The sequence below is a fragment of the Protobothrops mucrosquamatus genome, unplaced genomic scaffold, assembly GCF_001527695.2.
Source record: "Protobothrops mucrosquamatus isolate PMUCROS unplaced genomic scaffold, P.Mucros_1.0 scaffold151, whole genome shotgun sequence".
Lineage (NCBI taxonomy): Eukaryota > Metazoa > Chordata > Lepidosauria > Squamata > Viperidae > Protobothrops > Protobothrops mucrosquamatus.
The window spans coordinates 540,327-592,818 of record NW_015386516.1 but is presented as its reverse complement, the minus strand read 5'-3'; the positions used below and the strand labels follow the sequence as shown (position 1 = coordinate 592,818).

The 52,492-nt window shown below is 39.3% G+C and overlaps 1 protein-coding gene across 1 annotated transcript; it reads left to right on the top strand.

The window, feature by feature from the left end:
• The first annotated feature begins 6,216 nt into the window (after positions 1–6,216).
• On the top strand, positions 6,217–13,736 carry PTGS2 (prostaglandin-endoperoxide synthase 2). Its single transcript, XM_015813320.1, has 9 exons — positions 6,217–6,390; positions 6,879–7,022; positions 8,197–8,340; positions 9,077–9,258; positions 10,085–10,168; positions 10,393–10,639; positions 11,378–11,664; positions 12,634–12,781; positions 13,315–13,736. The coding sequence occupies exons 1-9, from the start codon at positions 6,318–6,320 to the stop codon at positions 13,716–13,718; spliced, it is 1,713 nt and encodes a 570-aa protein (XP_015668806.1). The 5' UTR covers positions 6,217–6,317; the 3' UTR covers positions 13,719–13,736.
• The last annotated feature ends 38,756 nt before the right edge of the window (positions 13,737–52,492 follow it).

Here is a 52,492-nt window from a genome sequence, read left to right as displayed (position 1 = left end):
GCAGGACTGGCCTAGGGTAATTTTTAGGGGGGTTTTAATTATATTTTAAAATTTGACAAATATTTAAATATTCCTTTTAATTAATTTTAAATTTGTATTGTTTTGTATGTATTTTAAATAGATTGTCAGCCGCCCTGAGTCCTACGGGAGAAGGGCGGGATATAAATCCAAAAAATAAATAAATAAATAAATAAATAAACCAATCTTACTTTCAGTGAAAAGGAGGAATTAGTGGGCACATGCTAAATCACCTTTTGAAATTAAAGCATTTGAAATAGCTCTTGATTAATTGAATAGAATGAAGAATGAATGCCCTCTGATTTAAAAAAAAAGGTTTTAGTTAATGTTCATGCAACTTCCTACATTTTTCTTGTGTACATTGAAATTTTCAGCAGCATTAAAACTGCAGAAAGGAATAATATACAAATGATTTAGGAAGAAATGAGAATATGTGCCCACTGTTCCACCAAAGTATTTGTGAATCTCAACAAGCACAAGTATCCCCTTAGGTTACATAAGAGAAGTTAAACTCTGTTTCTGCCTGTTCAGTTGTTTCATAGTAAAATAAAATTGGAAATACACTAGGGGTAAAATACAAGCAAGTATTATCACTATAATATTTTGAAGGGTAATGATTTGTTTGTAGGACCATTTATTGAAACTGCAACAAAATGTTTTCTGAAAATAAATACTGTATTTTCCTTAGCTTAATCTGCAGTCCTTATAAATTCCATTTTGCAATTTGTATCTTTTGCATAACTACTAGCAAGAAATGGACTAGGAATGCCACACAATTTGATAATGAGTTTAAAGTGCCATCAGTTTAATCCTATGTTTCATTGTACTGTACTTGATTTCTGGGCTATACTGCAGAATGGAAAGTCAGTTTATACTTCCTGTATCTACTTTAAGTCCTACTCTTTATGCTTGATGAAATTTATATGTGCTCATATAAATTTCATCATATAACCAGATTGTTCAGGTTGACCTAGCAATCCACCTGCCTTTGTCTTGATTATATCACATTTACAGCAGTGATTGCAATCTGAAACAGATTTGCCTCTGCTTTAATGTTTTCTTCCAAAAAGTAAATAGCAGGATAGTCTGATCTAATCTGTTTTACAACCCAATGTTGCATAATAAGGCTAGAATGTGCATTCATGCATTCAAGGGTAATAATTGGCAAAAGAGCACTTCAGTGAGATTTTTTTTCCTGGAAGGATAACATTGCAAATCTTTAGCATACAGATATACAAAATTATAAATAATTGGGAGGATGACCCATCCCTGTTTTGATATCTGGAAGACTAAATGGGACTTGAAATGAAATTTTAAATTGTGAGGTGCTCTTGTTTAGAATACATCATTATATTTCTCCTTTCACTCATTCTATTTCTCACTCTAAGTGTGCCAATACTCCACCACCACTAAGTGTTATTCACTAGGTGGATTTTAGGGGGTTTGCTATTTGATTTATTAGCCCCATCAATTTATATTACTTCCAAACTTACATCTTATTTCTGTAGATATTTCCCTTGAACTTTTCTGCACAAAAGCCAGAATTTGGGAAACTAAAATCATCATTCATACAGAGCACAGGGAAGGAAAGTGTGGCATTTCAAAAACGGCAATGCTACAACTGTTGATCTTCCTACCTGTTAGCCTTGCTGACTGGACTGACAGGAACTGTAACTCAGCAATACTTGGAGGCTCAAAGATTCCTTATCGAATCTGTAAGATAACAAGGTATACTCAACTATAACGGGTATCATTCTTAGCGGTATTTCAGAAGATTGCCTGCAGGCTGGAAAATGTAAAGATGGGGAAATCATAGAAAATTTAATTTTAAGCCTTCATATACAGCATTATAAATGTGTTACATGTAACTATTTACCTAACTGTCACTCATGTAAACAATACTTCCATTTAAACCACACATTCTGGAGTCTAACTTTTGACAGGAAATATCTTTACTATGATGTAATATTGTGACCTCTAGCAATGCGCTCAATTTACTTGTTAAATTAAAAAAGACTCCTTCATGCAGAACTCATCAACTATGACTTCATGGAGTCTTCTTGACACAATTATAGAAGTAATATGCAATTGTATATTTTCAGGATTTTTTTTCACTTCCCAGATGTCCTGGTGTACTCCCAAGTTGTAACATCCCATCTTTGTTTAGCTTCCAAATCAGAGCAAGTGGTGCCATCTGCTGAGATGCCACAAATTTTATACCAGCTTATAGATTCCCAGAAATCACAACATGGCCAAAGGAGTTTTTATTCCGGGACATCTTGAGGCATTATGATGAGGAAGATGTTTTCAAAATAGCATTGGATCCTTCCTCAAATATAGAGTGCATATGAGTGTTTAATTGGGAGTTTACACCAAAGTCTGTCTGCCTCAAACAGGAGGGGAACAAATGCACAAATAAGAGATCTCCACATTAAATATATTAACTCGCTGCACATTTTTAAAACACGGTATTCATTGGCTGGGTTTGCATATCCTATTTAGTTAGGGTAATTAGTTTTGTCTTCATGTTTTGTGTCAATCTAGCCATTGTGATTGTTTAATGGCTTATTTCAGGCCCAACTAGTCATACAGGGGTTTATTCAATAAGCTACAACTTTGTATGTTATGTAACTCAGTTATTGTATTCCTATTAATGATTGTGGTTTAAATGCTTAAATAACAGATAGGAGGGGAGAAAGAGAAAGAAAGAGAAGTAGCATCTTGCTAGAAAGCTGAGACCGGCTTCACCTTGTGCCAATCTGAGCGCTTTGCTCCACTTTGTAACTCCAACCATGAAACATACATGCTCTAGCACCTTTTTTTTTCCTACTGTGTTTCTGTGATATTCCCTTCATCTCATCTCCAGCATGAAACAGGCTTAACTGTGTTAAAGTGTTCTTTTTTATGCCAGAATAATCCAAGGGCTGTAGATCATTTTTTAGGCTCTGTCACCATCCTTGGAAAAAAGTTGATATAGGCAGTGGCGGGATTCAAATATGTGAACAACCAGTTCTCTGTGTGGATGCCGCTTCCGGAAGTCCATTCTGGGCCTGGGCAACAAAAAATTAGCTACCGGTTCTGCCGAACTGGTGCTGATCCCACCACTGAATATAGGAGGCGAACCAAGTTAATTTATGATTGGAGGGGTAGAACAAAGTTTGGTAGCATATTTTCTAAATAGCCATTTTATGAAAAGGCATAAGTTATTATGCGCTGCAATTCATCCCATCAGATGCTCTATATAGAGTCTAGCTTAGGTTTTCTCATAAAATGGATTAGCTGCAAATGGAGGAAACTCCGGTAACCACAGTGAATTGAAAGAGAGCCAACATGTCCTGCTTGCCAATAGGAAATTAATATGTCAGCATCATTTTTTGCTGATTCAAGGATGAATCTGGAGAGCAGTTCATCTCAAAAGAGGGCGGAAACCCCAGTGACTAGTGGAGAGTCACCTCACACAGCAATAATTTCGTGATTGCACCAACAACCCATTTTCAAACCTCCAGATATGTCCAGACTTCCCAATGTTGGGGAACCTTATCTTATTTTAACTTGTATTATTGTTTTGTATGCACGGGACAGAGAACTATGAATCCCTCCATGGCTGTTCCAATATAACACCCCTGGAAGGAAGACTTTATATGGTCGCAAAAAAAGTTGGGTGACAACTAGAAGTTAAGACCACAAACGATACTATTCAAAAGCAGCTTTGTTTGGTTTAAAAACAAGTAAATAATCCTTGGCTGCTCCAAGGACACCTGACAATGCCAGCGTGTTTCAAAATAAAGTATTGCGACCGTTTTAAAAACAGCGCGGTGCTGCAACGGCTGAAATCTCGCACCGGAAGAGGTTGCGAGAAAAATGGTTCTTCTCCGCAGCCGAGGAAAAAAAGGGGAGAAAAGGGAAACCGAGCTGGGGGAAAACCAAGCAGTGCTTTGGCAACCAAGTAGTGGTTTACTATTGGCCACATTAATTAGGAAATTTAAGAGGTAGTTGGGATGGTGGAGAGAAGCACATCCAGTTAAGGAATGAGGCGAAGAGCGGCGACGGAGCAACGACTGCCCAGTCTGAAGCGGAGGCAAATATAGAAAAGCCATCAGATCAACGGAGGGGACTGTTTTGGTGCGCTCTCTAGGCACGAAGATGGAGGCTCGCGATTTTTAAGCCAGGATTACGAGCGCCCAACACGGCAGCCCCAACCCGACGGCAGCCCCAACCCGAAGGAGCCCCTTGGCTCTCCTCACGAGAAGGGGAATGCGGGCGGGAGGGGGCGCGTGTGTTGCGTGCGTTTCCCCAAGCGCTTCTACTCTTCCCACTTGCAACATGTCCCCCTCCCCCGGGATTTGGCAGAGCCTCTCGGAGAGGAGGGATCTTAGTCGGTGGAAATTACCTGAGGAAAATCCCACCCCAAACATAAAAGTATTCCAGCCTATTTGCGTATGAAGGGCGGTCCCGGAAGCCTTCCGGGAAGGAGTTGAGTCACCGAGGGAGCATAAAGGGCGACGGTGCTCCGGCTCGCATCCACAGAGTCAACGCAGAACTGGATAGTTTTTTTTCGCGAAAAGCGCGGAGAAACTTCCCCAGCGTAGGAAACTTCAGGAGAAGTTAAGGGAAAAAGAAAAGTGGACGCCGAGTTGGCTGTTTTCTACCCAAAATTGGACATGATTGTTCCAACCGTGTTTTTATTTTCTCTCTTGGCTTTCAGTCAAGCAGGTTAGTGTTGCTAAAAAAAATTTCCCGACGGGTTTTGTTTGTTTGTTTGTTTGTTCCTTCCGCTGTTGGCTTTCTCTTTTGACTTTTACCGAAGCTTTTCAGGGACATGATTTTCACTCCTGATGCCTTTACTTTTACGCAGAAATAAAGGTTGAGGAAGTCTTTATTTTAAAAAAAAACACCGCAGAATGAGGGACGTGCAAAGGTTGTTTGATGGCAGTTGGTCACAGAAGATCAGTTTGGGATATGAGCAAGTCGGAAGCATGTCAGTCTTAAAATGTTATGCTTGGCTTTATAAGTGAGCTTTATTATGTTTAGTGGGATTTGCTCAGAGTGTAAATAGGTATAGGGTTAGGAGAATTCATGATTTTCAAAGATGCAGGATTCAGCCCAAGAGAAAGATGCATTCTCTGTTCCTTAAGTAACTTTCTGACATGACAAAATTGATAATTTTCTGAAAAAAATATGTTAAAAGTAGAAAATCAGAAATGTTATATGGAAGAGGGTGCCACAAGGAATAACAAATACAGTTTTTTCCTCATTTTATTCCCTGACCCTTTGGATTTCTATTTTAATATGTTTGACACATATTGGACTGAGAAAAGTTGGGGGCTGATCTCTTATTACCCAGCCCCCAACCGAGTACAGATGTGTGCATGGCTTTCTTAAGCAGCCCCTGAGCCTTTCTTGTTGGGGGACTAAGCTATGATTGTCCCACATCATTTCCTGCACCCCTAAGTTAGCCTGACATCTTCTGATGTGGTTGGAGACACTGTCCTCCCCACTAGTGCTGAAATTAATATTCAACCGTTTGTCTATTTCACTGCAGTGCAAAAAGCTCATCGGTAGAGCACAAGCATTTCATAACAAAACTCCCAGGATCAATTGTTGGCATTTCAAATAAGGCTGAAAAGTTCCTTAGATGAAAAGCCTAAATAGCACCAACTTACTCCTTTCTGGAGCTAGTGTGATACAATGGTTAAAATATTAATCTTGAGTCCATCCTCGGCCATGGCAACTCACTGGGTGAATTTGGGAGGCAATACTCCCTTATCACAACTGTGTTAGGGATGGAGACAAGATTGGAAAAAAGTAGAAAATTTGAAGAAATGGACACCATCTAATTTTCCTGAAGGCGAGGCAGAATGTAAATCTAACAACATATCATCTTGAAACAGCGATCAGTGGAGAAACAAAGCATGTTCAAGTATTTAATAATGTAGCTTATAACAGTCAGTTAACTCACAGTCTATGATAGCCTTCTCCCCCCCCCCCAGTCACAAGCCACTTTTGGGATCTTTCGGTACTTTGGCATTTTAAAAATTGGCTGCTAAAACTAGTTACCATGTGGCATTTTGTGCCTTGGATGAGGTTTGTCAGTCTCAAAGGTATAGCAAGATGCTTCATAGAGCAAATGTGATCTGATGGTACTGAATGAAAATTAACTTAAAGGATTCGTGTATTTGCACTGATGGAGCTAATTTGCTGGGACTTTACAGGATTTTAATTCAAACTACTTCACATGTCTTACTTCTATTTTAGCCAATCTTTGCTGTTCAAATCCATGCCAAAACCGAGGTTTCTGCATGACGAAAGGTTTTGATCAATATGAATGTGACTGTACACGGACTGGTTTTTATGGAGAAAATTGCACTAAGCGTATGTATTTCTGAAAATATTATAATTGATATAATGAATTTATAAGAGAAAGACCATAATCTTTACAGATTATGACTGGGCAGATTAAGGAGAGATTTCTTTTTAAGTGTCTGCAAATAAGATTTCTATCTATGTAGCCTAGAGACAGTGTTCTGTGGTAAGGGTGTACTATATTTAAGGGTTAAGGATGGTAAGTGGGGGAGGTTTTAATCATCTGTAATTAAGCAAACAAGATACATAGGCTCAAACTTACAGACTATAACTTTCGTGAATTTGATGGTGTTGACAAACTAAAGAGTAACATTTTTATTATATTTGCTTTGATTAAATTTTTTTTTTAAAAAAATATCTGCTGGATATCTCTTTTCAAGTAGTCTGCAAAAGAAATATTGACAGTAGACAGTATTGAACTACTGTATATCATGCAATCATCTGACTTGATAAAAGGCAGTTTCCTAATAAATTTTGTTTCTATATTTTTTCTGCAGCGGAATTTTATACTTGGCTCAGACTTAAGTTAAAGCCTGCTCCAGACACAGTACACTATATACTCACACACTTCAAAGGCATCTGGGATATAATCAACAACATTCCATTCCTCCACAATGCCATAATGAGATACGTTCTAATGTGTAAGTCTTCCAACTCTATTACATTGCTCGTACTGGCTAATCTTGTTTTGTATACTTGGAAATCAGTCTTATTGAGCTCAGTGAATTTCTTAAATCTTGAGCTTCCTTAAGTAAGGAAGATTGTAATCTTAATCATAGCTGTAGCAAGTTGTCCCTTCTAGAGAATTTATACATTGATTAAAATTGCTAATAAAAAGCTGATCATAGCATTTGACAAAGCTGCAGTAAATTGAAGTTCTGGTTTTTTATATATGAGTTTGGTGTAATTTGGTATCACTTTGTAAGCCTCCCAGAGTCGCTGCAACAGTGATATGGGTATAAAAAAAATAATAAAAAATAAATGGTCCTCTTTAAAGAGAATATTAAATAATTATTTATTATAAATATTAAAAATAAACAAAAATAGAAAAGAAAAATACAAATATGGTAAAGAAAACATATATAAAATAGTGACCTCATCACACCAAGTATAAACAACTTTAGTAACTTGTCACCTTCTCTTAAAATACACCAACAGTCTCTTCTTTCCATATCTCATTTCTTATCTATAAACTAATTCTTAAAGCCTTATCCCTTCAGTCCTGGTCAACAAAACTCTATTAAGGATTACCAGAGATAACAAATATATATCAACCTTCCTCAAATAAAAAAATCCTTCCTTTTACTTCTAGCAATCTTGATTTTTAGTTCCTTGAAATAACATCCTAGAACTTTATTTCTTTTCATTATCCTTTGTCCCTTCTCACAAAATTCTTCAAAAATCTAAGAAATATCTTTTGTAAATCAGTATAAGAAACTGATATAAGTTATTTTTCGTTTGTTGTTTGTATATCCCTTCATTAAGACACCATCTGGTTTTATTTATATATCCAGTGTAACATCTTTTTCCATATCATTCTTATAGCCTGATAAGATAATTAGTAATAATTTCTGAAGCCTATTTAGCTCCCTTTATAAAATTGTGAGATAAAATATTACATCCAGTTTACTGACAGCAAAATTGAGGCTGAACCACGGTATTATTTAAACTTGGAAGTTAAGAGATATGAAACTGAAATCTAATTTTTTGCATCTTATTGGGACATACTTTTTAAAATTTATGTTTGAGATAATGTATGGATGGTTGCTGCAGGTTGTCTAACATTAATACAATTTTTCTCATTTCCTCTTTTAGCCAGATCCCACTTAATTGAAAGCCCACCAACCTATAATAGCCATCATGGTTTCAAAAGCTGGGAAGTTTATTCCAATCTGTCCTACTATGCTCGAGCTGTTCCACCAGTGGATCATGACTGCCCTACCCCTATGGGTGTGAAAGGTAAGGAGGAAAGCAAATCATTGCATGAGGACTAGAGGAAAAGGAATTCATAAATGAAGTGGAATTGTAATCAAATACTGTAATATTATAACATAGATCAGGAATTCATAAGAGACAAGACTTTGTTAACAGATACTGCTTCCTCATTGTGTGGATAAAATGGAGTAACAAGTTGTCATGAAACATAAGTAGCAAATGCCAAAATGAAACTTAAATATTAGAAAAAGTCATATATTGAGTACTTGATATAGCAGATTTTCTTCTAATGGCATATTATGCCAAGCTTGTCAAAGAAATGGGGCAAGGGTGATTCTATGAATATATCTGCAGAATTATAATGGCAACCAAATTCATGCATTTATTTATTTTTCACATTTTTGAACCACCTCTTTCACTCAGAGACGGACTCTGGGTGGTGTACAGTACTAAAATATAAGAACAGAACAAAGTTAAAAATTTAGAGACAGGGATGATTAATTGTAAAGCAAAGGGAGGCCTTTAGGGCACTAGCCAGCCCCATAGCTGCATGCTCCTCTGGGCTCCCCAGAATTAGTCACCATTTGAAACTAAGACAAGAGACTAGACAAGCACTCCATTGTGCTGGAGCATAATTACGTAGATAAATTCTAATCTGCAAAAAAAGTAGTGATATTTTATACATCAGTATTATGTTTCCTTCTTATTGGAATTCTATTTCAGGAAGAAGCAGAAAATAAGTGTTTGCTTTATATTTCAGGCAAGAAGGAACTTCCAGATTCAAAAGTGATTGTAGAAAAATTCTTGCTAAGGAGAAAATTCATTCCTGATCCTCAAGGCACAAATGTCATGTTCACCTTCTTTGCCCAGCATTTCACTCACCAGTACTTCAAGACAGATACTCAGAAAGGACCAGGCTTCACAAAAGGTCTTGGGCATGGGGTAAGTTTAAGTAGATGAGTTGTAACAAGCAAACAACCTTTGTTAAGTGCTGTGTTGAGAATAATTATCTTGAAAATATTGGAGAAGCATTTCTACTGGAGCAGCAGAAATGTAGCAGTAGATACACTTCCTAGCAAGTTTCTCTCAACTAATCTGTTCTCTTTGGGAAGAGTGGCATGTTTTGTCATCTAATCAGTTCCTCAAAGAATTAAGTTGTTTCATATCATCCATTCAGATTAGCTATGTTACATATACTATTCTTGTATCTAACATTTTAATGCAAAAGAAACTGGCTTTGTCAACATCTTCTAAGAGCCAATAATGTCTTTAAGAAAACCATTCACTTTGCATCTTAGAAGAACAAAGAATATAACTTTTATAAATATAGTTAAGCACTTGAAATGTTGGATCTGGCCAGGGTTAATACTGGCAGTTTTTAGAATGCTTGTTTGGCTTGTGCTCAAATGTTGCATGAGATAATGGCAGTGGTGGGATTCTGCCGGTTTGCACCACTTCGGCAGAACCGGTAGCTAATTTTTTGTTGCCCAGGCCCAGAACGGACTTCTGGAAGCGGCATCTACACAGAGAACCTGTTGTTCACATATTTGAATCCCACCACTGGATAATGGGCTATTGAAATTTCATTGATTCAAGGGAATTTGCTCTTTTATTGTTCCCTTCCTGCTGCCCCCTCCAGTACTGTATCATATAGAGCTCTAGAACATTATAGGAATGATCCCTGGCTGGCATTCACTGTATTTATAGGTATTCTCTCGGTCTTGTTTGAGAGTGATTTCTAACTTTTTGTCTTTTGTTCTGTGAACAGGTTGATCTTAGTCACATCTATGGAGAGACTTTGGACAGGCAGATGAAACTAAGACTTTTTAAGGATGGAAAGCTAAAATTTCAGGTGGGTTTAGGTTTCCTGGAGAAATTCCTTCACTTCTACTTGAGACAGTGCTGCCCTACAAAGAATGGACTAATTCATCTAATAAAAACGGAAGGCTCAAACTCACTAACGTTTCCATCAGTTTACAAATTTGAAGTAACATTGAGTAGGGCAGAATTCTGTTTTTTATAAATTGTATGTATGAAAATGCAATTTTTATTTACTTTTGGTTTTTTTAATTACAGATGATTGATGGAGAAATGTATCCGCCTACTGTGAAAGAAACTCAGGCAGAAATGATCTATCCACCCCACATCCCTGACCACCTGAAATTTTCTGTAGGACAGGAGGTCTTTGGCTTGGTTCCAGGGCTGATGATGTATGCCACGTTGTGGCTCCGGGAACATAATCGGGTCTGCGACGTTCTTAAGGGAGAACACCCAGAATGGGATGATGAACGCCTATTTCAGACTGCCAGACTAATTTTGACAGGTAATTTAACAAATATTACACATACACCTTTGGGTGAAATCTAAAAAAAATAATATTATTCAGAAATGTAAAGGGAAGGTTTTGTCAGCATCCACAAGCTGCAGTGGTTAAGTAGAAGTTCGTTTGTATAAAGCCAAGTTCAAATGCTGAACTGTAAAGGAGTTTTTGAACAAAAAGAAATGTTGGATTGAGAGTGATCTCAAGTATGCCATCAAAAAGTGGTTTGGGGGCAGGATGAGAAACATAAACATATCCCACTTTCTCAGAATAAAAAGGTGTATCTAGAATAGCTGTAGAATTTTCAAAGAAAGGAACCAAATAGCATACTGTTAGAAAATAATAATCTTTGGGAATTTGGGGGAATGGAAACAGATACAGTTGTAGAAAAGTGTATGGGAACGAACCTTATAATGCATTTTGCAGATATCAATGCAACCTATGACAATTTGCATTACCTAACTGAACACCATTTGCCAAAGGAAAACTCCAAAAGATGGTTATTATACTGGTAATCGGTGTCTGAACTTCACAGAGTCATTCTGTGGTAACTGGGAAATATAATGTTAGTCAAGACAGATCATTTCTTACATTGATTGGGATTATTTGCTTATTATTTGGCATAATTACAGTACAGGATTCTGCCAGGCACATAATAATCCGTTTTGGAATAGTGGGTTTAGGTATTTGGTGCTGTCAATCTAAATTACAATGCTCATTTGATTGTGTATTTTCTTAAAGGGGAAACCATCAAGATTGTGATTGAAGACTACGTGCAACATTTAAGTGGATACCATTTCAGACTGAAGTTTGATCCAGAACTTCTCTTCAACCAGCGATTTCAGTATCAGAACAGAATAGCAGCAGAGTTCAACACCCTCTACCACTGGCATCCTCTTCTACCTGATACCTTTCATATCCAAAACCAAGACTACACTTACCAGCAGTTCATGTACAACAATTCCATTATGCTAGAACATGGCCTTTCTCACATGGTGCAGTCTTTCTCCAAACAAAGGGCTGGAAGGGTAAGACTCTTTTCTCCTCTAATAAAGGAGAATATTTGTAGCTCAGGGTTGACTTGAGGGGTCCTTGGTGCTCTCCGAGCTTGCTTGTTTTCTTGCAGACGTTTCATTACCCAAACTACTGATGTTATCTAGTTTGGGTAATGAAACGTCTGCAAGAAAACAAGCAAGCTCAGAGAGCACCAAGGATCCCACTCTTTTCTTCTCTTTCTTCCACCTTTATCAAAATTGCATTTCAACTGACATGAGGAAGCAGACATTTATTTATTTATTTATACCTCTATATTTCCCAACTTCTATAATAGCATAGCTATCCTTTGTTAAATCACTACCATATCTGAAAATCTTTTAAGAACAGAAAAAGAATAATCCTATTGATACTTGGTCTGATACTATCTGAAATTTTAATTGAGATAGCTTATATGATTTGATATTCTTATGCTTCATGTTGAGAATGGCCTTTACATGTAGCATATGCAACAGAGGTTAGCCAATAGTTAACCAAAGGATACTATTTCATTGTTTCATGTTAGACACATAGAAAAGTATCCTCCTTTTATACAGAGAAGGATGCTCTGAGCTTCTGCTTCAGAGCACATGACAAAAAGTTCCATTTGTTTAATCATTCCACATATAAAACTAGATATCAGCAAAAGGGTTCCAGCTGTCTTTTTAATAAACCAGATCTGAGAATGTGTAAAATCCCAACTCATTGTGAAAATTAGATTTTGATAGTTTTCAGGGATAATGCAAATAAGTGACTAAAGTAGCCAAATCAATTTAATTTAGAAAATAATTCTCTTTTGGTAGTCAGATAAGATAAGGGAAATCCACGCCAAAGGTATAATAAACTATATTATCTTTCCTATTACATACTTATTTTTATTTGAGAGCAAGAGATCAATAAGCATAACCTTTAAATGAATAACACTTGTTTATTGTGATTTTTCATGTTGTTATTATTGCCAACAGGTAGCTGGAGGTAGGAATGTTCCTGCTATCGTGCAGAAAGTAGCTGTAGCTTCTATGGATCAAAGCCGGCAGATGAGGTACCGATCCTTGAATGAATACCGAAAGTTCTTTATGCTGAAACCTTTCACATCATTTGAAGAACTTACTGGTAAGACATGCGTGCAAGCAAACAAGCATGTGTATCTCAAAAGCAGATATTGTGTCCCCGGTCCAATTCTTTGCATCTCCAGTTAAGGAAAGGGTACACAACCTAAAAAGCTTCACTTGATTGCCATTGAATTATAACTTTTAATCAAGGGGGAAATGAACAGACAGTTGCAAATACACAGAATTATTGTATTAGCTACATTAATTTTAATAATGAAATACCTATCTCTGCTATGCTTTAAGGCAGATTGTGACCCTGAGCTAGGAAGAATTGCACCGCCCTTGTTTTAAGGAATTGAAAGCAGCAGGTCCATTGATTTGGATCTGACTATGTTCTGTGCTGGGTCACCAAGATTAAAACGCAATATTCAAGCAATATATTTTATCAAATTTATAAATATTAACTGATAATGTATCATTTAAAATAAAAAATAAAAATAAGCTAATGACTCTACTTTTAAAAGAAACATGTACAGGTAGTCACATATCAAGAAGAAGGAATTTCTTTTGTATTGAGTACAATCTTTATTACAGGTGAAAAAGAAATGGCTGCAGAACTTGAAGAGCTCTATGGAGATATTGATGCTATGGAATTATACCCTGCTCTTCTTGTTGAAAAGCCACGCCCTGGAGCCATCTTTGGTGAGACCATGATTGAACTTGGGGCTCCCTTCTCCTTGAAAGGTCTTATGGGAAATGTCATCTGCTCACCTGAATACTGGAAGCCAAGTACTTTTGGGGGTAGCGTGGGCTTTGACATCGTGAATACAGCCTCACTCCAAAGCCTCATCTGCAATAATGTGAAGGGCTGCCCTGTCACAGCCTTCCACGTCATCAGCTCTGAAACCGTGGCAACAAACAACATCAGTGCATCCAGCAGGTCGATAGATGAAATTAGCCCTGCCGTACTTCTCAAAGAGCGGTCAACTGAATTGTAGAAAGAATCACTATTGGTATATTTATTTATTAATTTATTTATATAACAATATTTATTTATATTTCAAATGGAGCTCTGTATATTTTCCCGTGCGTTGACATTTAATTCAGGATGTCTGACTTGAAGGGGGTTCTTGCTTAGATTTGCAGGACAGATTCTCTTCATTCCTCATTATATTTTCTGTACCATAATGAGATACGTGAGATATTCTAAAATGGATTAAGGACCACAGATTTGCTGCTTTAAACACAAACAATAATCTTGAGTGGGTTTTTTTAAACATGACATCATGATGGTAAAGCAGGTTATGTATTATTAATTCAGCATCAAAAAAGTATTTAACTAGTTAACTCCTTCAAGAAATGGCCTTACTAAATAAATGAGAAATAGAAAAGTGGGAAGTTATGCACTTTTATATTATTGACCAAAAATTTATGGTATGTTTAAATTAGGCTCTCTGTTAACTGTACAAAATTAGGAAGCAGAAAATGAATTTTGTATGAGAAATTGTAAGATTTTGAAAACAAAGAATTTTTTTACAACCCAATTTCATTTTCTGGGTAATCTCATCTCAATTAAAAAAAATATCCCCTTCCTTTAAATAAAAGGCATTGCTTTTTGATGCAGTTCCTATATATCTCTTTACTAAATGAATAGGAACAAGTAATCCCACCAAAATACAATTTGTTTTTCAGTGTTTTCAAATTTTTCATCTGTATCCTTTTTTATTTTCAGAAACTGTAAGAAAATTACCCAATACCTGTAAAATGCACTTTTAGATTAAGCAGTTTAATAATTTTCCAACAATAAGATAGTAAGTCATTTTTCTTTTCAATTTGCCATCAGGTTTCCACAGAGTATGTGGTAACTAACTTCTTTTTATTTTCCTATATCGCTTATATGGTGGGGAAGAGCCTTTCTTCCATAGGGGACAAGTGTGAATTCTGGATGTTATTATCCAGAACCCTGCCACTCTTGCTGGTTTTCAGCATGATTTTAAAATCTGGAATCTCTCTTTTAGCATTGCACTTTATGCAAAGAAGGCCAGTTCAACATTAACACCTTAACACTACATTTTGTGTAATACTATTGTGAGTGTTCAGGTAGATTATAGATTCTGTAGTTGACTTAAAACTTGAAAAATGCAGTTCTTTTGTATTATGTTTGTTAAATGTTAAATATTTTGTATGGTTGAAGAAATATTGAAATCTAATAGGGTCTAACACAGTGGTTCTCAACCTGTGGGTCGGGACCCCATTTGGGGTCGATCGACCATTTCATGGGGGTCGCCAAGCAAGGCTGTCCGCCATTTTTTTTGTCCATTTTTCCCCCTTTTCCGGTGGGTGCCTTACCTCCCTTGGGCTGGGCCAGCTGGTGGTCGGCCTGCTCCGTCTCTGCCGCTTGCCAGCTACGCCTCAGCCAGCGCAGGGGGCGGAACCACGCATGCGCGGCGTTCCTGGGCAGGGAAAGTCCTTGACGTACGACCGGTTGGGTAGTCCTCAACTTATGACCGGTTTAGTCCTCGACTTATGACCGGTTTAGTCCTCGACTTACGACCGGTTTAGTCCTCGACTTACGACCGGTTGGGGTCGCAGCATTAAAAAGGTTGAGAACCACTGGTCTAACACATTACTTGCTAAGAGTTTTACTTTTTGGAGGGGAAAAGGCCCTAATTAGTGCCCAATTTTGATGGTTATGTGTGAAGATTATTTTTAAAAGATGAATAATGAAAGGGAAAAATATTGCTGGCTGGAAAAAGAAATCTCAGGATAATCAGAGTACCGTTAGGGTGCTTTTAATAAAGTCTTGTTGCTGTTAGTGTTATGTCACTGGAACTTACAGAGAAGAATCTCTAGCAGATTATGTCCAACTATTAAGACAACATTGTCTTACTTAAATTGGTCGCCCATGTATCTTTAAATTTCCTATTGCTGTGATTTTTTTAAAATTGTCTTTTCTTCAGCAATACGGTACCCTGCCCTTTCTTGAACTGAATGTTTAATTTTAATATTTTCCCTTAGTGCTTCATCTTGGTCAGTATTGCCTCTTTTCATCTGCTCGTCTTTCATTGCTCTGTTTGTCTTTCATACCTTTTGTACAGTACTTGTATTATATAAATGCTGTGTAATAACTGGTACTATACTGTAAAATGCCGTGCTGCAGAATCATGTTTTTTTCTGCATTTGTTCAATGTATTTATCAAACAAGTCATTTTGCTTTTATAATAGGTTTCCATTTCTTGAAGAAGGGGAGAGAGGAAAAAAAAAACCCAAGAAAACTAATTTATCTCAGCAAGCTGGTCTTGGTTGGGTGTTTAGATTATAGCGGCTTATGTACAAAATGAAAGCCAAGATGTTGAGGAACCCAGAGAAAATTTGACAATCTGCTGGATTGAAGTGTATATTTATTAAATATTTTTACTTCATTCTTTAGTTCCCAGAACATTTTATAAAAACAAGAGACAAAAGAATTCCTGAATGTAATCTAACAATTTAAATAAGTTCCATGCAGGAAATAGATTTTTTTTTTCTGAATTGTGGCCTCTTAAATGTATTAATGAAAATGAATGTATAATTTATTGATGTAATTATTTAAATTATATTAAGATATAATTTTAATTATATTTTTTACTTTCACAGTGTGCATAAAAATGTCAAAAATAAATTTTAATATGCATTTTGAGTTTGTTTGTTTTTTAAGTATCATAAAGGTGAATTTCAAAATTGATTATTGCAGTCACTTTGGAATGGTGGGATTCAAGTATGTGAACAACCGGTTTCTGTGTGGATGCCACTTCCGGAAGTCCATTCTGGGCCTGGGCAACAAAAAATTAGCTACCGGTTCTGCCAAAGTGGTGCGAACTGGCTGAATCCCACCACTGGTTGGGAGCCACTAGGTTTGGGGAAAGAGTTCAAATTTAATAATGAATAAATTAATCCATGAATTCTACTCAGAAGATCTAAATGGCACCTCTATCTGAATAGATAGAGATGATTAATTGTAAGTATTAGATGGACATGAAGGACCCACCTCAATTAAGCATCTTGAGAATTCAATTGCTTGGGAGAAGGGAGGAGTTTCCTTCATGGGTTTCCTCCTTCCCATTGGTGAGGTATAGGTAGTCCACAATTTGGAAATATGATTTAAAATGTTTCTATAGGCCTCTATTAGCTTGTATTTCCCATTAAAATCAATGCCCCTAGTAAAGAATAGTCATTATGACACGTCTCCAAAGCTTCAGATTTCAATTCCCGGCCTTTGGAATGCAGCAGTTCCAGAGGACATTTGTGGGTTCTCCAACAATGATGCAGCTGATTGAAAGAATTGTAGGGACTACCACTAGAATCATTTTGGAATCAATCCAAAGCATTGCAAAGCTGGAGACAAAATATCCAGTGTTCAAAAGGATTTTTGAGACAGCTGGAAAAGGATAGGACTTCTAGCTTTGCAGTTTTTTAGAATTTTAGAATTTCAGTAAATCGGAATTTCAAAAGGAAACTTTCACACAAATGAAAGCAATGGGGGAACTCTATCCCACACCTGAATAGGAAGGGACAGTCATGAAAGAAAAAGGCATATAGCCTGGGAATGACTGAAAGTCTGTATTGCAAGAAAAGACAAAATGATTGAATTGATAATGTTAAAGAAGTAAATCAATTCACAGTAATCTTATCGTGGCTAGAAACTTGTAGATCACAGTCTCTGGCTTCCCATCATGTGTGAATCCTGCCAAATGTAGCTTATTCAAAAACACAGCTTTAAAATCACGGTTTAATATGGTTCATGAAGCCAGACTATTAAAGTGACCAACCGTCCTCCTTTAGGGAGGACAGTCCTCCTTTTGTAAGTTCTGTCCTCCTCGAAAAGTGTCCTCCTACATGTCCTCCTTTTTGATATTTGAAGACTAATCTGCAGAGCTTTTTTTTTTCTCATAGAACGCTCAGAATGGCATTCCGGCACCTTTTTTTGATGGGTTTTTTTTTTCAACTTTTGCATGAGCTGTGCTACTCCCCCTATTGGCTTTCGAAAGCCAATAGGAATTGCTGCTGAGCACGCCAAAACACCCGGCTGGCAAACTTTGCACATGCAAGTTGTCTGTATTATTGTTGCAATGAATAAAATGTTTCTTTTATTTATGATATTTTTTCTTCAATTTATTTGTGTCCTCCTTTTCATTGGAAAAAAGTTGGTCACCTTAAGACTATGGGTGAGACATGCACTTTCAGGTCTACTAATTCACACTAGATTTCTAGTAATATGGGATTCCCCTTATAAACTGTCATTAAAGTCATACTAACTACTAATCCATTCCTGGTTATCAGCTACAGCAGCGGTTCTCAACCTATGGGTCGTGACCCCATTTGGGGTTGAGTGACCATTTCACGGGGGTCGCCAAGCAAGGCTGTCCACCGTTTTTTTTGTCCGCCATTTTTTTGTCCGCCATTTTTTTCCCCTTTTCCGGCGGGTGCCTTACCTCCCTTGGGCTGGGCCAGCTGGTGGTCGGCCTGCTCTGTCTCTGCCGCTTGCCAGCTACGCCTCGGCCGGCGCAGGGGGAGGAACCACGCATGCGCGGCGCTCCCGGGCAGGGAAAGTCCTCGACTTACGACCGGTTGGATAGTCCTCGACTTACGACCGGTTTAGTCCTCGACTTACGACCGGTTGGGTAGTCCTCGACTTACGACCGGTTTAGTCCTCGACTTACGACCGGTTGGGGGTCGCGGCATTAAAAAAGTTGAGAACCACTGAGCTACAGCGTCCCATAAGAAATAACATGGAGCTGTTTAATTTTTGTATATGAGAATTATGGCCAGGCCTGATTCTACTGCAAAGAGGTAGGAATGCAAAAGTCCCCCACACCATATTTCCTTCCTTTTAAAAACTATCAGCACTGCTCTTGGAATTTGTTTAAGTCACTAGCTGGGTTTTTCCTTCCATGCTCATGGAAGCAAGTGCCATGGTCTTAGCCAAGGTTTTTTCCTATGTACAACAAAACTCAGGAAGGCATTGTGTAGTTAAAGATTATCTTTGAAGCATGAGGACTGCTCCCCATGATATGGATCTGGAATCATAAAAGTTGCAAGCTAACTTAGAAAATAGTTTCTTCTTAGGCCATTAGACAGCATGGGAAATGAGGTAGGCTCCAGTCACAGGCTTCTTTGATTTTGAGGAGCCTTATATTATCAAGGTGGAACAGAGCATTTTAAGCCTCTGAAAGACTGGTGGAAATACTATTCTTTTAAGAAATCCCACCCCATTTTGTTCATCCTCCGTCTTCCATGCATTTTTTAACTCATATTTTTGGTCCACTGAAATCAATGACAGGATTTAAGAATATGTGGGAAACCTGACGTACTGAAATTACTCATACTTTTTGTTATCACTGATTAAATGCACTGCTTTAATTGAAAATATTGTTCTGTCTGATCATGTAAAACACCTTTTCTCTGATGGGCTCCTTTTCTGTGGTGTCCTGGGGGCAATTACCCTTAGCATATGTAAAACATGTTAAGCTCAAAAACCAGAATTTTTCCAAACAGCTCTTCGGATCTTAGTAAAAGTGTAGATCCAACCATACCATGAAAGCTTCAGTGTTCAGAATAACATTGGATACTCCTTATTTGGGGGTCAAAGCAATCAATGTCAATCCCAGAACTGCTATTTTCAGTTTGAGATGGGTCATTTTGAATTTAAAATAATCTGCATGCTACTCAGAGCCTCCTTTCCTATTTTTAAAAGCTCTACAATGAGAATAACATCATTACAGCACTTCCTACACATAATAGTAAAAGGGGAACAATCTAGTTCTTTAGAAGAAGATGTTGCCTATGCCTGACCCGGTGGTGGGATTCAGCTGGTTTGCACCGGTTTGGTAGAACCGGTAGCTAAATTTTGCTGCATTCAAAGAACCGGCTGGCTTCCAGAAGTCCAATGTAGGCCTCAGAACAGCCCACCGGAAGTGCATGGATGCCACTTCCAGAAGTCCATTCTAGGCCTCAGAGGCCCAGCCTGCATCAAATAAGAGAACCGGTTGTTCAGGCATTTGAATTCCACCACTGGCCTGACCTATTTTTTAATGACCATACTTTACAACTCACTGGATCATGCAATAGGGTATTAAATAAATCAGAGATATGCATGTATTCAAAATTACCTTATATTGCCTTACATTAACTGCACTCATATGATTAACTCAGGTTCTGACCATAGTTCAGTGAACAAGCTTGTCCTTGCAAATGAACACAAAACTGAGGAGTTCTGATAATTCCTGATTTGTTGCTGTAATTTTTTCTATCAGTCTCCAGGAAAATTGAGTAGAGAGAAAAAAAATAATAAAAATCAGAAATCTTCATTCATGATTAATTTAACCACAGTTTCAGTATGTGGTTCCATTCCCCGGGAGTATGGTTTCACACATCATACTATAACTTTGGCAAACCATATGATAATTCTACCTGATGTATGGCCAGTCCATAGAATCAAAATCATTAGGTAAAAGATTGATAGAATCAAAGTAAAACTAGATGCCTGGAATTTGATCTAAACCTAAAATGCTATGGTGGGTTGCCAAAGTACGTTTTCTTTGAGAGAGACTTGTCTGAGATAAAATGGTGAGTTAAAAAAAAAAATCAGAGTTGGAAAATATCTTAGAGATCTTTTAGTCCAAACTCCTGCTCAGTGTAATATCTGCTTTTAAATATACCATAGGCAAGTCAGGTGTCCCCATCCTATACTTTCACTTCTTCTCCTCAGATGGAAGGGTTCATCGTATTTCAGCATCTCTAGATATACTTGAATATTCCCTTGTGATTATATCTCTTGATATTCTAATATTCCTAGCCGTTCCATCTAACTTTATATCTTTTGCAGATTTGATAACTGCAGAAGATATAACCATCCATAAAAATGTTGAATAGCTCAGGACCTATGGTCTTGTGGCATTCCATTCAATTATATTTTCCAAGTTAATATAACAGCCAATTTGTTCTAGTAGTTAAAGTGCTGGCTTATCAACTAGGAGACCATGACTTCTAATCCCACCTTAGCCATGAAAAAAACAGCTGGGTGAGTTGGGGCCAGTCACTTTCTCCCAGCCCAACCCACCTCACAGAATGTTTGTTGTGCGGAAAATAGGATAAAGGAGTGTTAGCTCCTTATTATTTATAAACAATAAATGCTGGGCAAAAATCAAATAAATAATATAAAGCTACATATCAAGTGTTCCTTGGGTATAAGTATGAATTGTATTAAAATGCTAACCACATTTTACCATTTCATTAATAATGGCAGAAGATTTTGTTAAATGTTTTGCTGAGGTCAAGATTTTCCCCAATTTTTTACATTGCTAACTTTGTCAATGTAACATTCCTTGCCTTCTATTATGCTACTGATCACATTCTCCAATAAATGCATTTGGCGGTCTTCTTGACAAAAGAAAGGATTAGTGTGCCATATCTTCTTTCTGATAAAAGCGGAATATTTTATTTATTTATTTAGAAAATTTATATCGCTGCCTACTCACACATGGCAACTCAAGGTGGCTTACAGGACATAAAAACACAATATAAAAGAAATAAAAATAATAAAAGAAGAAAATAATAAAATAATATCCCACCCCACCCCAGCAACAATACATACTCATACCAGCCATTTAATGGGCTCCCTCTGACTCTGGGCTCCCAGGCTCACTGGCAGAACCACATCTTCAAGGCCTTCCAAAAGAGTGTCAGAGTGGGGGCCAGTCTGATTTCTGGAGGGATGATGTTCCAGAGGGAGGGAGCCACCACAGAGATGGCCTTTCTTCTGGGTCCTGCCAGATGTTTCGCCTTTGGGGACAGACCTACAATATTCCTTGCCTCCCTGTTCTAGTGGGGCAGGTAGATATGACCGGCAAAAGATGGTCCCTCAGATAACCTGGTCCCAAGCCATGAAGGGCTTTAAAGGTGACAACCAGCACCTTGAATTGCACCCAGAAGCAGATTGGCAACCAATGCAGCTCCTGCAGGAGAGGTGACACATGTGCACAGTGAGGTCTGCACAAAACTATGTAGGCTGCTGCATTTTGCACCAACCGGAACTTCCAGATGCTTTTCAAGAGCAGTCCCATGTACAGCACTTTGCAATAATCAAAACGGGAGGTGGCTAGGGCATGAGTGACTGCGAGTATGGCTTATTGGTCCAGGAAAGAGCATAACTGGTGCACAATCTGTAGTTGTGCAAAAGCCCTCCTGGCCAGGAATGCCACCTACTCTTCGAGTAGGAGTTGTGAGTCCAGGAGAACCCCCAGATTATGCTCTGGGTCTATTTGGAGCAGTGTATCCCATCCAAGACCAAAGATGGCAATTCTCCATGGGCCAAAGCACCCTAAACCCAGAGCCACTCGATCTTGCCAGGGTTCAGTTTCAACCCATTGCTCCCCATCCAAACCCCTAACAGCCTCCAGGCACTGCAAGAGGGAGGTCACAACATCTCTTAACTCACCACAGATTGAGATATACAGCTGAGTATCATCAGCATGTTGGTGATGGATGATCTCACCCAATGGCTATATAAATAACACGTGCATATCTAAGTACTGTTGTTGTTGTTTAATAATCTACTCAAGGACCTTGGTCAGCAGATCTCCAAAACCTGGGTCCTCTTTCTTTTTTCAAACACAGGAACTTTTGCTGTAAGCTTCTGGGAGTTTTCCAGGAAACCACACAGATTTGTTAATATCACTCCTGCTTGTTTCTTTGATACACAAAATCTAATTTATCTTGAGACTTGAATTCATTTACATTAGCTTCCCTTCCCTATCCTGAATTGTAGCTCTCTCCTATCACTAATAGCCCATCAATGGCCAATTAGGACTTTGAGGGTCCTTGGTGCTGTCTGAGCTTGGTTGTTTTCTTGCAGATGTTTCATTACCCAAACTAGGTGACATAATCAGTGCTAATCCCTTTATTTCAACTCTGAGCTAAAAATATTCTCCTTTACTGGTAATTAAGGGCTTGGCTTGACTTCTAACAAAGACAGACTAAAGAATGAAATGAGATGCTCTTTTTTGGCCTATTACTTATTACCAGGTCATCTCTTCCTCCTCACAAAACACCTACAGCCTTTTCACCTTTCCTTTTCCTCAGTCATCCAAAATGCCCCCCAAAAGCCATTGTTGTTGTTTGGGGGAGGGGTATTTCTCAGAAACATCATTTCATTTTTACCTTTTGCCCAACATTTTCCCTTTAGCTTCTGGTGGCTGTCTTGTATCTTGTTTTGGCAATACATTCAGCATTCAGCATTTAGTGTTCTCAAATGTGATGCTTTATCATCACTGCTCCTGGAAGGAAGATTTAAAAATCCTCCATCTCTACAATACCTTTGCCATTCCTTGATGGGGAATAGAAACCTTCTCTCCTATGTTTCTTTGCTGTCCTTTCAGTACAAGCAATTTTGGGGTTTTAATAATACATCTATTACCCAATGTTCATGGAAACTCAGAAGAGGAAATTATTTATTTCCTCTTTGCTGAAAGATCAGTGGTGATTTTCGGAAGGATTTTTTCATCCTGCTCAGTTGCTATTGCTGACCATTGTAGTTTCTATTTTTTAACACGTGATCCACATGTTTGTGTTGTGTATGAGGGGTAGCAAATTTATCATGGTTTATGTAAATAAAATGTATTTCATTTTTTTTAAAAAAAACAACACAAGAATCATTTCACCTAAAATTGTCTACTCTCCCTGAGAATACTGGGAGTAAAATGTCGTCCTTTCATTTTGCAGCTGTGAAATGGAAACTACTCTTGAGAATCTTTGTACGCAAAACATGTACTTTGTTACTAAGCTGTGGTTCTTCTCACAAGGGGGAATCATGACCCAGTTGATTTAAATGATGCTTTGTTTTCCTGAATTAATAACTGAAGTGTATTTTCTGTTCTGGTAACCAGGTGGATCCCCTTATTTAGACATAAACAGAGGAAAGCATAGGCGTGCCTTCTTCGTTTGTTTAGACCTGCCCTGTTAGCTAATTATTTTTAACACCCATTCATTTTCTTCTTTTTCTTCTATTTATACATTCCTTTGCTTGTGCGTTGAATGCTGCACCCTTTTCACTCTGCTGTAGAGGAAGCGGGTTTGCGTGCAAGACTTGCAAAAATGAAAAACGAAGCATGTATGAAATAGGTCACATATCATCTGCGTTGGAATACATGAAACTGTGACCACCATGGGTATATTTGCCTCACAACTGCATTCCACTATTTGACAAACCAAAAGCAAATAGCATGGATACACGACCATCAAAATACCCATAGGTGTGGGGTGGGCTCTGTCAGGTACAAGTAACCAGAAACAGGAGTTGAGTTCAAAGCACTAAAACTTTTTTCCATGCTACCTATACACAAGTATCTGATCTACTAATGGTCAAGCCAAGTTGGCATGAGATAAGGATCCACATGTCCCAAAGATGCTTTTTCATGAGGCAACTGGACCTTCTTTGAAGACGTTTCACTTTTCATCCAAGAAGCTTTTTTAGCTTTCAGTCATCCACCTTGATGACTGAGAATCTCCAGAGACATAAGGATCAACTGAATTTCTGAGTAGAAGGAGATCTGGACTTGGGTGTTTTGTGGCTGTTCAGTGATTTCAAACTGATGATATATTGTCGGACTCAGCCTGCTCATCTCCTACAGGCTTCTAGCCTATAATACTTGCAGTCTCAGTAAAATGAATTAGTAACTAGAGCTTTAGGAACATGATAACATGAATGTAAGAAAACAGAGCACCTATTCACATGTTGCCCACAACCAACCACATGCACGTGCACATATGCAAGCACATATGTTAGATAGCAACTGGATTACTTTCCAAAATGAGAATCTTCTTCTATCTTAGGGAAATAAGAAAGAAAGAAAAAAGATACAGAGAAGTAGCTTCCAGTCTTTACAGCAGTTATAAGGACAATTATAAATTTATCTCTTCCTCTATGGGTATAATATGACTCTCCTCTTTCTCTCATCTACTTTGCCTAATTATTAAACCATAACTCATACATTAATTGTTTCTGTTTTATGCAAAATATCTGCAAATGTTTCCAGTCAGTAATTAGCATAATAATTGTCTTTTCCCTGAGTTTAACCATGGAAGCCCAGAAGAGGAAATTATTTATTTTCTCTTTGCTGTCAGATCAATAGTGATTTTGAGGAGGGTTGTAAAATTCTGCTTCTAAAAGGAATTGAAGTATTAATGGACAAATTAAAAGATTCTGGTGCATTAGCAGGTTTCAAGATTCATAAACAGAAGATAAAGATGTTAACCAAAAATGCAAAAAGAAAAGAAAAGAAAAAATTGATGAATAAATTGGGTTTCAAGATTGAGAAGAAAGTACAAATGTGAATTCTATGCATATTCAAAGTAATTTTGTTAAGACATGGGATAAGGTTAAAAAAGATAAGATGGAAGAAATTATCATTGTCAGGAAGAATTTCTGTGATAAAAATAAATGTCTTGCTTAGAATGATGTTTTTCTTTTAGACAATATCTATTTGATAACTGACGCATCATTTAAAGAGTGACAGAACAATATATCTAAACTTGTATGGCAGGGGGAAAAGGACAAATTAAATATATGGTATTACAAGATGGAAAGGAAAGAGGAAACTTGGGTTTACCTGATTTGACATTGTATTTTGCATCTTTGGTTTACTGTATAGTTTTACTAAACTACTATTTACACTCCAAGAAATTAAAAAAGAAACATTTCATTGTATTATTTGGTTCATCCTCTTACTGGAACAGGATTCTAATAGTTTTTATGAACTTAATTGTTGGTTCAGACAAATAATAACATGAACTGAGAAAAAGATCTTTCTAATTTTCCTTGGTTGTTTCATTAAATCACTCATAATACTAATGCTATAACCACTTTCTGTATCTTGTGATATAAAAATAAACTGGTCAGATTCTTCATTACAGAGATTTTGTTTCTTCCAAGATACACTATTCCACTCAATATGAAGGTCAATATGTATGCATCTCTTTTTCTGTAATTAGTTCTAATCTTGCCTTCCATAAAAGTAATAAATATATCAGTTCCTTCTTCTATGATTTGGAAACTGTTGTTTTTTTTATCTTTTTTACCTGAAGTCAAGAATCTCACTAAATGCTGCTGATCAAAGGCCCAGGCATCTGCTTTGCATACAAAAGAAAAATAAAATCCCAGAACCGGTCCCTGAATCTCTTACCATTTTCCAGATTATTTCCTGAGGCCTGGAAAGCTACTTCAAGTCTTTACTGCTCTTTCAACAGATCTTAAAACCATCATTGGGTTTTAGTGTTGATATATTTCTGGTTCTGTTCTAGTTTATTGAAAACAGTTGTGTGCTTTCTTTGAATAGCTATGACTCTGCAGACTTTGAGGGTGATACATTTTTTCTTTTCCAATTCTCCTACCTCCTACTTCAAGCTCTGTGCTTTGGAGTTCTTTTTCTCTCCCTTTTCTTCCCTGCCTTTCCCATCTCCCATATCCCCAAAGTTCAACATTACTTCCTGGAATTCGACTCTCTGGGCCCATTCAGAACGTATCTATTCCTTCCCCATAGTAACATGCCACCGTCATCACAGCAATTAAGAAAACTGCCCAGATACAAAATTGCTAGCCTACTAGTGTTTTACCTCCACAACTCTTTAAAAAAAAAAGATAAAGGTTTCCCCTGTCAGTCGTGGCCAACTCTAGAGGTTGGTGCTCATTTCCATTTCTTAGTCGAGGGAACCAGCATTGTCCGAAGACACTTCCATGGTCAGGTGGCCAGCATGACTTTACACCAATGGTGCATGGATCACTGATACCTACCAAATCTATCATGCAGTACTTGATCTCAAACTTCTGGTCAACAAGCCCAATGCCTTAACCACCTGACTGCGCCATGTAAGCTTTTAAATGCAAGAGAATAGTGGCTAAATATCTGGGAAGCTGTTGGAGTAGTTTGGTGCCTTTGTTAACATTTTGTTACAATATTCATTTCTTTGCATAGATTCCTAGTTTAAGAACCACTGGAAAGATATCTATACATACATGTTCTGAAAACATGAGATTGATTGATTGGATGTAGGGATGATGGGATTTTTGTTATTCCATGGCTTGTAGCATTTCAGAAAGAGAAACACTGATTAAATTATCTTGTAACCATTCTATTGTTGGGCAGCTGAGGGGTAAACACCAGTTAGCTCATGGTGAAGTCACCAAGCTTTCCAAATATTGCACTTTTAATATTATCTGACTGATATGCAGAAAGCAAAATTGCTCTCATACAGAACCACTAATATTTATACAATCTGACAGCAGCTTGATTCTGAGACTCTGGAGGTTCTCAGCACCAGCTCTTGTTGAATTGATGGAATAAGCACCTAATTTATTATTACAACTTGATATGTTGAGATGAAGAAGCCGAACAATAGCTAACATTGTAACGAATCACAGGCCATTTGCATGGCTGGTGGCTGCGTTTGGTTTCAGGGTTCCACATTTGTTTTTGCTCTTGTTACATCATGTATGTTGCTCAATAAATTTGCAGCCTGGACAGATAAGACCAAATAATTTGCCTTCTCAAGAGGGGTTTTTTTTTAATGGATTTCACGTGCTGCTCTTAGTTTTGCCTTCCTTTGTTCCTCATTTGATGTGTGGGCACTTCTCCTTTTCACCTCCATCATCTCTTTCAACTGATCTAAATGAGTCCCGTTTGCAAAGAACGCCAGACTGTTTCCTTCCCATTTTGTATTTATTTTGTGATAGATTTCTTGCTGAGGAAAGATGTGGTATCTTCTTATTAAATAGAGAAGCAACTATAGCAGGGTTTTTGAGACTATGTTTCACGGAACCTGAAGATTTCATGAGATCTTAGTGGAGTTCTGTGAGAAATTAAAGACACTGAAAGGTGAACTGGAACGAAGCTAATTTTCTATTTCTGGAGCTTTGCTTCTTGGTTATGAGTTGCACGAAATTTTAAAAATAAATTTAAATGTTATTTTTTTAAAAAAAAAAAAACTTGACAGGTTCCACAGCTTGAAAAAGTTTGAAAAGCTCTGATCAATTGTCTATTACTGAAGGAGTTTTGCTTCTTAATTAGGAGTTCTGGGATTTTTTTTTAAAAAAAAACTGACAGGTTCCCAAAACTGAAAAAGTTTCAAAAAAACCCCAATCTACAGTAGTATGAAAAACAATAACAATAAACTATCATTTTGTGAAGTGATAATACTTCATTTCACAGGACATTTCAAATCTAATCACGATCAGAATGGATTTGACAAGGAACCAATTTTACCTTAAAGAAAATATTGGAAGCATGCTGCATTGTGAATTGCTGATTAATTTTAAGTCCATAGGCTAGTCAGAAACCACAAGGTTCTTTTTAGATGAATCTTAATGTTTTCCCTCTGAGCCTAAGAGAGAAATTTTGAGTTTCCATGTTCCTCCCTTAACTTCTTCTACTTCTATTCCTTGCACAGAAATTAATAGATGACAATCCTAGCCAGTCTCTTGTAACCCAGAAAACCATGCTGTGCCCACAAAGCAGAATTACAAATGAGAATTGAACTGTGGTTGATAATCCTGGTTTGTGACTCATCGCACATTGACAATCACTCTCTGTCAGATGTGTTTGTTAACCAGCAAAATTATTTTTTTCCAAACCAAGGAAGTATTGACTCACTATGCACCAAAAATGAAGAGAGGATAAGATTATGGCTCATGCACATTCCTAGCAAATAGCACTCTATAGCCCTCCAAGATGCTGCTGAACTACAGCTTCCAGCAGCTGTGACCTTCTAGATGTGTTAAACAACTGACTGTGGTATTAAAGAGGAAGGCAACTGTAGATTATGAGCAACCCTGGAAAAATTTGGTTCTGGATAGCAGCATGTATGCTTCCAAAATAAATCACACGACTGCAGCCAAGAAATTAAAGGGGAGGAAAGCTATGGCAAATCTAAACAGCATACTAAAAAGCAGAGACATCACCCTGCCAACAAAAGTACGTATAGTCAAGGCCACGGTTTTCCCAGTTGCAATGTATGGCTGTGAAAATTGGACCATAAGAAAGGCTGAGCGCAAAAGAATTGAGGGCTTTGAACTATGGTGCTGGAGAAGACTCCTGCGAGTCCCCTGGACTGCAAGGCGTTCAAACCGGTCAGTCCTAGATGAGATCAACCCTGACTGCTCTTTAGAAGGTCAGATCCTGAAGTTCAAACTCAAGTACTTTGGCCACCTAATGAGAAGAAAGGACTCACTGGAGAAGAGCCTAATGCTGAGAAAGACTGAGGGCAATAGAAGAAGGGGATGACAGAGAATGAGGTGGCTGGATGGAGTCACTGAAGCAGTAGGCGTGAGCTTAAATGGACTCCAGAAGATGAGGACAGGAAGGCCTGGAGGAACCTTGTCCATGGGGTCACGATGGGTCGGACACGACTTCGCAACTAACAACAACAACGCAAAATAAATAAATAAATAGTCTCAAGGGATCAAAAATTAAGAGCAATAGGAGCCTTGATGCCTTCAACATGAGTTTGAGAATAGTACATATACTCTGGATTTCTAAAGGCAATTACTTGGAGTCAACATGCGTTTCCTGGCATCTCTCTCTGAAATACAGATTGACAGGAAGGCAATTTATATCCAGAATGTACCAACTAGAACAGGGCCTCTGCTCTGCAGTGTATACTCAACTTCCCTATAACTTCTCTTGACATTTCTTTTTTTCACAAAAGTTTAAATGTGTTGCTTGAGCCAAATATTAGTGTTTTGCGTCAGCCAAGCATCTGCCACTGCAAGCTTCATTCATTAAAGCCACTCATGTGTACAATTCCATAACTGAGAATAGTATATATCAGGGAGCTAATCAGTTCTTTATTATTAATATGTAACTTGGTGACACAAGAAACATCACACCGTGGAATTTAAACAGCTTTTCTAAAAGGCTAATATCTTCCCCAAGAAAAACCTGCAAGTCTCTGCCACTTTTTAAAATAATGTGAAGGATGTCACCAGCCTCCTCCCACCATGCTTCACATTTGCATTATTATTATAATACAGTAATAATAACGTATTTTATTAGGTTAATTCTGCAGAAGAAAAAAATATCAGAATCCTGATTTTTCAAGATTCAGCATTATTCAGGATTTACTGGATATCCCACAACAAATAAGTGGAATGAGTCATGATGTGTACTTTTTTTTATATAACTGTGGACTTCTGAGAAATATTGATAAAAGTCATAGACCAATAAGAATCCATGAGAACATATCTATGTCTAAGTTCTCAAGCTCTTCAAGAGTTCTGTCAAATAATCTATTGCTTAATTCTTTGAAAGAGATATCCCATCTCTCACAGTTATTTACAAATGAATAAGAATTAAAATACTGGTAAATATTCTGCTACAACATCTATGTAGTTATGAATACCCTGGGCAGCATTTTTTTACCTTACCTTCATTCCTTACCTTACTGAAGAATGATGAGCTTCTGTACACAAGTAGATCCCAGTGAAAACAAACAGCATTCATACACCAGTCAGATATACTGGATTTTGTGTCTGGCACAGATCCCTCATAGATCTGAACTCATAGTAATTCCCTCCCTTCCTGTACAAATTGCCTCAGTGAAATTAAGGTTCCAACCCTCCGTTTCATTCAACTGAGTCCACATACAGGTAATCCTCAACTTACAAGAGTTCATTTAGTGACCGTTCAAAGTTACAATGGCACTGAAAAAAAAGTTGACTTATGACCATTTTTCACACTTATGAAACATCCCTGATCAAAATTCAGATGTTTGGCAACTGGTTCATACTTACGACCATTGCTGTGTCCCAAGATCATGCGATCCCCTTTTGCGACCTTTTGACAAGCAAAGTCAAGGGGGAAGCCGGATTCATTTAACAAGCATGTTACTAACTTAACAAATGAAGTGATTCACTTAACAACTGTGGCAAGAAAGGTCGTAAAATGGGGCAAAACTCACTTAACCAATGTGTCACTGAACAACAGAAATGTTGGGTTCAGTTGTGTCACTGTTGTTCAATGTGTCACTGAACAACAGAAATGTTGGGTTCAGTTTTGGTCATAAGTTGAGGACTACCTGTATTCAGTAGCTGTGCTGAAGTCTAAAGCTTCAGAAGGAGTCACTTCCTCTTTACATTTAGGCAGTACCAGGTGCAGAAGAACTAAAAGGATTTTATCCCAGCCTTCTTAAATCCTCTGTTTACCATTGATCTATGTGGAAACAACAGTTCCTTTTCAGTAAATTAATCCAGCCCATAGCTCTAAACAGTTCGTTTTCATTTACTAAGCAATTCGACAACAGTGTTCTATTTTCTGATTCTGATTCTGCTTAAGAACTAAAAAGAATCTGATCAGACTTGCAGTAACTTGGAGGCAATGATATTATCTATAGGGCTCCATACTTGGCCCCTGAAATAGAATTGATAGTCTGCACATCCTGAATGTTTGATACAATGATGCATAAATATATGATTTATACATAGGATAAACTTCTGAAATACATTGAATAGGGAGGAAGTCCCACTGTACTAACAAACTTTATATTTCTGCCACTGTAGCAAAGTTGGTATGGCTGGTGGAATTAGGTAGCAAGCCTAAAAAGGCTAAGAGGAGAAGACATGACAAAGCCTATCAACTGTTCAGTTCTATGGCTGCATAGAATTTTCAAGGAAAATGAATGATGCTATAACGTATCTAGGCAAGAAAAACCCAATATTGCTAAATCAGTGAGATTTATGAAGTAAAGACAGATTAGTTAGACACTACATAACTAATCCAGGCAAGAGGCCTAGCAAGCTAGGTAGCAGGAAATAAAGAACTTCAAAAGCCCCAAGTCAATCTTGTAAGCTAAAATCTTCCAGTATTGGGCCAAAAGTGTTTGTGTGTTAGCAGCCCTCAACTGATGCTTTAGGTCAGTGGTGGGATTCAAATATGTGAACAACCAGTTCTCTGTGTGGATGTTGCTTCCAGAAGTCCATTCTGGGCCTGAGCAACAAAAATTAGCTATTGGTTCTGTCGAAGTGGTGCGAACCAGTTGAATCCCACTACTGCTTTATGTGGCCTCCAACTTTTTGGGTACCAGGGACCGGTTCCTTGGAGAAAGGTTTTCCCATGGAGCAGGGGGGGTTCATATGCTGCCTGCATCCTGTGAATGGGGCTTCACTTGTTTGCGGGACCCGGTTTCTGGTATGGCATGGACCATTGCTGGACCATGGACTGGGGATTGGGGATTCCTGATGTAGCTCACTCAGATCTTTAACATGACCTTTTCCACTGCTGTGTGGATGATCTGATTTTGCTATCCCACTATGGAACTGGAGACTCTGCCAGAATTTTATTTTCTAAGAATGATAAAAAGCCAACATAGGACATTTTCCAAGGAAGCAATCAACCCCATTCTTATCACGTTTCTACTCATGCTAAACAGTACAAAGTTCAACAAAATCAGAACTTACACCAGCCTCGGAACTGAATTAGGGAAATTGCAACATTCAGTTCAGGGGACGAAACCACTCTTCCTTATGATTTCTTAGCTTCCCTAAAAATAAAGAATAGAATATGAAATAACTTATACCAAATCAGAATGCATTAACACCCAGTGGGCTAACTTCTTTGGCTGTATTAAAATGTTAAATCCCTATGAAGCATGCAGAAGACAACCTGCTAATGCAGCCACGCAGAAAGAGAACATCACACAGAAAAAGTGGGTGTCTTGTACCAAAAGTCCAGTAATATTTCAGTAACTGAGACCAAACAGAATAGTCACTTAGTCAAAGCATACAGAGCTAATGGGGTACAGCCTTTGTTCATATACAAAACTGAATATTATACTGTAATTCTTAAATATTCCCCAAATTTCCCTCCATATATTCGCCCCAAGGAAAGCATTCCCTTAGCAGTAATTCTTGCTTAAAAGGGATGTGGGGGAAGAAGAAGTCTTATGGTTTTGGTTTTTGTTTTTTAAACCAGAAACACTACACTTTGTTCAGATGTTGTGGCGCAATAGCAAATCATTCTGCAATTTGCTTTTATGCATGAGCAATGTGGAAAGCAGTCCTATCCTTCAAATGACTTTTTACAAAACAGTTTGGGAAAGAATGCATGTGGTTAGTCGTCTTTCATTGTACACAGAAGGACACTTTTTGCTATATAATATTGGTGAACTCAGATTTGATTTTTAAAGCCTCCCTAATGTGAATAATAAAAGCATGGGGTATTCCAATCCAACCCCTTGCTGAAGCAGGACACCCTATAGTACCATTTCAGACAAGTGGCTGTCCAATCTCTTCTTAAAAAAAAAACCTTTAGTGTTGGAACACCCAAAACTTCTGAAGGCAAGCAATTACACTGGTTATTTTTTGTCACTGTCAGAAAATCTGTCCTTAGTTCTCGGTTGGTTCTCTCCTTGAGTAGTTTCCATCCATTGCTTCTTGTCCTACTTTCAGATGCTTTGGAGGATGGGTTAACCCCCTCTCCCCCCCTCTTCCTTGTGGCAGCCCCTCAAATATTGGAACTCAAACATTGGGAAGGATTCATTTGTGAATAATTTGAAATGGCACACTCAATAATAGGAACCCCCACACATACATTTTCCATGTCAATATTGCTGGTACTTAGTGGGTGATTCCAGTTACATTTGGTCAAACTACATTGTTCACATTGATTGCAGACAACTTTCTGCTCAATTTTTTTTCCTCCTGTATACTGTAATACTATTAAGACCCGTTCTCTTGCTTTAAATATCAGCCATCTTTATTTCATGAATTGGTACATTTTAGAGCTGAATCTTTCTCACCCAAAGCAGCAATTGACGTCATCATTGCCAATCATTAATTCACCAGATTGCAAGCACATTGTGCAATTTATCTACATGAGTGGCTAAGTTGCCAGAGCCATTAATCAAGTCTATTGCTTCCACATAATAGTATCACAGCATTATTTTAAAGCAATGAGTCCATTTAATGAAAAAGCCGTGGAGAAAAGAAAAAGGGAGCAAGTTACTGAAGCTGTTCATAATGGATTGTGGCAGAACCATACTTTGGACAGATTTCTCACATCAACCCTCGTCTCCTAAGATTGGTGCTTCTGGTCCTTAGAAAATTGCACAGCAAACTCTGCTCTCCAGAGATTTGTATAGGAGATACACTCATTCTACACCATTATTTCCAAAATACAACCAACTTTAGGCAAGAACACCAGTTAGTTTATGATCTATAGGCATATGAAGAGAAATATCTGTGTGTACAGCTTTAAGTTTTATCCAGGTTATATATTTGGATAATGAATTTATTTATTTAATCAAGAGAAGGGCTAAGTGTTCCAATATCTCAGGGGTTGCAATAAAGAAGAGGGAGTCAAGCTATTCTCCAAAGCACCTGAGGGCAGGACAAGAAGCAATGGTTGGAAACTAACCAAAGAGAGAAGCAACCTAGAACTAAGGACAAATTTCCTGACAGTTAGAACAATTAATCAGTGGAACAACCTGCCTCCAGAAGTTGTGAATGCCTCAACATTGGAAGTTTTTAAGAAGAGACTGGACAGCCATTTTTCTGAAACGGTATAGTGTTTCCTACCTGAACTAAACTAGACTAGACTAGAAGACCTCCAAGATCCCTTCCAACAACAATATCATCATCATCATCATCATCATCATCATCATCATCATCATCATCATCATCATTACTATTATTATTATTATTATTATTATTATTATTATTATTATTATTATTATTATTATTCTCTTCGTCGTGTAAAAACTCTCCCACTTGCAGCAGATCCATAGCCCTGGGAAATGTTGGTCTGTTCTTCAGAGTGGTTTAGGATTTGCTGCTAATCTCCAGAATATAAGAGAAGACGTTATGTTAAGCCAGTGGTGGCGAACCTTTTTGAGCCCGAGTGCCCAAACTGCAACCCGAAACCCACTTATGCATCGCCGGGTGCTGGGGGTGTGGCCACCAAGTGGGCATGGCTATGGTAGTCATGGTAGCGTGGGTGGGCATGGCCTGGGTGGGCGTGGCCACCTCAATGTTGCTCCTGGGGAGGGATGCCTGTGGGGGACGGGTAGACAGGATTGGGGGAGATCCAGGGGTTGTCTGGCAGGTAGGGCAGTGGGTAGGAGGCTCATCCTGCAGGGTGAGGAGAGGCAAGGGAGGGGGCAGGGAAGGGGTGCCATTGCTGTGGGGCAAGGAAAGGCAAGGCAGGGGCTGGGGCAGGGGCTGGTTGCAGACAAAGGGGGGCTCCAGTGATGCTCCAGTGAGGAGGAGGAGGTGGAAGAGGGTTTAAGCAAGCTTAGCAACCAGAGTGGGGATTCCCCCCCCCAAACAAGTGTGCTTTGTGGGTAACCTCAAAGCATGACAGAAGAGACCAAAACCTGCTGCAACCACCCAGCAGATGGAAGGAGAATAAAAACCAATCAGCCCCTCCGCCAATCCTCAATGAAAGCCTCGGACAGGGAGAAGAGCGCTGGTAGGTGGGCATCTTGCTAAGCTGATGGCTTGGAGGAGAAGGGCAGCTACACCCCCTCCCAAACGCTGCCTTCTCACAAAAGCAGGAAAAAAAGTTAAAACAGAAGAGTGTCTCGCGATGGTTTTCTTCCCCACTTCCTTCTAGCTGCAGGTTAAATATGTAAAGACCACAAAAGAAAAAACTTGGCTTTCTCTCTTTTTAATTCAGAAGGAAGGAACGGGAGGATTGGGGGTGTTGTTTGTTTCAAAGGAAGGGAAAGAGGGGCTGGGGGAGCGCAGCAGGAGAACGGCGGCGATGGCACAAGGTTTCTGGCTATGCAGGGGGGCGTTGGGGGGGCGTTCTTTTTAAAACAGCAAAACGAGGCAAAAAGTAAAAATCCCCCACTTACTCCACCTCCCAAAAACAAAATAATAGAGCTTTCAATGATACAAACAAAATTTTATTGAAAAGTAAGTTTGCATTTGGCATGCTTTTAAAGAATTAATGTGATTTTTGCTGTTGTATGCCTGCTGATAATTTATCTGCCCTTGGCTCATAGTTTGTAAGTTTGAGAACAACACATGCAGCACTCAGGTCATCTGTTGTCTGCTTCTGGTGTCAGATTTGATATAATTCATAGCTGAAAACAGCTGCTCACAAGCATAAGATGATCCAAACAAAGTAAGGAAAGCAATCCCAAGTGCTTTCATGCATTTCAAATTGTCTGGCAGAGAATTCCACACTTTGAAGATTTCGTTCTCAGAACTAACTGTGCTGTCCTTTGTCATCCCTTTCACACAGGTCACAGAATTTATTTTTCCAGATAGTATTTTCTTGGAATTCCAGTAGCTCCATTTCCAGATTTCCCAAATCTAACCACTCTAAGCAGGAAAGATCAAGTTCTTCAAATTTGGCTTTATCTGGAGCAGTAAGAAAACATAGGATTGTCTCCATCTTACGGAACTGTGAAAATCTGTTACTAAAATTTACCTTTGCAGCTGGAACAATGCTAGAAAACTCCTTGTAGATTTCCTGATGGCTTGTAGGATTGTCTGCAAATGTTGTAGAATTTTCTAAATGAACTTTTAGACTAGGAAAATATTTCAGCTGCCCACTTTCAAGGTCTCTTTCAAAAACCTGCAGTTTTCTCTCAAATGTTTTGATATCACAAAACATTCTTTCTGCTGTCTTCCCTGCACCTTGTAATTGTTTATTCAACAGGCTGAAGTGGTGTGTAAAGTCTTTGAAAAACATGAGGTTGGTAAGCCAGGCCATATCAGTGAGCTATGGATATTCTTGCCCTTTTTCATGCATAAGTAGCTGAATTTCATCCAAGCAGGCCACAAATCTCTCCAGGACTCGTCCTCTGATCAGCCACCGGACATTGTTATACATAAATAAACAATTATACTGTGCCTGAACCTCCTCAAGAAGTACTTGAAACTGCCAATAATTCAGAGCACGAGCCATGATGTAATTCATTATTTTTCTGACGTCTTTGAGGACATTGTCAAATTTTTTGTTGCTTTCCTTGGCACAAAGAGCTTCCTGGTGAATGATGCAGTGGAACTGAATGACTTTATGTTTTGTTTCTTAAAAAAACAACTGTATGAAACCAGATGTTGTCCCCACTATAGAAGGTGCTCCATCACTTGTAATTGAAACCACCTTTTCTGGTCTTATGTCTTGTGACAAAAAAGCTTCCTTCACAGCATTGTAGATATCTACACCTTGTGTTCTTTCAGGCAAAGACATCAGCTCTTCTCTCATGATGTCACCAACAGCATAATACAAAATTACTGCCAGCCTTGCATGGTTATTGATATCTGTGCTTTCGTCCAAGCACATGGAGTAACAGGCAGCCTTTTGTAAGTCAGTGGTGAGCTGCTGACTAACATCACATGCCATGCGCTGTACTCTATCTTTAACAGTGTTTCTGTTCAGTGGCATCTCACAGATGCGTTGAATAATTTTATCCTTGTTTGGGAAATCATGAAAAAGAGAATCACTCCCAGACAACACGGCAGTTTTGATAATATCCCCATCAGAGAGGGGCTTACCATGTTTTGCTATGCACAGTGAAATTTTAAAACTGGCAACTGTCAGATGATTGGTTCTGGAAAGATAGTTGGAAAAACTAAGATGCTGGGAATGATAGCTCCTCAATTTCTCTTCAAGAAACTCTTTCCTTTCATTATCACCAAATTGGGCAACATTTCTGTGGTTGGTTTCAAAGTGCCATTTGATACTTGATGTGCGACACACAACACGTTCCTTGCATAGAACACATAATGCTTTTCCACTGCATTCAATCACTCCAAATGGCTGTGTCCAGGCCTCTTGGAATGATCTTCCACTATCTATTTTTGATTTTTTTGGCTGTAGTCATTTTTGGGTGAGTGTACAAGACTTGGAGTCTAAAAAAACACAAAATTAAAAAAAATGAAGCAACCAATACAAATCTATCTCTAAATAACTAACACTATTGGTTAACACTAAAGAAATGGATATTCCCTGAATCAACAATCTAGGAGGGGGGAATTAAACAATGAAAGCAGTGTCTTGGATTTTACAGGTTGTTGGAAAAGTACTAATTCATTTTACCAGATACTGAAAATAGCAGAGAAATCTGAAGCAGAATGCCTGTATTAGCAGATGCAACTGATATAAAATCTGGACGAAGAGTGGTCAATAAAGCATTCTTGGTTGTCTATTTTATCTTTCCTAAAAAGCTGTAACCAACTTCCTCACCTAACTTTGCAAACCCTGAGGGTCCCACGCCATTCCACATACCTGCAAGAAAGCAGCTGCAATCTGGGTACTGTAACAGGGTTTTTCCAGTCGCCTAGCAAGGTGTCAAAAACTTGATGTAAACTTGATGACCCCCCCCCAAAAAAAGGAAAAAAAATGATAAAGTACAGTAGTCCTCACCTTACAACAGTTAACTTAGTGACTGTTTGAAGTGACAACGGCACTTTAAAAAGTGACTTAAGACCATTTTTTCACATTCTGGTGCATGCCCACTGCTCGCTGCTGCCCCGAGGCTGGGCAGCCGGTGAGTGTGTGAATGCTGCCTCATTGGGGCCTGCTGAGGCCAGCGGCCAATGAAGCAGCTTCAGACACCAGGCTGCCGCCCCCCACACCATTGTCACTGCTCCATGAGGCTGGGCAGCCGGTGAGTGTGTGAATGCTGCTTCGGGGCCTACTGAGGCCAGCAGCCAACTGAGGCAGCTTCAGACACCAGGGCTCCCCCACACCATTGTTACTGCCCCACAAGGCTGGGCAGCCGGTGAGTGTGTGAATGCTGCCTCGTTGGGGCCTGCTGAGGCCAGTGGCCAGTTGAGGCAGCTTCAGACACTAGGCCGCCACCCCTACCATTGCCACCACCCTACGAGGCTGCCATTAGCGCTCAACGACAACGACACATTGCAGGAGCACGAGGGAAGGCAAGACAGCCCCCCCCGGCCCCGGCCACCATTAATGGGCTGCCACCGCTTGCAGCACACAAGGCGACACAGCCCGGCCCCAGCCACCATTAACAGGCCACCGCTGCTCATGGCACACAAAGTGACACAGCCTGGCCCCGGCTGCCATTAACGGGCCGCTGCCACTCGCGGCACACAAGGTGACATAGCTTGGCCCTGCCATTATCGCTCGGACACTGCTGCCACTGGCTTACACGAGGCAAGAAAAGTAAAGCCCCCCCACTGCCGGCCATCCTTACCACTGCGATTGCACATGAGACCGAGGCGAGGCTGAGCCAAGGCCTCCCCACCACCATTAATGCCCGACATTGCCATTGCCACGCTTAAAGCAGCACGAGGCAAGGTACCCCCCCCGGTGCAAGTGAGGGCTTCTGGGGCGCTGCACAGGGCTCTTCGTCCTTGTTCTCATCTCCCCCCGGTGGCCGCCGCCTCGTCCGCTGCAGCTGCGTCCGAACTGCGCAAGTTTACCGAGAAGATCGCGCTGCAAACGCAGTGGCAGGCTGAGGAGATGGCGGTCTTCGAGGTGGTGATGATGGAGCTGGGCACCACCCGAGTAAGCGGGGCCCTGCGAGGGGAGGGGGACCTCATGCAACGCATGCGGGGCATCAGAGCCAAGATAGCCCTACCCGCCCCTGGCCGCCATTAACATTCTGCTCCCGCCGCCGAAGGCAAGTCAAGCCCCCCTGCCACCCCCACCCCCATGCCACTCCTGCTCTGCCCCCACCACTGAAACTTGCTGCTGTCGGCTCGTGCTCGCTCACTCACTTGCTCGCTGTCCGCTGTCCATTCGTGCTCTCTCTCTCTCATTTTCTGCCACAAATGCTGCGTCCTCCAAAAGTTGCTTCTTTTATACCCTCTCGCCTATTCCCAGGCTGCGCATGCGCGGAGAGCGCAAAGAGCTGCGCATGCACAGAGAGCATGAAGTACTGCGCATGCGCGAAGAAGAGGAGGGAAGCAGCTCAGGTCAGCAATGTTTCACATGCCATCAGGGACGGCTCCGCGTGCCGCCTGTGGCACGCGTGCCCTAGGTTCGCCACCACGGTGTTAAACTATATTGGCAAAGTCGTATACTTTTGGTACAATGTATGCCAATTCCAGGGTGCTCCTTGGTTAACTGAAAGGTTTTGAGAAATGCAGGAGCTGCAGAAGACCCACTGGAGTATCTAATCTAAGCTTCTTGTTTCTGATGCTGTTTCTAGTTGTTTCTAAAGCTAGCTTCAAAAATTCCTGATTCTGCTTCTTGCCATTTCATCTCTGCAGGGAATGCAAGGTTGTCTGACTGGCTCCTGTATGGAGTATCATCTGTATCATCATTTGGGGGATTGTTCCCTTCTTACTATGAAGTCCTTAGTATTCTTCCTTTGTTTCATGCATGAATGCCACCACACCATGTTCTCAGAATCATTTCCTGTAACATTAAAGCAGCCCCCTTTCCCCCCCTTTTTCTTTCTTATACAAATAGTCCTTGATGTATGACCACAATTGAGCCCAAACTTTCTGTTGCTAAGTGAAACAGTTGTTAAGTGAATTTTGCCCCTATTTTACCATCTTTCTTGCCACAGTTTTTAAGTGAATCACTGCAGTTAAATTAATAACACAGTTGTTAAGTGTTATCTAGCTTCCCCATTAACTTTGCTTGTCAGAAGGTCGCACAAGGTGATCACATGACCCCACAACACTGCAACTATCATAAACATGAGTCAGTTGCCAAGTGTCTAAATTTTGAACACGTGACCATGGGGATGCTGCAATAGTTGTAACCATGCAAAACAGTCATAACTCATTTTTTTCAGTGCTGTTGTAACTTTAAACGGTCACTAAATGAACTGTTGTAATTTGAGGACTACCTGTGGCACAATCATTGCTCTGCTGCTACAGCAGACATGTCAAACTCACGACATCACGTGATGTCACGCAACGTACTGGAACTTTTTCCCCATTGCTGGCAATGGGGTGGGCGCGGTTTCCTTGTGACACGTCCGGCCTATGGGCCGGCAGTTTGACACCCCTGTGCTACAGTAATCAAAACAATAGGGAACAGGCTGTTTTTTCTTTCCCACCACAATCTGCAAATCTGTGAGAACTTTGTAGCGAGGAAGAACTGAAACTTCAATATCATAAAAACAAAGAAGCAAAACAAATGATTTTTTTTTAAAAATTGAGAAACACAACAAATGTTGCAATTTAACGATTTTTTAAAAAAATAAATAAAAGGGAAATGAAACTGCACTGCTCTGCACTATTGAGATCAAGGATGAGAAAACTCAAAAATCGTGCTTCATTCAGCCTGAGAAGAAACCAAAAAGATGCTTTCTAGGAAGTTTAAGGTTGTAAACTTGAATGAAGCACGAGTTTCTATGATAGCTCAGCGATATATTAGGCCACGGTTGGGTCAATTGAAAGATTATATTTTGAAAATGAGGAGACCAATAAAGGAAAATATTTGTAACTCAGGGTTGAAATGAGAGCTCCTTTGCTGTTTGGGCTTGGTTGTTTTTTTTGTTTTTTGTTTTTGTAGACATTTCATTACCCAAACTAGGTAACATCCTCAGTGCTGAGCCTAGTTGTTTTGTTGCAGACATTTCATTACCCAAACTAGATAACATCATCAGTGCATTGATAAAGTTACCTAGTTTAGGTAAATGCAGTGGTGGGATTCAGCCGATATGCATCAGTTCAGCAGAACCGGTAGTTAAATTTTGCTGAGTTCGGAGAACCAGCTGAATGCACACTGCTTCCAGAAGTCCATTCTAGGCCTGGGAGGCCTGGAGGAGGCCTCCCACGCCTAGAACAGCCCACCAGAAGTGCATGGATACCAATTCCGGAAGTCCGTTCTAGGCCTTGGAGGTCCAGGCCTGCATCCAATAAGAGAACCGGTTGTTCAGGTATTTGAATCGCACCATTGGGTAAATGGAACATCTACAAAAAGAACAACCAAGCTCAGAAAGCACCAAGGAATGCTCAAAATGAGAGGAACACTGTAGCCTGATAGCTAGAATGAAATAGCTACATATTCAACTTAGCTGCTGAATTTATTTATTGTTTGTTTGTTTGTTTCAGCCAATCAGAAGTATAATAAATTTCTACTAAATTAAAATCTATCAACATCTGAAGGAAGCACAAAGTTTAAGCATTTTAAAGTTCATTTCAATTAGACCTTATGCCCATCGTTGTTTTTTTCTTTTTGCGACCTTGTAATCCCTTGCTTTGGGGTGGGGTTGGAGCAACTGAATGGGCCTGAACATTTACTGTCCAGATGCCCTTCCTGACGCCCATGCAGAGTTCGCAGCAGATATTTTCTCTTTGCACTCTGATAGAGAAACATCTATAGTTGACTAGGATTGAACTCTCAAATTTCCAAATGGGAGGCGAGCATCTTCACTTCTAAGCCACCACACTTCTTGTAACATCAAAAGACTCAAGATGTTATGCAGTTAAAGTCCCATTTCCTTTGAATGCACAAGACAAAAATAAATATGATAAATTAACTAAATGTATTAGGGCTTGGATCATTACAATTTTCTGTCATCAAAATTATTTTTGAAGTTTAAGTATTATTGCTGCAGTCCTTTGGCTCCAAGGCACTTTTATCTTCCTCAAAGGTCTTAGAATTGGGGTCCAGTGCCAGCATGGAGCTGGCATAAATGATTTCCCTACTGAGAAGAAAATATATTTTTAATAGAGAATGGAAAAAAAAACACTACAACAAAGAAAGGAAAAAAAATACTTCCTGTCCTCATGCTGGCCAACATAAACACCTTACATGTTTTGCAAAGTGTTTATAAGAAGAACACAAACTCATTTCGCCTCTCCCACTGATTTTCTCCTTTCACTTCTTAGCTATGGGGACTTGCATACAAGCTAACCAGAATTATGTCCAGATATTGGAAGCATCCTCCCCTATAATAAACTTGTTTCACTTGAGATGGCCAACCCGAGGTCATGTCAGCCTATGAAGCCTTGTGACATGCATCATAAACTGGAAATGAAAGATAGAGGATCTCCTTCAAGATTCCAGATCAGTGGCCATTTCTTCTACTTCATTAATCTTGAAGTAATGATTGTATGTTCTTATTAAGGAAAGAAAAACAGGCCAATGGCCATTTCTTCTACCTCATTAATCTTGAAGAAATGATCATATGTTCTTATTAAGAAAAGAAGTCAAAGGGCACTTCCTCAAGGCTATATTAAAGCGTCCCTGAATAGCAGAAAAATATAGCCGTAAATTTTGCTTTGCACTCTTCATTGGCCTTACTATTTTAATGCAGGGCATATTAGATAAAATAATTAGTGCCTCCTCCTCCTCATCCTCCTCCTCCTCCTCCTCCTCCTCATCCTCCTCTTTGTCCTCCTAAATATCACTGGCAAACAGGAAAAACTACCACCAATTATACTCTTGGGTGGTCTGGGGAGAACATTTTGTCTGATTAGTAGATTTTATCAGTTTCTGTGTGTTTTGCACATGGTGTTCCAAGACATAGTTCTTCCATTCTTCTGGAACAGTGTCGCTTGTATGACATTATTCTAAAGTAGGGCCAAAATGTTTAGAAATAACTATATTGTGACTTTTTATTTTTGTGATACTTTTTTGGGAGGGTATAAATAGTCAGCTCTCCCACTCTCGAAGAGTCTCTTGTCAAAATTGGAAAGGAGGCACACAAATCTAAGAAGGAGGGACAAGAGGGGAAGATGGCTCTTTAATCTACCAAGTCATTTCATTCCATGAAACTGCCCCCATCCTGCCCAGAAAGTTGGCTGGAAGAATTTTATTTTTTCTTATCTGGGAAGCTAAAATGGAAATATCAAATGTGCTGGTTTGGTCAATTTCAGACGGCAATGGAGAACTTTGAGCCTGGAAAAGAGATTGCTTTTAGAATATTGGTTTGTAGTGGTGGGAGACAATAATGTGGAGAGGGAAGATTCTTTTAAATCAATTAATGCCTGCAGATGACTATCCCAGATCTTCTCAGCCTCCAACCAACAGATAAACCTATTCTCCCTCTCCACTACCTTAGTATCATTTATTTTTATTTGAAATAAAAGAAGAGCAAATCCATTCTCCTCACCAAAGGCTAAAGAGCATGCACAGAATCAACTGATTTTAAATATGGAGTCACTTATGCCTTGCTGCTCCTACCTTCTCATTTTTCTCCGTCTGTCTAGTCCAGGGGTAGGCAATCTTGGCTCTTTTGTGACTCGCGGTCTTCAACTCCCAGAATTCCTGAGCCAGCATGGTTCTAGTCCAGGCTAAAAAAAAACCCAGGAGGTCTTCAATGCCAAGTGACCAGCTTCAAGATGGCAAGGCCTCACCAGCCTAACGTGCCAACTGGAAATGTGCAGATCACAGCCTTTGAAAGTACCAGCATCTACATTACCCTTGATGTGTTTGCAGTTCATTCACACAACAAGGCTTGTGAGAGTAGACTAGGAAAAGAGTTTTAATTTTTTTTCTCCAGCAAATAAATAAAAGGTTGAGCCATCTCCCCCATGGGCTGGCAACAGGCCAAAGGCAAAGTCATGAGGATAAGTCATAATAATAATAATAATAATAATAATAATAATAATAATAATAATAATAATAATAATAATAATAATAATAATAATAATAATAATAATAATAATAATAATAATAATAATAATAATAATAATAAAGTTGGAAGGGACCTTGAAGGTCATCTAGTCCAACCCCCTGCTCAGGGACAAATGGTTATCCAGTCTTTTCTTAAAAGCTTCCAGTGTTGGAGCATTCACCGCTTCTGGAGGCAGATTGTTCCACTGATTAATTGTTCTAACTGTCAGGAAGTTTCTCCTTAGTTCTAGTTCTAGTTCTCTCCTTGATTAGTTTCCATCCGTTGCTTCTAGTCCTGTCTTCAGGCACCTTGGAGAATAGCTTGACTCCCTCTTCTTTATGGCAGCCCCTGAGATATTGGAACACTGCTATCATGTCCCCCCTCGTCCTTCTCTTCATTAAAAGAATGAAGAAAGAATGATCTGTGAGGCATCTTCATTCCTACTGTTAGAGGGATATGAGTAGGGGTCTTCAAACCTGGCCCTTTTATGACTTGTGGACTTCAACTCCCAGAATTCCTCAGCCAGGCCCTTTTGTGACTTGTGGACTTCAACTCCCAGAATTCCTCAGCCAGGCACACTGAGTCATAAAAGTCATAAAAAGGCCAAATTTGAAGACCCCTTTGTTATTTATTTATTTATTAAATTTATAGAGGGATATGAGGACGAGAATTCCCCAAATCACACAGGTTCTTTCTTAAGGCTTCCTTAGCTTTTAAAAACATGTAGTAGGAATTTGGCTAGGGTACTCACTTGCTCATACCTATACACAGGATATAATGATTTGGCTGCTCTAACATCCATAAGCAAAGGGACCTAACCAGCCCCATTGCTGCAAATTCCCACCAATCCAGTGCTCCTTCCATTCATAGGGAAAAGTTCTCCTGGCATTTGAAAGGAAGTAGAAGATCCTCGTTTCATTACCATTAACATCAGAGCTTCAAGGAGCGCTCATCAGAATGAATGTGCCAGAATAATGAGTGAGATGGGATTAGAATTCTTTTGTTAACTGAATGGGAACGTTTAACTGAATGAGAAGAGACACCTGCTCACAACTTACATTCTGCCTAGATGACTCCTTTCTCCTGATTCATCGGTCCTCCTTCCAGCATTAGGACAGCTGCTCCATGCTCAATAGAGGTCAGCTGGGGTGGATTCTCTCCTCCCATGACAGAAGATTAAGAACCAAAATGGAGCTGTGCGCTTCATTTTTCAAAAGCTCACCTGTGAGATAGGAAATTTTCCAGCTTCTGATGTTTGGCTTAGAAAGTAAATTTTCTGGACTTTCCTGGACTCAGCCTACTAAGTGTTTCTCAACTTCACCAACTTTTAAGCTGCATGGACTTCAACTTCCAAAATTCTTTAGCCAGCATGTTGTTGAAATCCACACAGTTTAAAGTTGCTGAGGCTGAGAAACACTAACTTAGATCAATTGACTCTTTCATACCTGAACTTCTGGAAGTCTTCCATTACAGGGAAGCAGCAGGAAGAGCACAAAAGAAGTGGATTTGTAAATGCTTGGAATTACACATTATGCTAAACAACAGTATATTTAGTCAGCCATTGTGATTTGTTATAAACCATGGTTTATGGTTGAAATGTTCATACTGAGAGCTAAATTTCAACTTGTCTGAAAAAAAATTGGCACAAACTTCAGATACCTCAAGAAATATATTGAATACACAGCTGGTGAATAATTGTATTAGTACGTTGTTACCTTCCATTGAAGTGGTACCTATTAACATATTTGCATTTGCATGCTTTTGAACTGCTCTCTGGGCAGGAGCTAGGACAAGTAATGGGAGCTCACCCTATTGCATGGAGCTTGGATTTCAAACCTAAGTTGTCAGTTCTCCAGCTGACAAGCTCAGTGTCTTTAACCACTGAACCATGACATCCCATATATAGATACATAGATACATAGATACATAGATACATAGATACATAAATGCAGAGTGATTGGTATGCACACCAAAGTTCACCAAAAAGACCAGCAGATAGTTGTCCAAAATCAACTTATCATGATTTATTCAGTAAGCCATGGACAAGCAAACCATAGCTTAGTGCAATGAATGAACCCATTCAACATCTGAAAAAAAATGGTGATTTCCTAACTGACTTTTTTTCTTTTGAAACCAAGCTGATCTTCCTTTGCTAGAAAGAAGTCATGCAAGTGCTGAGTGAATGCCTCTTTTCTTGGCTGTAGACAGACCACTCAATATAAATATAGATCTATGTTCTCCTTCCCCCATGCACACATACCCTTTTAACTCAAAAAATATGTAAACTATAGCTTATATCCTAAAGCAATCATATCAGTAAAAGACATGTCCCTAAGGTGAAGGCGCATTTTGTAACATCCTATGTATTATAGCTTTCAGTCTTGCAGAAATACTGACTGTAGCCAACAGTTACAAAATATTTGCCAACCCTTACTGTGTGTTATAGTTTTCATGCAATTTCATGTACAGTGTATGGGATTTCATATATAGTAGTGCCTCATCATTAATTGGTTCCAGGAGTTACAATGAGTACCAAAAATGATGAGTACCAAACAAAATTTTCCCATAAGGAATAAAGTAATGAGTCATAAGGCAACCAACAGCGACAAGTTCTAGCTTGTGCACTGAATACCAAACAAACTATGAGTAGGACAAAGTTTTTGCATCAAAATATATTGAGTACCAAATTGGATAAGTGTCATGGTTCCGATAGATGAGACCAGTAAAAACAGAACTCCAAGGCAAGAGGTTTCCTTAAAGAACATATTTATTGGCTACAAAGTATCGGCATGATCAAAAGTGAAACCAAGACTGGAGTGCCCTCCTAAAAGCTACAATGTAACAAAGTTGAACTTCCCACCTGAGCACTATGTCATTTGTCACATTCCCCAATGAACTACTTTGGCAGGCTTTCTAATGGAAGGCTCAGCCCGCCAAAACCCAGGCAGCAATGACCTTGGTTCCCACAGGACAATTTATTGTTTAGTCTAACCTAAAAATCACTCATCCCCCCTCCCATTATTGTGAAAGTAGAAATGGCTTTAGCCAAGATCGTTGCAGCGTTGACAATAAGTTTCAAATCAGTTGAGTACCAAGATACCACTCTAAATGGCCACTCTATATGCCTGTAGATACTATAGGAAATGTACATTGCCTGTACATGCTATAGGAAATGAATGTAACAATGTATTTTCACCTACTCTCTGCATCTGAACAAGTGGACTGTTGCATGCAAAAGCTTAGTTTAATGGTATCCATAGCAAATTAAGCTTTTGTCAAAATAATGAACTATGTGTCATAACATCATGACACAAGTTCCATCCCTTTATATGCTTATGACACTGCAAAGAAAGGGGCAGACTTGGTGTTACAACATACATTTTGTCACCAGCCTCACCCTTGTTCCTTTTCAAACACTCAGGGCTTCGACAATAAGAACTTTATAAGGTGTCCCAATTACTATGAAAGTGCTCCAAAGATTCCCCAGGGTAATTTCAAATAAAGGATAAATTTCAAATAAAGGATATCAAGACCCTGTTGAGATCATTAGCCAGGAATCCCAGTTCCTGAGGTTATAAAAAGTCTGTAATATCCTTATAAGATTACCTCCTCTCATCCGCTGATGATGGTACACCCTTGTCTCTGTTTATTGCAGTGCGGGAAACCAAAATGATGCAAATACCAAAGCCCAAGGCAAGTTACCTAACAGATTGGCACTGTGGTTCCTCTCAAACAGTCTGGGTGCTCCTGTTATCTGTTCTATCACATGTGATCCTTGGCTTCTAACCAGCTATTATCACCTTCCTTATCTAGCAAATAAAAAGTATCAGAATTCCACAAGAACAGCTCATGAATGACAGACAAGGCTAATCAGATTTGGTGGGGCATATATGTATTTTCATTCTTTCCTGATGAGAGAGTAAAACTTTTGGCTGAAACAACATTGTTAGACTAGATCATCTTGTACCTACATAACCTTGCTGTTGTTTCAGGCCTGGAAGATACCAACATCCAAGGAGGGACAAAAAAATGCTCACCAAAACTCAAGTTGTTCAATAGTTTTTCCTCTCTTTTTTTATTTGACTGTAGCCTGCTTTGAGATCTATTAAAATAAAGTGGATTATACTTGAATAAAAGCTGGTGTTCACACCTTTTTTCCCTATATCAGACATAATTAAATGCTATCTGGATGCTGATAACTGCCAGCAATAATTCCCCTTTCTCTTAGAATAAGCAATCCACTTATACAGTTATATCCTTAAGGAATGATTGCCTAAGGTCAATAGTGAATGAGTGGAAGGTGAATAAACAGGAACTTGACTGAGATAAGTCAACAATTGATTATGAAAAGGTGTCTAATCTAAGAAGAGGAAAGGGGAGAGACAAACTGGTGCTTGATTAGATCATTTCCCCTTTAAAGGAGTGGCCTTGCATTACTAGAGAAATACCATTATTTTTAATCAACAGTCTGTTGTCTATGATGATTCTCAGTCATCCAAGTCTTAAAGGTATTGTTCAAAAGGCAATTTGACTTTCCTGGGGTTTTTTTTTTCCTGAAAACATTTTGCTTCTCATCCAAGCTTATTGGATGAGAAGTGAAACATTTTCAAGGAAAAAAAACAAGAAAGTCCAGTTGCCTTTTGAACAACACCTTTGCAACATTTTATATTTTGTTTCATTATTCTTTGTACCCCACCTTTATATTTTTACAAATAACTCCAGGTGGTGAACATATCCAACACACCTTCTTCCTAATTTTCCCCACCACCACAACAACAACCCTGTGAGGTGGGTTGACTGACTGGCCCAAAGTCACCCAGCTGGCTTCCATGCTTAAGACAGCACTAGAACTCACAGTCTCCTGGTTTCTAGCCTGGTAGGTTAACCATTAGATCAAACTATACAGTCCCTCGAAGGACTCTGCAGCTAACTTGTGTACCAAAATCATTTCACTTTTTTTTGTTGGCATCCATTCTAACACTGATAATCTATATCGGCTACCCATTGGACCAATGACGATTTGTCCTTTAGCCTTCATTCAGACTAAGTCAGGCTCTGGGTCATGGCAATCATTTCTTTATGGTTTTTTTTTCTTATGCATTGAGATTATCTTGAAAATGCTTCTTCAGAAAACTTTAGTTGTTTGCTATCTTTTATGAAGAGCAGGAAATTTTCAATGATGACATCTGCTTACAGGATTTTAGTTTTTTGTTTTCCAAGAAAAGGCTACAGGTAATTTGCAAAGCAAATTTTACATGCAGAAAGTCCCAGACCCATTTCTATTTGTTTTCCAAACAGAAACATTTCCTTACCTGCTGCAGCCTGTGTTGGTTTTACTAGTGATCTATCTTGACAGTAAGGAGTGGTTTTATGTGAAATCGTTTGGTATTAATAAATACCAGATGGAAGAATTTTTCATTTCCTACTAAGGTTTTTAAAGTCAGGGAGCTTGTTAAGGTGACTGACTTTTTAAAGGCCTCAAATCAATTGGAACACACTGTGTATACTAACACTTCCTCCCCACCCCCAAATATTTAAAGCTTGTTTTTGTGACTTGCATAGCTGTTTTAGAAGCTATTCCCAGCAACCTACATGCATGTGCATGCCTAGCTCCTTTAAAGTACAGTAAAAACTCTTTCCTGAGAATTCTTTTCTGTTATTATTTTTTCTATTAGACTATGTAAAGGTGGGTAACCAGATTAGTGAATTAACCATCTAATCAGTTTGGTCGTGGCTAAGGTGCTGCCCTAGAAACCAAGAGAATGAAAGTTCTAGTCCCACTGTACGTATGAAAGTTGCCTGAGTAACTTTGGACCAGTTTCTCTCTCTGAGTCCAACTCATTTCACAGGATGGTTATTGTGGGGAAAATAGGAGGAGAAAGAAGTATGTTCACTGCCTTGGGTTCTTTATAAAAATAATAAATGTAGAAATAAATAAATAATATTAAGGCCAGCATTCTAGCATACAATGCCAGTCCTTGTACATGGTCATAATATCATGATAATGTGTATTTTTGTGCCATATTGTGGGAGAAGGAAAAAGTATAGAAGGTATTAAAGCAGACATCTGTGGAGATTCTCAGTCATCCATGTCAAGGTTACCCCAAAGGTACTTTTTCAGGAGGCAACTGGACTTCCTTGTTTTTCTTTGAAGAAGTTTCACTTCTCATCCAAGTTTCACTTCTCACCCCACCATTCAGTCAGAGCTGAAGAAGCTTCTTGGATGAGAAGCAAAACGTCTTCAAAGAAAAACAACCAAGTCCAGTTGCCTGCTGAAAAAGTACCTTTGGGTATTAAAGCAGAACAAAATGTTTGTTTGTTTTTTAAGAAAGATTTCAGCTTGTGGGAAATGCCAGAACGAAACATTGAGAGAATACAGAAGAGAAAATACAGTTCTCCAAACACAAATGTTTTTTCTTCTGAATTGAATGATGCAATGGTACTCTATAGAAAAAGATCAGGAAGAGAAAAGTGCCACGATCAAGTCTTACTGGAAGGTATAAAAATATATGGGAACTATACTCCTTGGGAGCCAACTCATGAACTAAGGTACCATCTGGGCAAGCAGCCCTTCTTGAGTCATCTAGAAATTTGTGATCTAAAGTAAGCTATCGATACAATTTGCACACAAATGCAAATACGTGGGGTAATGGTTAGATTCTCCAATCACATTTTTCCCAGTTTCACTACTACCCCTTTGGATTCTAGACAATTCCCGCAAAAGTTCCAGCATTGGTTTTTGTAGCCCCTGTCAGCAGTTCTTGGTGGCTGCTGGATTATGGACGAAGAACCAAACATGTTTGGTGATGCCGTATGTCCCCATTTTCTTTATGTAAGATGAGGGTGGAATTGTGATCCCGCAAACAAGATTGTAGTTACTATGCTGTAGTTCAGTCTATCTCACTTAATATCCTCCAGATGTATTGCATTCCCAGTGGGAAAAAAATCTGGAGGGAACCAAGGGTTTCTTTGGAGAAAAAAAAAGCTTCTTTACAGGACAACAAGTTGGTGGAGGCTAGTTTAAAAAGAGCTCATGTGATTGCAAAACCTTATCTCAACGATGTGCTTTATATTCTGTAACATTTCCTCTTTATCTGATAGCACACTCTGACACAATGTGAAGAATACCATCATTTGGAACAGTGTGTCCATGCAAAGGAAACAGTTCCTTCACTCCATTGAAGCAATGGAAGGAGAGAGCCAAAGTACTCTATTATTTTTTTTATTTTTTAAAAAAAAATATTTTATCTTGGCCAAGCTACTTATAATAACAAACAATTTCCCGATTGGGATTATATAACAGTTTGAAATGCTGCCCCCTAAGTTATAAACAGAGAAATGGAGACTGGAAGCTCCAGGGAGAAATGCCTTTATCTTTTACTAAAAATAAATAAATTAAGGAGGCAATCCTTCTTTCGTCTATGGACATAAATAGAAATGTCCTGTGGTGGACACTATTACTTGTTCCTTGCCAAGACTGAGAGGCTAATGGTTTTGGGTTCCACACATCTGAGAGTTAGGGGGTTTCCATCTTTAGTTCTGGATAGAGGGGCACTATCCCATTCAGAGTTGGTGCATGATCTGAAAGGTTCTCCTAGACCAGGGGTGTCAAATGGTCGGCCCACGGGCCGGATGCATCATACCAAAACTGCACCCACCTCATTGCCGGCATTCTCCTGGACCGAGTCGTGCCGCTGCGGCCTCTGACCCGGCGTAGATCTCAATTAGCCCCTTGGTTTACTGAGGAGCTGAGGGAGATGAAACGCCGGAAAAGACACCTAGAGAGCAGTTGGAGGACGTCCCGGACCGAATCCGACCGAACACAGGTAAGGAGTCATATTAGATCCTACCTTGTGGCGATGAGGGTGGCGAGGACCAACTACTACTCCACCCTCATTGCATCATCAGATAATCGCCCAGCCTCCCTCTTCAGGGTGACCCGCTCCCTTCTCCAATTGGGGGGGGACCCCCTGGCGGGGAAGGCTGAGGAGTTTGCACAATATCTGTATGACAAAGTCGCTCGGATCCGAGAGGGTCTGGACTCCGACGGGGTGGCCCCGGGGGAGGTGACAGGAGCAGGTCTTGAGACTGTTATGTGGGAGGAGTTTGACTTTGTGACTCCCGATGACGTGGACAGGGTCCTGGGGAGACTGAATGCAACCACATGTTTGCTGGATCCGTGTCCCTCCTGGCTGGTACTGGCGGCCCGGGAGGGCACACGAGCCTGGCTTCAGGGAATTATAAACGC

Bases quoted from the DNA above. Each gene is read 5' to 3' on its own strand.
- PTGS2 (XM_015813320.1), top strand. From the start codon at position 6,318: ATGACGAAAGGTTTTGATCAATATGAATGTGACTGTACACGGACTGGT. The intron at 6,391-6,878 runs GTATGTATTTCT...TTTTTTCTGCAG, and splicing joins TGGAGAAAATTGCACTAAGC to CGGAATTTTATACTTGGCTC. The intron at 11,665-12,633 runs GTAAGACTCTTT...TATTGCCAACAG, and splicing joins CCAAACAAAGGGCTGGAAGG to GTAGCTGGAGGTAGGAATGT.